Source organism: Globicephala melas, chromosome 17 (genome assembly GCF_963455315.2).
Source record: "Globicephala melas chromosome 17, mGloMel1.2, whole genome shotgun sequence".
Lineage (NCBI taxonomy): Eukaryota > Metazoa > Chordata > Mammalia > Artiodactyla > Delphinidae > Globicephala > Globicephala melas.
This window is the reverse complement of record NC_083330.1, coordinates 68,266,191-68,338,279: the sequence shown is the minus strand read 5'-3', so window position 1 is coordinate 68,338,279 and position 72,089 is coordinate 68,266,191.

Here is a 72,089-nt window from a genome sequence, read left to right as displayed (position 1 = left end):
CCCTCTGAAGACCCTTCTCCATCTGCTCCAATTCTACTTAGACATCAATATCGTCTCCTGATTAAGACTTTTTTTTTACTCTCTTGGTTCTTTCCTCCTTAATAGCATCTTAGGTCTATTTCTGCTAAAATATTGGCAACTCTGGATCATCACGACTTTTTTTTTTTTTTTAATTTTTTTAAATTTATTTAATTTTTGTCTGTGTTGGGTCTTCGTTTCTGCACAACGGCTTTCTCTAGTTGTGGCGAGTGGGGGCCACTCTTCATCGCGGTGCGCGGGCCTCTCACTGTCATGGCCTCTCCCGTTGCGGAGCACAGGCTCCAGACGCGCAGGCTCAGTAGTTGTGGCTCCCGGGCCCAGTTGCTCCGCGGCATGTGGGATCTTCCCAGACCAGGGCTCGAACCCATGTCCCCTGCATTAGCAGGCAGATTCTCAACCACTGCGCCACCAGGGAAGCCCGGATTATCACTACTTTTGATGTTACTCTCTGCCCATCTGAACTGTAAGCTCCTTGAGTGAAGGGAAAGACGTTACTCAAATCTTTGTTCAAGGACCTAGCACAGTGCTGAAATATAGATGTTCAATAAATCTTGATTAGATACATGACCAAATGCTTGAATGGTGTCTCGTTAAACAACTTTGTTCAAAACTGTACGAGGAGAGCTCAAATGCGATGCTTGAATTTTCTCTGGATTCTTACCCCACCCCAGTCACCATCTGTGATAGAGGAGCTATGACTCTATATTCCTTGTGAGGATGATCACAACAATAAAATCACAGCCTCAGCCACAGAGTTCGTGGAAACCAGGCTCCACTCCTTTGAGCTCCTGAGGAATGTAAGACTTTGATTTTACAGTTTACTTCCTTTTCTCTCCTGAAATATTGGTTTCTAGTTTGACTGTCTCATTTTTTAAAAAAATTTGAAATAACTTCAAACTTACAAAAAATGTGTAAGAATTAAACAAAAACAAACCTTATATACCCTTCATCCAGATTCAACCAATTGTTAAAATTTGCCACATTTGTGTTATCATTCTCCCTCTAATATATGTGTATGCATACATGTATATTTATATATACATGTATATATATATATATATACTTTTTCCGTTAAATTAGTGATAGTAAGCTGCAGATATCTTGTCCCTTTACTGGTAAATACTTCAATCTGTAGTTCCTAAGAGTAAGGGTATTCACCTCCATAACCACAATACAATTATGAAAATCAGGAAATTTAACATTGGTACAATATTACTAATTAGTCTATGGATCATAGTCAAATTCCACTAACTGTCCCAAAAATATCATCTATATCAATTTTTCCTGGTCCAGTATCTAATTTAGGATCACGTGTTGCATCTAGATGCCGTGTCTCTTGGTCTCCTTTTTTGGGGATGTTTCCTCAGCCTTACCGTCTTGCATAAGACACACACTTTTGAATAATACCAGCCACTGACTGTGCAGACAACTCCTCAGCTTGGGTTTGGCTGATATTTCCTGATGATTTGATTCACATTATGCACTTCGGGCAGAAGCACCACAAGTGATGTCAGCACATCTCATTAGGAGTCACGTAGTGTCCGTTGGCCCATTTTTGGTGATGTTTTCTCTACAAACTACTCAATAATTACAAACGTAACGATAGTGACTGTACAACAGAGAAACCTGGCAAACACATCTTAATCAAATGATCAAAGTTAACATTACCAGTAGCTGATTTTTTAAGAAGTTAAAAATCTACTTCAATAAAAGATTCAGCTATTTTAAGAACTTACATGTCACCCATGCAAATTACATGTTCTGGGGGAAAAAAAAGGCATGAAAAAACCTGACTCTGGTGTTTACAGCCATATTTACTCAGCACCCAGTGCATAAAATCTAGAATGATTTTGATAATGTTCAACTAACCCCAAGTCCTTCATAACAAGTTAGTTACTGGTAACACTTCTACATACATTTTTTAATCTTCCCATGACCTTGTATACAAATGAGGAAACAAAAGTACCTTGGCCAAGGTTGCAGATCTCAAGCATAATGCTGGAATGTAAGTGCTCTTTCGTCTCCCTGCAAGCCCAGTGTTCTTCACTGCACGTATTTATTGAAAACCAGTGAAAATATGGGTCCTCGACATTAGAAAAGCGCTCAACTGGAGCTGTGGGGAAGGCCAGGTACTACTTATTTTCATACTATTAGATAGCACTCTAACTCCCTCATTAAAAGAATCATTCAGAGAAAGAATGTGGAAGAAGACTGTGGATGTGGGAGCAGTGTGAGGGTTAAGCAGGGCAGGTGGTGGAAGGGAAAAAGATTCCAATTTCCCCCACAGGAGACCAGTCCTGCCTGCAGCCTTCCAAAAGGCAAACCATGCTTATCTGGATACAGGTATTTCTGGGTGAGCTCAAGTACCCTTTACGGAGAAAGCAGGAAGCTGTATTTAACTGTAGATAAGAACTTAAAAGCAACAGCTATATATAGCACTCCTGTCCATAAGAAAACCCCAAAGCTTCCAAAGAGTTCCAAATTCTTCAAGCTACAGATAAACCTCATTTATGGGTGAGACTCTCATTAAGCAAATATTTGGAAGAGATGTCATGAAAGGGAGGTCGTGATGATGGTGCCCATGCAATTTCCAGAAGGAAGATGTGGAACAGGACCTGACTGAGGACAGGGAGTGGCAAAGCGGCCTGCCTTCGCTCTTGAGCTGAGCAAAAGGGAGTCCCTTTCTTCCACTTTGAGTCTACAGTGTAAACTCACCTGTACCTGTGAAGCCAGTGAGTGAGAGACGGAAGATGCTTTGCAATGTTGGACATTTGTAGCTACTGACTTTTGGAAAGAGTCACTTGAATTCTACAAAGCGTGGGTGGGCTACAAGATACCTCCAAAGGGGAAGTGGAACCACAAACACTGGAGAGGTAACCGAGTCCTTAAACAGTAGGTTGCAACCACTAGGAGGAATCTTTCCAAAGTGTACACTTTCTTCTCCCACTTTGCCCTTTCAGGAGGATGGGTGGACCAGTGAGTGCCCTGGGGATAAACTCTCCGGATCACTTTCTTTTTATTAGCAGCTGTTTCATTCTCTGTCCAGCAGCAGGTAGATAATTCTCCTTGCCTCTCACTTGGTCACAGCTCTACTCTCCAGGGATGCATTACTTTCTCCTTGCTGACCCCAGTAATTTAGACTGTTTTGCTCTCATCTTCACAGCTGTCACCCCCAGTTTCTGCATTCGGGCATCCATTTGTTAGACTAAGTCCATCCTCTCCAGTTACCCCCTTTCCTGTTTCACTTGAAGACCAGCACACAAGACCAAGGGTGTAAGACCATAAAGCAACACAGGGGACAGGCAGAGCAGTCAAGAGTTCAGATTCTGAAGTCAGACACACCTGGATTTGAACAGGGTCCCTCCTGTTACGAAATTGTGTGATCTTAGCCAAGCTTAGGTATCAATTTCTTCACCTGCAAAACTGACACAATAGTAAATCTCATGTTTCACACAGTGCATGCAAAGGTCTTGGCATATAGTAAGGACTTAATAAATCTTAGTTATTAGTATTGGTGTCATCATCATCATCATTATAGTCACTGTTGCCATCAGCCCCATCATCACCCCTTTCTTCTTTAATTGTTACAAAGAAATAGATGAGAAATAAAAATCATGGGTTTGAAAATTTTTAGCAATTTCAGAATCTCACTAAATTCTGTGGTTTTTCTTTAGGAATATGTCTTGATCCTTTTACGTGTGGTGTTTTCTCTTACTAGGGATGTCTTTTTCTCAAGAGAGGATGTAAATTTACATGGTAAGGAGAAGGAAAAGGTCTATGCCTACCTCCACCCACAACACCTGGCACAGCCGGTCCCAGGTGAGGATCTGAAGGAAGCAGAGCAGGGGCGTGGCCACCCAGAGTGTTTCGGCAGTCTCTTTGTTCCCCTTTGTCCTGGGTCAAATGCAGAAGACCCAGCACTTGGGCTTCCCTGGCCTTGGCACTTACCACACTATGTCCACTATACGCTCCAGAGCTGTGGTTGGTTTTCTTAGCTGCCTCCCTGACTAGATTACAAGTGCCTCTAGAATGGGAGTGTGTTTAATTCATCTCCGTGTTCATCAGCCCAAGCACAGTACAGAAGGAAGGAGTTCAAGCAGGGTTCCCTCTTTCTCATCACTTTTCTCAGTCTCACTTTCTGTTCCTCTTCTGTCAGTGAAGAATCACTTCAGGACAGAATCATAGATGTAAGTAACCCTAACCGTCCCCAAACACACACCCACTCCCGTGGACAAATGAGGAAATGGGCTCCAGAGGGAATACCCCGGGTCTGGGATCTCACAACAGGTGAGATGAGGATGGGCAAGTCAGAGTTTCTGGGCCTCATTCCCACTGCCTCTGTATTCTAGGGCTCGTAGGCTCTGTTGAGTGCTCAGCATTTGGGGGAACCCCAGACAGGTGACTCACCACAGAGAACTACCTTGTTTCCACAGGAAGGATCACCTGCACTCCTTTCCTCATGCCCTTCTTGATCGAAAACTGCCCCTGACATCCAGTGACCACATCCTCTCTTGTCATTTACGCCTTGCTAGGGTCTTCCCCTTCCTCCTCCCCCACCTCCACTTTCTTGCAAAACTGGCTCATCCTGGGCATCAGTCAAATTCCTTTGTACTAATGTAAGGGTGGGTGCTAAAATGGTCACATCTCTGTAGCTTTTTAGAAAGGCCTTTAGAGGTCAGTGTCTCTCATTAAAGGAGAGATTGCAGGTCCTGGGCTTAGGAGGGTACACATGGTTAGGTGACACTTCCAGATTATGGGGCTGTGGAGGGATGGGGAGAGAGCTGGACATGATGTACCTCATGCATCCTGTGCCATTGGACGTGTTGCTAGGTCGGATAATTGGTGAGTGAAACATATATTACCTGACCCAGAGAATCTGGAATATTTCACACTAGTGCCCGAAGTCTTGATCACGTTGCCCCTTCCTTCCATGTAAGTAGAAATAATAGTAATGGAAATAATTGTTATCAGAGCTAGCACTTGTCTAATGATTTTTCACTGTGTGCAGGTAATACGATGTAAACCTCATCCACACTTCAAGGTAGGAGCTATTATACACAAAACCGGACTCAGAGAATGTTACACGGCTCAGAAGTGGCTTTCAATCCAGGGATGCCTGACTCCAAAGCCCACTCCTTGATTTTCCCTCTGTGGTGGCCATGATCACATGGGTCTGTTTGGCAGAGATACAGGAGGGTAGGGTTGAGTGATGGGAGCACAGAGATGGAGAAGAATACCTGGAAAGGGATCACTGATAGGAAGCCGAGGGGTCATTTGTTTGTTTGTTTGTTTCCTTTGGGACCCAAGGCATTTGAAAGAGCATATAACTAAGCAGGGTCAGTGGTTGCCAATTCAAGCAACTTCCTCCCTTTGTGTTATACCTTTCCTGGCTCACAGGTTTTTGCCACCTTTCAGTAACTAGAGGCATTTGAGGATTTAAATTCTGGACTAGAACTCAGACAGACTGAAGTTTTGGATGACTGCATTCTGGGGAGATTGTCATTTTTTTCTTAGCAACAGCCCCCGAGGGATGCTAAGAAAACCAGGGCAGAAGCCCCCTGTGCTGGCTTGTTCCCACATTCAGGAGCTCACAGTTGACAAGTCCTTTCCCAGTCCAACTATCCTCTCATTCTGATCTCTTAAAGATCTCCACAGCTTTGCTCTGAAGATGGCCTGAGAGGACTTAACAACTCTCACTTTCCTTCTCTGAGTATTTGGGAGCTATCATAATAAAGCCTGACCATTGGATGTTTTGAGCAAAATTCTTCTCTCTGGCAAGCTTGGTTCTTTTAAAACCATAGACCTGAAATAGACCAAGTCCAAGCACACTTCTCTTTCTGTTGAGATGCTCACCCTCTCATTTCTTTGCGAGGTGATTGTCCTTTCTGCAAAGCCCAGTCACTCCCATCTTCCTGACTCACTCAGGTTTAACCCAGAGCTCCCCAGCTTTCCTTCTATCTTGACTGTGCTGTTGAACACTGCACTTATTTAGTCCTTGTACACAAGATCCTGAAGACAGGGATTCTGCCTTACCTCTCCATCTCAGCACTTTGACTGGCACATAGAAGGCAATTTATAAATGGTTGTGAAATAAATAATGTGATCCTCTATCAGGCCAACAAAATGGTTGAATACTTCGCAAGCCATGAGCAGATGGCTCCAGGTCATGTGAGAATTAAACAATACAACTCAGCTCTTCCTCTGGCGTGTAACGTTCTTTTCAGGAGGATGGACAAGATGGACAAAACACAAAGCGGTAAAATAGCTCCGTGTCCAAGTGCAAAAAGTGAGATGTGAGGGCTTCCCTGGTGGCGCAGTGGTTTAGAGTCTGCCTGCCGATGCAGGGGACACGGGTTCGTGTCCCGGTCCGGGAAGATCCCACATGCCGTGGAGCGGCTGGGCCCGTGAGCCATGGCCGCTGAGCCTGCGCGTCCGGAGCCTGTGCTCCGCAATGGGAGAGGCCACAGCAGTGAGAGGCCCGCGTACCGCAAAAAAAAAAAAAAAAAGTGAGACGTGAGAGGGGCAGGGAAGGCTGAGGGTGTAGGGATAGGCGGGGACATATTATGCTGTGTATATGCACCCTCACTGGGAGTTTAGACTGTATTCTGTACAACAGAGGGAGCCAATGAATGTCTGAAATAAGGGAATGATCGCGATTCTTTTACTTGTTCTCCACTGCAAAGGATTGTGTGAGTCTCGGCGTTTATCAGTCAGAGTGTCAGTTCTCAAAGTTCTAGAAAGGATAGAAAACAAGCTTATGGTTACCAAAGGGGAAAGGTGGGGGACAGGGATAAATTGAGAGTTTGGGATTGACATATACACACTACTATATTTAAACAGATAACCAACAAAGACCTACTGTATAGCACAGGGAACTCTGCTCAATATTCTGTAATAACCTAAATGGGAAAAGAATTTGAAAAAGAATAGATATATGTATACGTATAACTGAATCACTTTGCTGTACACCTGAAACTAACACAACATTGTTAATCAACTGTACTCCAGTATAAAATAAAAATTAAAAAAAAAAGAAAGGATAGCATTTAGAAACTGTAAGAGATGGCAATGAATCTATACCCCTCCAGCATATAACCAAGATAATTTTAATTTTTCCACAAATGAAATTTCTGAACCAATAATAATTCATCATTACCATTTGTTGAACATTTACTCTGTACCAATTAACATTCTAAGTACTTATATCTATCAGCTCTCTTAATACTCCCCTTGATCCTCTGAGACTACTCACAGATATGGTTCAATCCTGTGTCACAAATCACACGTCTCATAAGTTCAGGAGCCCATTTCCACCCTGTTCTTTATGTCATCTTAAACACCATGTTCTTTTTGTTTCTTAATCCAAGGATGTCTCCTGATAATCTGCCTTGTTCCTTTGAAGATTGATTGGCGGGTAGGATACATTCCTAGAGAGTGCAGGTTTTGCTGTACTTGGTATGGAAAAGGTGTTCAAGTGATGGCTTCTCTATCCTAAGAGAAAAATGACCATGTACAGACACACAGAACTCATTCTTATTTCTACAAGGGGGCATAAAAACCCTTTGCTACTTTTTTTTGTCATTTCTATGTGGTGGCCCTAATCTAGGCAGCCTTTACCTACAGAATTTTCCAAAATAATTCCTCTTAAAAATCAATTCAGGAGCAAGTTTTTCCATCCTGTCCCTTTATTTGTCGAGGTGCAACTCGCATACAATGTTTGAAATCTTCCTTTCATTTAAGCAGTTCTGCTGGATATTTGAACCGTAGAAAATAGATTGGATTTCCAGACATATCACATACTAGTCTTGTACAAGTAACTTAAACTCTAAAATGGGAAGGCCTCAGTGACCATATTACTTGTGATGATATATTTAAAATAAAGCACAAAATATTTAATAGGTATTAGTATCCTCCTTCCCTCTTTTCCAAGGTCATTTTTGGCTCAGATTACAATGATAATCTCTTATCAGATTATCTTTCTTTCTCTTTAAAAGTCCATTTTCAAATTCTATCATCAAAGATTACTGCAGACATTTGATCAGTCCTGCAGGTCAGTAAGAATGGCACTGACAATCTGGGTCAAATTAAGAGGAAATTGATCAAAATTAGGAACACACTCAGTACCATACCATAGCAGGAATTCTTTAAAGAACTGGGTTTGTTTATCCTGAAGACAAAGATATTTGTGTCATCATTTTTAAATATCTAGAAGATTTTTATGTGAAAAGGGAATTACACTTTTTAGTGAAGTCATAAGTGGTAGAAAGTGGAAATTGCAGGGCAACATATTTTGAAACAACTGGAGCCAGAATTTCATAATAGCCTACAGAAAAAAAAAAGAAAAACAAACTGGTTGACTTGGGTGGTCAGGAGGGTAGAAGTGCTCACCTGTAGGCAGGTTGGCCACATGGTGGAGATGTTGTAGAAGGTATTCAGGTACCTTCTGAATAGGGGGTTGGGCTCCATGATCTTGACAGTCCCTTTGAACTCTGAGACGTTGTAACCCTACAAATTCATACTTATTTGTATCTAAACTATCTTGTCTGTGAACTGGTGCAAGGTCGGGCTTTCAGAAAACTTCCTAAGAAATGATCACTGATTTCAAACAATACAATAATCAAATGTTACAGCTGAAATAAAAATACCTCATCTCTAAACCTCATTGTAAAAATGGGCAGGCTGAGAGAGTTAAAATGACCTTCCCAAGATCACATAGCAAAATGTCACTGAGTCAGGGCTCAAAATCTCGAATGAGAGATAAGATACATATATACATCTCTAAGGAACACTTCAAGGAAAACCCCTTTTTAAAAAGAAAGCTGCATTTGGTAGTATATATGGGAGGGAGATGCAAGAGGGAGGAGATATGGGGATATATGTATATGTATAGCTGATTCACTTTGTTATACAGCAGAAACTAACACACTGTTGTAAAGCACTTATACTCCAATAAAGATGTTAAAAAAAAATTAAAATTAAAAAAAGAAAGCTGAAATGAATAATCTCTTCTCTCCCATTTTATTTACTTAGTAAATATGAAGCACTCTTGCCTTTTTTTATTAACCAAATGATTCATATTTAGTAAAAACTAAGGAGTAAGAAACACAGAGTCTTACTCTTAAATTTCAGAGATAAATGGGACTGAAACAGTAAATTAGCAAGATCTGAAGGAGGCTGCCTGAAGACAATTCTTAACTTGAACTACTGTCCTGGGAAACATTTGATAGCAGACTTGGTGCTTCTAAGGGAATTGAGGAAGCCTATTTCAGGTAAAAATTGTCCTCTCTGGGCAGAAAGCAAAGGAGAGTTACAAAATACCATTGCAGAGGAAAGATAGATGTCGTAGCAGGTGTTTCTCAGAGTGGAGAGTCAAGGAAAGTACCTACCTTCAGCATTTTTGTGGATTTGTGAAACGGCAAAATAGGAATGAAATCAACTATGACAGTAATTAATGGAGACAACTTTAAAGACTGGAATAAATTGAGCAAATCGAACATATAGAGGCATAAAAATCTCTGAATATTCACCACTGATATAAAAGGAAATGGCCAGTCTGAGTGGGTCCCATGGATCTGGTGAGCTCTTCATGTCTCTGAATGTTAAGTGCCAGAGCAATCTGTGGTTGGGCCATTTCTTTACTTCTTAATGTCTTGCACAGTAACTCAGTCAGCAAAGGTACTCAATTAACAACTTGAGGAATAGAAAGCTGCAACACTGAGATGGCCAAGACTGATGCCGCAGGGATCATAATACAGGTCAGAGCCAGTCGTAGGTAAAACCCAGACAACTCTCATTGCAGTTTCCAAATTAGAATGAAATAACAGATTTTCACATCCATCTTTAAGATGATACTGTGAACTCCTCAAAGGCAAGATCTCTGTAATCCATCTCTTTGCCCCTGTGCAAAGCTTAGAACTTACTAAGGGGTAGGTGTGCAATAAATTTTAGGTGAATTAAAGTAAAACTGCACTTCCCTGATACTCCCTAGTGATAAGAAATTACGAATTAATCCCAGGCCTTCTCCTACAGATATACCTGCGCACTAGGGGTGTGTGTGTTAATGTAGAGTGTATAGACCTAGGAAAAACTTTGGAAATTTGGCTTTTGAATCAGTAAGACAAGTGACTTAACTTCTCCAAGACTCAATTTCTCCAACTATAAGATGGAAGTTAATACACCTACCTCTAGATTTCTTGAACTGTGGTGAGGATAAAAAGAGATTATATACACAAAGTGCCTAGAGCAATGTTTGCCACATAGAAGTGTTTAATAAATGAGGTGGGTTGCCATTATCAACAAATTATTTATTTTTGTTCTCTTAAGACCTGAGTTAAGAAATCACTTTTGCCAACTTTCAGATGTGAGATCTGAGCCATTTAAACCCTCTGGGGATTCAGGCAGGTTCCTGGTACTCAGAGAGGACGTATCTGTTAATAACTCCTCACTATAGACCCACACCTTAATAATATGTATTCCTGTTTGGGTCTGCTCCCCTGTAAAGATCATGGAATATAATTATGTTGCTTAATTGAATATAACACCCATTAACTTGGTGGGTAAATTTCACAATGTGTGTGGTATTTTCTGTCACTCCCTCTTTTTTCATTTCAGTTTAATTTAGTCCACATCTTCATACTGCTCTAAATTCAGAGTGGGTTTTCCCCCAGTCTCTCTGTTTTGCTGAATTGCATCTTCAGGTCTGTTCAGAAAGAGAATGAGAGATGAGAATGCAGTGATCAAGATTCTTCTCATCTCTGTTGCCTGTAACATAGTTTTTTTTTTTTTTTTTTTTTAACCTGAACACAGTAACGGTTGTATGACTAGTAAGGTCTCAAAGAGAAAATCAATATTCAGGAGAAAAAATATAAAGGTCCCCTAAGTGAAGAGAGTTGTAGACCTTAAATAGCCAATTGCCCCCTCTCTGAGTCTCCAGATCTTTACCTGTTGAAGGAGGAGGTTGGCTATGAGGCCCTCCTGTTGGGTCCTGAGGACATTATATATGTTTTATCTCTGCGCACAGTCTTTACCCCCTCCTACCACTTTCATGTAATTAGGGCTTTTGAATATTTAAAGTATTAATGGAGAAGAAAGAAAAACACTAAATAATAAAAAAAATCAACAGTGAAACATAATTTGAATTTGGAAGACACCATATACGTATTCTTTTACTGCAGATGCCTTCATTGCACTGAATTTAAAGACACAATGAAAATTGCTTTCTGTTTTCTGTATGCTGAATGGCCAGCAATGGGAAATTACCCAAGATACTAATGGAACAAAATTCTTAACCTTTTTCTGGGAAATTCCATCCTCTTCCTGGGGATGAGTAGTGTTGAAAATCTTAATTTCAAACTTAAATAAAAGTTTATGTACTATAATTAAATACTACTAAAAATAGTATGATTTATTTAAAATAGAAAATTAAAAAGCAAACAAAAACCTTATTAACAAAGAATATAGTTCATACATGGTTTCTGGTAAAATCAGTTCAAATTGAATGATACACCTCGGTCATTTTACAGTTTGCAAAAGAACTGCAAACTGATGCTCTGAGAACGGATAACAGAGCACTTGGGGATTTGGAAAAACAATGGTAATAAGCTGTGTGTATTACACATCGTAGGTATTTTGGAATAGAGCTGGAATAAAATTCTGAGATCAGAGTTTTTAAACTTGGATTGTAAAGTTAAATAAAGATTGTTGTAAAGCTTAGAAACGGGTGAAGGAAATCTAAAGTAATTGATCCAGGTCCATTTTTTGTGCTATTGATCGACTGCTGTAGTCAGCAGTGTTTGGAGGAACAAGTGGTACCATGACACGCTTGAAAGGAAAGTGAAGGAAAAGACAGAAACCTTAGTGAAGCTTGCAGTTGGGAATGTGATATAATACAATTCAGAGATGTGAAATAGTTTTTGGCCAGGAATTACAGAGAGTGCTATTTGATGAGTTACCTTAAGCATTGGGATTGCCTGAGGAAATGTCCACGTGAGCTTCTCCCTGAGCCAGGCTCAGGGTAAATGAGTGAAACAAAACTTCTCTGAGATAACGGGGTCCCCACCCATGAGGGATCCACCATTAGGCACTATTCTCCATGATATGAATTTGCAGTCAACCATACCTGAGAAATTTTCACCTTAAACTTTCCTTGCCTTTACAGAAAGCTTGAGTAGTACTTTGAAAACAAATGTACTCTATAAAGGTAAAAGTCAACACTAGCATTGCCTTCTAAATGGAATACCTTACATTTATGGATAACTTTCCTTCAAAAACCTTAGGAGTTTGTTGCTTGGCAAATGGTACATATTGGATTCGGAATCTACACAGAGGGGAGAAAATAAGGAAAATCCTTGAAAGAATGTCAGAAATAGCTCTTCCTGTAATTTATTTCAGAGTTCATTGCTTTTATGGAAATTTTTTAATATTTTAGTTAAACTTCAAGAGAAGAAAGTGTTGCCAGTCTATTTGTATTAACATGATGTTTCTTACTGTACATAAAACTTTCTCCAAACTTTTATGCCCTGACCAAATGGTTATTGACACTTCAACAGAAGAAAAAAAGGAGAAATGAACTAATATGTATAGAATATGTATTATTTACAAGGCACTGTGATAAATATTTTACATCCATTATTTGATTAAACTACCCATTATAAGCAAATGTATGACCCTCTAAGAGCTCATACATGACTCAGGGTCATATAGCTTGAAAAAGATAGAGATGTGGTTTGAGCAGTTTCTGCAAATGTTTCAGGATTTCCCCTGGACCTGACCTCTTACTCTACAAAGTAATGACCCTAAATGCTCAGTATGAAAGGGATAGAGTTTCTGAGAATTCAGTGGTTCCTGGCAAAATAACTGAGTAAAGGTTCTGAGCTGAGGAGATGCTTACAACATAACAGGAACCAAAAGAAGGTCAGCAAAGCCAGAGGGGACAGATGAAGTTCAGACCACACAGGACACTATGGACCATGGTAAGGGTTTTAGTCTTTATACTCAGAGGAATGGCAGCCATGAATGTTTTTTTCTAAGATTATAAGATGAGTATATCAGTGATTTAAGAAGATAGCTCTGACTACCAAGTGGAAAATGGGTATAAAGAGGGAAAGCCATTCAGTTAAATGGCTATATCAGAAATCTAAATAAAAAATGGTGGTGATTTGGACTTCACTATTGGCTGTGGAGAAAGTAAGAAGCAGGTAGATTCAAGATATAAGAAAAATCAACCTGGCTTCGTGATTGGATGAGGTAAAAGAGAGGATTATATCAATCATGACATCAGAATTTTGACATAAATGTCTGGATAAATGGAAGAATTTATGACGTTCTTTTGATTTAAATTCTATTTTTAAGTTTCTAGGTCAATTAAAGAAAGATATCACACTAAAAGATTTTCTAATCCAGAAATTTTCAATAGTCATCCTAGACTGAAGAATTTCTTAAAATATCAATGACATTTGCCAAGTTTCTGCAGGTGGCATGCATGCTTATTCCTTTTAATGCAACATCTACCTTGGAAATCTTAGAATTTAAAAAAAATGACAAAAAAAGTTTCTTTTTTAAAAATAAATTTATTTGCTTATTTATTTATTTATTTATTTATTGGCTATGTTGGGTCTTCACTGCTGCATGCGGGCTTTCTCTGGTTGCAGCGCGCGGGTTTCTCATTGCGGTGGCTTCTCTCATTGCAGAGCACAGGCTCTAGGCGCGTGGGCTTCAGTAGTTGCAGCACGTGGGCTCAGTAGTTGTGGCTTGTGGGCTCTAGAGCACAGCCTCAGTAGTTGTCGCACACGGGCTTAGTTGCTCTGCGGTATGTGGGATCTTCCTGGACCAGGGCTCAAATCCATGTCCCCTGCATTGGCAGGTGGATTCTTAACCACTGCACCACCGGGGAAATCGCCTAAAACCTGGTTCTCTTTTAACAACTTAGAAAGACTTATAGCTACACATAGCTGAATAAATGCATGTCATTATCTGCTCTTTTTTGAAACAAAGGTATGAAACCTAAAGGCAAAGAAAATGGAAGAGAAGAGAACTACAGAAAACAGAAGAACTGCCAATGAATTTGAGATAGATTGAAAATGGATGGAGAGAATAACAAAGCAGAGAAATTGAAGAGCAAGTAACTATAAAGAGAAAAGACATTGAGGTGTATCAAGGTAAATTGTGGTACAGAATGCAGAGCATCTCAAAAATTAGCAGTACCATGTGCCAGTAAATGTGAGAGTAAATAAGAGGCCCAAATAGGGTTCACTGACTGTCTGAGCCAGGGCTATTAGACACCAATATAACAGTATCCTTACTTCCAACTTCAGGAAAAATTCCTACCCCAGTCTGGGAGGAGACTAATTCTGTTGATAAATTGAGCCAGAGAGGTCTCAGACTCAAGAATACCAGGCTCAGTAGAGGAAATCAGGAAGATCAAGTACAAAAGAAAGACTGAATGAAGAAACTTTCAGCACCCCTTCTTTGCTAGATTTTAGGAGCATGGGTGGAATTAGGTACCACAACAGCGCCCCATTATCCACACTCTCAGCCATGTCTTTCTCAAATGGGAGATTAGTAGAATGTTCTCTGGAGAAGCTAAATAGCCCCTGAAAATAGACTTGCAACTATAGCTATTTCGGTAGACATCAATGAAATAATTTGGTCCCCAATATGCCATTTCATTCAAAAGCTCACCAGTTGACAAATCCAACTCATGCACACAGAGTTTCTCATAAGCTTTACAGCACTTATTCTCAAATATCAATGGACAACCAAGGATTACCATTAAATTAAGAAAAGTGTTCAACTTGGAATACAAAGACCAAAAGAAATAGGAAATAAAGAAGCTTGGAGGAAAAAGAGACAATACAGATAACAGAAAAAATATTTTAAAAACACATTTGTATTTATCTAAAATATCTTGCACTTTTAATAAAATAAAATCATGGTGTAAAGCTATAATTTAAAATACCAATATAAAAAGTAATTTATGAAAAATATTGGGAAGATAAATGGAAACTCCTTTTCTAACTGAAATGAACTTAGCTTTAACCAACTGTGACTAGATTTCAAACATAATGAAACCTTTCCTGCATGTATTTTCAATTTTAGAATGACTTTTGTATTTATTCTTGCACTTAACTCATCAAATACAGAATGAACTGATATTATAGGTAAACACCCACAGGAGCTAATTTTCTGAAATAATCCCTAATTAAGTTGTTTTTCTCATGAAGTGACAAAAGCCACAGTGATTTTGTCTCAAATAAACCATTATCTAGATTTTCTTTGAGCAGTCTTTCTGTCATAAGCAAATGAAGAGCAAAGTCGCCATGATAACAAAATGCTATACTCAACACTGGATCTGATGATGGTCATAGTATCATAAATGAGAGGTTAAGAGTATGTGCTTAAGAAGTACTCCTTTATTAATCAAGCAAATATTTGTTTAGAAACTTGTTTGTCATAAAATAGGAGCTTGAGTTGGATGAAGATAATCATAATGATTACAGTGATGGTCAATAAATTCTAATTATTTCAGAAAACTCTTCATCCTACACACAGACAACCCTACTTAAAAATAAAATAACAACAACAAAGATAGTGATAGATACATACTAACCTTTCAGAAATAGAGTTGATAGCCAAAGCGGATAAAGTGGTCTTTAGAGGCTGAAAAGCACTGAGAATTAATAACTTCAGATTAACTAATATTTATTGAACACTCACTATGTAACAGGAATTATATTTTATAATTTGCGATCATTATCGCACTAAATACCCAATTTACTGAGAAGAAATTTAACCATAGAAGTTAGATAACTTGCCCACAATCACAAAAATAAAATTTATAGAACCAGAATTCAAACGCAGCACAATATAAATCCAAAACCTATTTTCCTTCTACTGTGTCAGAAAAAATTATTTTGCTGAAGACTTCTGCAGAATAGTTTGGAGAACAAACATAAGATGTTGTGACTACATCTAAAGAAGTGAATGCACATGAACAGAGGCTTGTAAAAAAATTATTTTGGTTGTGGCTTCACAAGCAACAACTGTTTTGTACATATTGAGGCAAAGAAGAAGAAAGAGCTAGAAGACCACCAGGGTTTCTGCTTAGATATTTGATTAGCTTGTTACAAAATGAGTATTAAAATATAATTAAAGATCAATACAGAGAACAAATATAAAATGCACAATAAAGAATAACCAAAACAAGGGAAACAGAACAGGAAAGAAGAAGGCAAGAAGAGAAGGGAAAAGGGAGGAGAAAAGAATGGAAGGAAAGTAAAGGAAAGAGAAGGAAATTAAGCAAGCAAGAAAAAACATTGATATCCTTCTTTGTAATAGATAGTGTGAAGCCACTTCTGGGAAGATGGAGTACATGTACTTCTTTCCTATTCCTCCTGCTAAGTACAACAACAACAAAACCTTGCATATTATATACAAAATAAACATAAGACTACTTGGAAAGATGAAGAGAAGACAGAAGAACTAGGGACCTAAATTATCTCTGATGGTGGAAGCAAAAATTGTAGTACTGTTGATGTGGTTCTAAATGTATGTAGAGGAAATGTTAAGACAATTATATTATAAACAGGGGAAGATAAGGGTTATAAAAGGACGTAAGATACCTTCACTTCACTTTAACTGATAACATCAGGAACTTTGTTAAGTAATGTTATGTGTATGTGTTAAGTTATGTAATAACTACAGCAACCACTCAAAGTAGCTATCCAAAGAGATACACTCAAACCACTATAAACAAATCATAACGAAATTCTAAAATATACTAAAGCAACCCACAGAAAGGCAAGAAAAAGAAAATAGATAAATGAAAAAGAACAAAAAGAAAAGAAAAAATTAAATGAAAGACTTGACCTCTAACAAATCAATAACTACATTAAATGTAAATGGTCAAAATGCACCAATTAAAAAATAGAGATGATAAGGTGATTAAAAACATGATCTAACTGTATACTGCCTATATGATCTAACTGTATACTGTCTATAATAAAGTTGTTCCCAACATAATACTTTTGGGAGGTTGAAAGTAAATAAATGAAAATAGACATATCATGCAAAATTTAATTAAAGGAAAACAGGAGTGACTAAATTAATATTAGATAAAGAATAATCAGAACAAAGAAAATTATCAGAGATAGAGACATTACATCATGATAAAAGGGTTACTCCACCAAGAAGATAGAGCATTCCTAAATGTGCATGAATCAAAAAACAAAATATATGAAGCAAAAACTGGTAGAACTCAAAAGAGAAATAGACAAATCCATGGTTATATTTGGGAACTTCAACACTCTCACCTTCAACAATTGATAAAACAATTGGGCCAATAATCAACAAGATTATAGATGAACTCAAAGCACCACCAACCACCAGGATTTGGTTTACATTTAGAGAACACTCCACCCAACAAGTGTAAAATATACATTATTTTCAAATGTCCATGGAAAATACACCTTGATAGATCATATTCTGGGACATTAAAAAAAAAACGAAACACAAATCTCAACAGACTTAACAAACTGAAAATAATTGTTCTCAGACCACAGTGAGATGAAACCAAAAATCCATAACAGAGTCATATCAGGAAAGTCTCCAGATACTTGTAAACTAAACTACATACTTTTAAATAATCCATGAATCAAATAGGAAGTCTCTGGGGAAATTTTTAAAATACATTGACTTTAATGAAATAAAAATACTACTGTGTTAGGGTTCCCAACACCACCCTCATGCTTGATGATCACTGGACTCACAGAACCCAGAAAAGCTGTTGTACTCACCATTACAGTGTATTACAGCAAAAGGATGTAGATGAAAATCAGCAAAGAAAAAATGCACTTGGACAAATTCCAGGGGAAATCAGACACAAGTTTGCAAGTATCTCCTGCTAGAGACATTGCAGGGGGATGTACTTAATTCTCCCAGTAATGTTGTGTGACAACATGTGTGAAGTATTTTCAAGCAAGAAAATTCACCTGAGTCTTGTTGTCCCAAAATTATAGAAATGGGAAACAGATTAGTGGCTGCCACAAGTTAAGGATGGGGTGAAAGTTGGCAGGAAGTAGGTGTGGCTATAAAAAGGAATCATGAAGAATCCTTGTGATGATGGAAATGTTTTCTATTTGACTGTATCAATGTCAATATCTTATTTTTGGTATTGTTCTATAGCTTTGCAAGTGATTACAATTGAGGTAACTGGGTGACTGTTAATGAGATCCCTTTGATTTCTTTTTATTTTTATTGAAGTAGAGTTGATATATTAGTGTCAGATTTACAGCACAGTGATTCAGTATTTTTACAGATTCTACTCAATTAAAAGTTATTACAAGATAATGGCTATAATTCCCTTGCTCTACAACGCATCCTTGTTGCTTATCTCTTTTATACATAGTAGTTTGTATTTCTTAATCCCATACCCCTGATTTGCCCCTCGTCCCATCTCTCTCCCCTTTCATCACCAGTTTTTTTCCTATATTTGTGAGTCTGTTTCTTCCAACTGCATGTAAGTCTACAAATATCTCAAAATTAAAGCTTAATTAACAAAATTTAATTGTGTACTCACAACATGAGTATCCTATTGGTAAAAGTACTTACTTGCTACTTCGTTTGTAAAAGCCTGTGTTTCCCTATTCTGTGTAACACGACTACTTACAAATATTAAATGTTTTGACTCTACACTTGAGGGAATTTTAAGTTAAACATAGATTTTAAATAAGCAAGTTTCAGAAAATTGGAAATATTTCCACTATAGTCACAACCTCCCTTTGCTAAGTCCAGCCCAGCATGACTATTTGAATAGAACATTTTAAGCACTTGGATTCTGTATGTATATTTTTTAAAGTTCTTCACAGATTTAGTGACCCCTGTCAATTCTGTTGTCAGAATAGGTGATGCTATGGTTATTCTATTTTCTAATTAATTCTTTCTTAGTGAAAGGTTCTTCTTAAGGACCTACTACAGCAGGATGCATCTTTTGTCACTCTCCCTTACAGCCCATTAGACAGAGCTAGTCTCCTGGTCCCAACCTAACTGCTGGAAATCTTTCTCAAGTTTCCAGGAATTATGAGAAAATTTACACACTCAGCTCTAGTTATCTCTACCTCATCACATTTTATAAATTAGAGCTCTTTTTTTGAATGGCAAGAAAGTTAGAGCCAGACCTGGCTCTGATTCTTCAGAATGCTCCACTTAAATCCATCCTCAATCATCTTTCAACAGATTATTCCTCCCCTCTTATCGTCAGCACAGGTAGAAATCACTGTATCCTTGGGAAAGATGAGATTCACTTATATAGTGGCAGAGGGCAGTGGAAAGAACATGGGCCTTGGGTCAGAGAACTTGATGCAGATGCTATCTCCTTTAATTACATATTTTATGAGCCTGAGCAATTCATTTGAATTGTCTTAGCTTCAGTTTTAACATCTGCTTACTGGGGTAGTTTGGAGAATACATTAAAAAAATACCTTTATAAAATGTTTTATAAACAGTAAAATCCCCAGAGTTCAAGGATAGTATCTCTTTCATTTATTGCTCTATCCCCTGTAGAGTTCCTGACATACAAACAGATCATCAGAATTTTTGTTTATTGAATAAGTGAATGGCCTATTGCCATTTTAATCTAAAGGCACAGGGAGAAAAGTTCTAGACCCAGGAAGGCAGAATTCTAAACAATCATAGTATGATGTATTGCTGAAAACAAAAAGCGTGGATTATTACTCCTTTGGCCAGGGGAAGTGTTCTCCAGCCCACTTCTCCATAAAGAGAACACAGACTCCTTTTGACTCTTACGGTTTATGTCACTTTCCCAGGAAATCCTCAGCTAGAGTATTCTTCACTTTTCCCAGGCTTCAACCTTTGGTCACCTTGCATCTGACCAAACCTCCACCTGGGACTTGAATGAGCTACAGGGAATCTCTCTGTATCTGTCTCAGATTCATCATTTGAATTGTTGGTGATGATTCTGCAGCACTCAAATGGTAGGTAAAGTGGATTTAGCTTAATTTATATTGATTCTCAAGTGAAATTTGTGTGTATGTGTTTATATAGATCTGTGTCTATATATCTGTTATATCTATATCTCTGTGTCTATTTCTATTGACTTTTTTAAGATCTGGCCTCTTTTTCGTGCAAGTGAAACAAAGAAAAGAACTATGTATAGTGGAGGGGTCTAGTTAGTGGGGTTTAAAATCCAAGTTAAATGATTCAACCAACAGCATGCAGTCATATTTATTAAATACTGTCTATGGCTTAGGCACTATACTCTAAATAATGGAAATGCAACTGTGAGTAAGACAGATAATTTCCTGGTCTTCTGGGATGCCAGCCAGGCTAAGCTTACAGCAATGTATCATGAACGTTGTTACAGGGGAGATAAAAGGTGCCATGGATGTGTGTAATACAATAGACTAACCTTCTTGTGGGCTTCAGAGGGTGGGAAAATGGTAGAGAAAATGGACAAAATGTTGATGGTAAGAGTGAAAGAACATGGCTCCTTGGAGGGCCTGAAATAAGAGCCCTGAAGATACAGCATGGAGGCAAGAACCATAAGTTATGTCAATCAGTCAAGATCACATCCTAAGGAAACTTTTTAAACCCTGTAGGGTTTTAGTCAATGGATTTTGAATAATAATATTATTACTAAAAAGAGGAGATTGTAGGGACATGAGATGGGAAGTTTGGTGACCTAATTAAGATACTGTCTCTCTTGTCCAAGTAAGGAAAAAATGTAACAGTCTTGGAAATGATAGTGGCCTTACACACCAAAAGAAGTGGGTGAATTCCTGAGGGTTTTAAGGGGTATAAATGACATAATTAATTATGTATTTGAAGATTAGTAAAGGAGAAGTGTATTAGTTTGTTAGGGTTACCATAACAAAATAGCACAGACTGGGTGGCTTAAAGAACATCCATTTATTTCCTTACAGTTCTGGAGGCTGGAAGTTGGCGATCAAGGTGAGGTGACTAGCAGCTCTTGCTGGTATGATTTTTTTTTTTTTTTTTTTTTTGGCGGTATGTGAGCCTCTCACTGTTGTGGCCTCTCCCGTTGCGGAGCACAGGCTCCGGACGCACAGTCTCAATGGCCACGGCTCACGGGCCCAGCTGCTCCACGGCATGTGGGATCTTCCCAGACCGGGGCACGAACCCGTGTCCCCTGCATCGGCAGGCAGACTCTCAACCACTGCGCCACCAGGAAAGCCCTGATGTATTTTGATATACCAGTACTGTGGAAATACTCTTACTAACAATTTCTCTTACTCCTAACACCATCTTTCCTGGAACAATCTCAAGATTGCATAAGATACAAGCATAATCCAAAAGAATTTGGAAATATAGTCCATTATTCCGACTGAGGTTTAATGGAGACTTCAAAGGTAATGGACATTATGAATATTATTTAAAGTCCTTGGACTTCCCTGGCGGTCCAGTGGTTAAAACTCTATGCTTCCACTGCAGGGGGCGCAGGTTCAATCCCTGGTGGGGGAACTAAGATCCCACGTGCTGTGTGGTGGAGCCAAAAAAAAAAAAAAAAAAGTCCTTTTGTTTCTCAGGAAAATAAATATTGTTGCTTCTAATCCTGGGCATGTGATGTGAAGATCTCTTAAAGTTCGCTCCAGTGAGAACCAGTGCCAGTGCGTAAGAAGGGTACCATTATGGCAAATTGCCAAAGGATGCTGGAAGGTCATCTTCAAAGGTTTTGGTTCTGCAGATTCTCAAAATAGAGCTGGTGTTCTGTAGCACCATCTAGGTTTCTATTGTAAATATTTCTTCAAAAGGATCAGGAAGTTAAACACAGAAGGTGGGTTATTAATGACTTTCTGAGGACGTTGCCACCCCTTTGCGGGTCATTCCGTGAATGCTATACCAGCAGAATGCTTTTTATTAAGAAGAAACACTCAGCCTGCTCTCTGGTCAGAACATTTTGGTCTCACTGCATTGCTAGCTCACTCTTTCATCAGCGGCTGTTTCCTTTTGGCTCAGTTCCAGCGCCAAAAGAACCATTGATCCCCCATGAGAGGAGGCCTTTGATAGGTGGCCAAGGCCAAGCAGAGGTTTGCCACGGATGATTTGGTTTTGAAGTACAGTTTATGAATGAAGTAAAAAAAAAAATGCTTCCACCTGATCTGGAAGCTTTTCGGTCTGTGAGTGGGAAGTTGAGCAAGAAGGAAAAGAGCAATTATAAATTTAATGAAAAATACATATTTAGAAAGAATGTAATGTTTCTAACAGAATTGCTTATTGTACATACTGGCTCCTCCCTTTCACTCTCTAGCCTTATTTATACTTAGCTCAGTTGGGAAACTTCATATCCAACAATATAAAATTATTTGCGGTTTCCTGGGTAAGCCATGCCATTCAATACCTCCACGCCTTTACACAAACCTTTTTTCCTGAATGAATTACCTTTCCTTCCCTCCACGCTAGTCTGACCTCAGTGATGAAGATTTCCTTATTATCCTTTGCAAAAAGAATAACTTCTTCTTCGTGTACTTTATAATCCTTCACTACTGGAATAATCCTTGCTTCTGGAACGGGGGCCTATGTACCCCTATAGGTATGTGAAGGTCCCAGGAATCCATGTAGGACACCCGGCACACTTTTTTGTTTACCAATTATACATAAAGATTTTAAGAGGAAAAAAAAATACTATAAATTGGAACAAACAGATATACTGTTGTGTAGAATTTTAAATTAAAAACAATATATATATACCAAAAGAGAGTCCTTAGAAAAGATCTACTCTTATGACTGCCTATTGTGTATTCTGGCTTCAGACTCTTTGATGTAGGCAATCCATCTCTTCAATTTTGGTGGAAAAGCTTGAAAAGCAGTGGTGGAAACTTCTGAGATTGTACACCTCACCCTATATTTTTTTAAAATTTTTATTTATTTCATTTGTTTCCACATCTGTGTTACTGTAATTGCTGGGGAACACATTAGTAAAGGCACCAGTGTTATTCATCAGTGTATCCCTGGGAGTCTGCATACTGAACAGAACCTAGTGTCTCTCAAATTAAACCAAAATGAAGCAGATAGGATTTCATCATGCATAGTAGAAAATATTGACATTAGGTAACTTAGTTAACAAACCTGTTCTGTGAAGAGCTAAATGTGGATGCAGGCTAAGAACAAGAACAGACAAAACTAGTTTATACAACAGTCCGTCACACTGAAATCTCTATTAATCAATACTTCATTGACACTGATCTTCATAATGTAGACCTCAGAATAATTTGTGAAGCATTAAATAGAGGTCAGATTTGATTAAATCTTATTCATAAACTTTCAGCACTAGATGTGGACTTAGAAATTGTCTAGTTCAGGGAGAGTAAATGTCCATATGTGTGTGACCACTCTCATTTTCTAAGATCCTGGCAGACATCATTAATCAATCATGAGACTACTGTTCACTGAACCTGCCTACAGATGCAAAACTCCCCTTAACCTATTATACCAGGCAGGTACAACCAGTCAGTATGATCTTGCAAATAAGATGAAATCTGTCTTTGATTAAACCCAATCCAAAGAATGAGTGAGTGGTACAGGGGTATGGGAAGAGGGCGGGATCAATGCTACTGGTAGGCAACACACTGTTTTCCTTGTTTCCAAAGGCTAAAACAGACTTCTTTCTCTGGCCTTTTTACTAGGCTGTATTATCTTCCCTGAGGTATCTCAATCTTACCTATAAGATGTCTCACAACAGTTCTGCTCCCTCGATGAGCCAGACATGATGAGATGTGAAATAGTAAATGTTTGAAGATGGAATATTTGACCAGCGAGAAGATACCACCTCTATTTGGGGAAGAGGAAAGGGAGAAATAGAAAAGATGGCAATGAAAAAGTGATACTTCTGTTAGATCTTGAAGGATAAGTAAAATCTCATGAAGACAGTGAGAAATGAAAGCCATTCCAGCCAGAGGAATTCAAGGAGGCACAGAAGTGAGAACCACCATCATGCTAGGAAGCAATCAGTATTGTCATGATAAAACATACCAGGGGAGATGTGACAGGAAAGGGCTTTTAATACTCATGATTGAAAGAAAAATAAAAGGAGGACAGGAAGGGAAGGGAGAGAAAGAGTGGAGTGTGAGAGGAAGGGAAAAAAATCATCAGAAGCAGTATTACAAAGTACATCTGTGAGTATGGCAATCATGTGTCTCTGGACCCAGATTCAGAGAGGAAAATGTTTGCCCAAGGTTGAACAGTTGGAAAGTGGTGGAGTTGAGGTTCCACATGGGTCCTTTGATTTCAAAGTCCATGCCTATTCTCTGTTGCCACTCAACACCACTGGGATAAGTGGGCATATTTCCAAGAAAACTACTTTGGTGAGGACTTGGCTCCTATTAATCTTGGTAACTTCTGATATGTTTGCTTAAAACTTAACCCTGTTTTATTGTGCTTAAATTTCAGCAGTTTGAATGAGATAGTCACCTTCACTTTGAATTTCTTTCTCCTGTTCCTAAAGTACTTGAAAGGGCTTATGCAAGAAGAGACAACTCAAAGGATATTTACTGAAGCCCAGCTCTGTTTCTAATTAGACCTATGATCTTGGCAAGGCACATACAGTTTGTTTTTCATTTATCAAAATATATTTAAGGACAGTCAGTGTTGAATATTTAAGTAAGGAGTATGTGCTGCGATATTAGAAAGATCTGGGTTTGAAACCTCACTCTGCCACTTTCCACTTGCATAATCTTTACTATAGTAAGTAACTACCTCACACTCAAGTTCCTCATTTATAAAATGAGGACAAGCATATATTCACACGACTTTGTTATTAAAATTAAATACGACCACATGTGGATTGTTCCAACCTCGGTATCCACCATGGGATCTTTATAGGTAGAAGGCAGCTTGACTTTTCTTCTTCATTGAACCGCCTATGAAGGAAAAATGGTTCCCACGTTTACAGACCTCATTCATGAAGCAGATATAAAGGCTGGGCATCTTTGGAGAATTTCCCAGGATTGTTGGGGTAGAAGTGGGAAACCCCCTCTACTGCATATTTAACTACAAGACCTTAATTCAGAGAAGTTCTTCAGGGCTTTTGACTAATACATTATTTACATTGTTTCCCCCGCACCCATCTTAAATTGCTCTACCCAGCCTACCAACTATGTCAGAGGCCTCTGCCAGTCCACACTTGGGTTTTTGGAGGGAAAGGAAGCAGAATCTTTTATCAAATAACAAATCTTTGCTCCACCTTCACAGCCAGGCTGAGCTAGGCTAATTCACAAAGGCTATTCCCAGGTTGAAGACCCGTCAAGATCAGGGGTGAGAGTCCAGTGACACAGCATGGGCGCTGATTAATCAGAATTGGTGGCAGCTGAAGATGACAAATATGGTCCTGCCACTTTGAACAGGTTACCTATCAGTCATGGCTAGAATAGAGACATAGATTTGGGAATTTTGCCTTTGCTTTGGTTTAATACTGAGCTGGAAGACAAGCAGTGAAAAGGATATACAGGAAATGAAGACACCAGAAGGTAGACACACAGCTTTCAATGCCACCCTGGTTCCTCAGAGATGTGCTCTGAGTTCATGATTGAGCAGTCCACACTGGGTGATGGGTCAATCATCAGTAAACCTCAGAACCTTCCACTCCTCACCTTTTGGTGGAAAGTAGGCTCAAATCTCAAAGATCCAAGTTGTTGGCACAATAAAGAAATTTGAACATGGAAGCAACCTAAATGTCCATTGACAGATGTGGTATATATATACAATAGAATATTACTCTGCCATAAAAAAGAATGAAATAATGCCACTTGCAGCAACACGATGGAGCTAGAGATTATCGTACTAAGTGAAGTAAGTCAGAGAGAGAAAGACAAATATCATATGATATCACTCATATGTGGCATCTAATTTTTAAAAAAGATGATAGAAATGAATGTATTCACAAAAAAGAAACAGACTTACAGATATTGAAAACAAACTTACTCTTACCAAAGGGGAAACGTAGAGGGGAGGAATAAATCAAGAGCTTGGGATGAACATACACACACATATATACATATATAATACATACATACATATATACACATACCAAAACATATATACATACATACATACATACATACATATATATACATACATACATATATACACACACACCAAAACATACATATATAAAATAGATAACCAAAAATGACCTACTGTATAGCACAGGGAACTCTACTCAATATTCTGTGATTATTTATATGAGAAAAGAATCTAAAAAAGAATGAATATATGTATATGTATAACTGAATCACTATGATGTACACCTGAAACTAACACAACATTGTAAATCAACTATACTCCAATTAAAAAAAGTAAAATTAAACTTAAGGAAAAGAAATTTGACCTGCTTTAAGGTTATATACTTTTGAATATATTTCTTGCATCTCTAGGAATACTCAACTTCCTGGTAGGTCAGGCCTGACCAAGACCTTCCATAAGTACCAGCGTGGCTGACTTGGTTTGTCCCAACTGCACTTTGTTTTATCAGGTGGCTTCCACAGTCAGACTATTTGAGTTCAAGATCCCAACTCAACTACTTGCAGCTGAAATTAGACAAGTAATTTAATTTATAGAGGTGACCTCTATAGAAAAAAGAATGTTCTTCCTAAAATTAACCTTGTCTCTCCCCTTCAGAAGTCCTCAAGAGTTTCCCACTGTTTTAGGGGATGGGAGAATAAAAAATCTTAACTTGACACAATCTAGGCCTTCCTGGCCCCTCTAGCCTGATTTCTGCTTTGCTCTGTTCTCCTGCCCAACAAGCCACCTCTTGGTATCTTAAATACTCCTTTGCGGGCTTCCCTGGTGGCGCAGTGGTTGAGAGTCCGCCTGCCAACGCAGGGGACGCGGGTTCGTGCCCTGATCCGGGAAGATCCCATATGCCGTGGAGCGGCTGGGCCCGTGAGCCATGGCCGCTGGGCCTGAGCGTCCGGAGCCTGTGCTCCGCAATGGGAGAGGCCACAGCAGTGAGAAGCCCGCGTATTGCAACAAAAATAAAAATAAATAAAAAATACTCCTTTGCATACACATGTCACCTCTATGCAGAATGCTCCTTTTCCTTCCTTCTTTCCTTATTAACTCCAATTCATTTTCAGATATTAGGATTAGAGTTCTCCTAGGAAGATTTCCTGGTACCCCTCAGTTTAGACTATGCTTTTATATGTTTTCTTTTGCTTTTACTTTCAATGTCTGTTGTATCACTGAAAAACATAATAGACATTATACTATACTTCTGTTTCACAAGAAGTCATCAAGGGAAAATGTGGCTTCTAATGTATCATTAACATAATTTTCCCCAAGAATAGGACAAAATTTAAAGATAAAAAGTCAATGAGAAAAAAAGTCAATGAGTTAGCGTGGATTTTCCTTTTAAATATCATCTCTTTACATTTCCTGATTTATCAAAGGAAAAAAGGTCTAGAGAAACTACCTGAAGACCTGATTGTAAAGTCTAGTACTTTTTCACTCTTTTGGTTGTCTGAAGTATTTACAGTCTATATGAGTCATTTGGCATTGGTAAATTGGTCAGGTATTTTTTCCCGTATGTATTCCTTTTTTTTTTTTTTTTTTTTTTTGCGGTACGCGGGCCTCTCACTGTTGCAGCCTCTCCCGTTGCGGAGCACAGGCTCCGGACGCGCAGGCTCAGTGGCCATGGCTCATGGGCCCAGCCGCTCTGCGGCATGTGGGATCCTCCTGGACTGGGGCACGAACCCGTGTCCCCTGCATCGGCAGGCGGACTCCCAACCACTGCGCCACCAGGGAAGCCCTATATTTCTTTTTTTGACAACTTTACTGAGATGTAATTTACATACTATAAGATTCACTCATTTAAAGTGTACAATTTAATGGTTTTTAGCATATTTACGAGTTGTGTAACCATCACCATAATCTAATATGTAATGTTTTCACCACTCCAAAAAGAACCCTTGTGGGCTATATATTTTTTAAGTATATTTTCTTGCATAATCATGTATGTTTCTTACAGAGCACTGATCTCATTTGTAAATACTTATTTATTAATGTTATTGTTCAGTTAGCATCTGTACATTAGAGCATAAGCAGCAGAACAGAGATTGTTTCTGGGTCAGCTTTGTGTCACTAACACCTAGCAGAGTATTTAGCACATAGTAGAAATTTGATAACAAATTTCAAAAAACTAGATTCATGAACTTCAGCATTATCATCTGTAAGGAGGGATTAAAGAAAAGCATATCGTGCAAGGAGGCTTTGAGGATAAAATAATATAATGCATGTGAGAGCTCCTAGTAAACTGAAATTTCATGTAAATCTTAGCTGTTACTTAGTATCTATTTTTTGTTTGTTTGTTTTTTTGTGTTTTTTTTTAGTATCTATTTTTAATTCAGAGAAAAATCTAGGTTAAAGATACATAGATTTGGGAGCATGAAGGAAAGCAATAAGATGTTACCTGATCTCTCTTCCTTTTCCCAAGAATAGAGGATAATTACATTTACTAGAAATCTTTTTGGTCCTGTGACTACTTCCGGCCAAAGGGATATGACAGAAGTAATAGGCACAGCTTCCAAACCTAGTTCTTAAAATGTTCTCAAGGTATTCAACTCATGCATTCTTCCTGTCCACATGGCAAAAGCCAAAGGACCCAGAGGTGGCAGTCACATGGAAGAATCTTGGATCCTTCTCTTTGAGGAAAAGCTAGGAAAGCCATCCAATCTGTAATAAGCCCTGGCATGAGCAAGAATTCAACGCTTTTGTGAGCAAAATCACTGAGATTTCAGGATCGTTCGTTGTGTGACTTCATACAGAACTCAGTAGTTTCAAGCAGGGTGCTGCCTCAATAAAAAGTTGAAAAATAATTGGCATTGGTTAAGCACTAAGACATGGGCATCAAGGAAGCTAACACAGAAGGCTGGAGGAATAGCACTCCAGATTATGCAGTTGCAAAGAATTTGGTTTAATTCTTGCCTGTAGTTATTTGAGGGACAGATCACATGCCTAGTCAACCAGCAGCTCTAAGAGAGAAGCTTGGAAAGCGGAACATTAGTAGTGTATATGGGCTACCTTCGGCTGCCTTTGGCAAGATAGTACAAGCTAGGAGCTCAGAGGAGAATTAAATACTTTGCAGGCAGAAATGAGAGAGAATAGAGAAAGTCCAGACACTTGAAGTCTTTTCAGAGTTGAAAAATTTACAGATTCTAGATGCCCAAAATTAATATAGGAAATTTTTAAATGCTTTGAAATGCAAAGTCTCAGAAAAACTCTTCAGTGGGATGAAATGACTCGGGGCAATGATCAATCCTGATTCAATCAACCCAATTCAAACCTGATAGTTTTAAGTTACCTCTTAAGAGAAAGAAGTGAGAAGGTTAAAAAACAAAGCAGTAAAACAGACCTGAGAACTATGTCTAGGAAAAGATTTAGGTTGTAGTTACAGGACATGGAAATGACTGGGAAGCATAGAAATTAGAAGCTATGAAACTGTTGAAAGAATCGTGTTGCCAAAGAAATCACAAACTCATTCAAAAAGTCTTCTGACTTTAAGACTTGAAGCAACCTTTGGGACCCTAACCAGTCACAGGCAGGAGACAAGTCTCAAAGCCCCTAGGAATGGTCTGTTCTCCAACACCTACTTCAGAGGTCCCCGGAGAGACTGCTGCACAAACATCCAACGTAATACCTCCAAGGGTGAAGCCACAAACAATGGACTACAAAGGACAAAGGAGTTCCTTCACCAAAGAGTAAAATCAGAGCCTAAAATGGAACTTTCTTCACCTACGTAGGCTAAGAAGGCTTCACAATATCTGTCCTGAAAATCTCCCATAATCTATAATGTTGGAAGTGAAGGAGCCTCACGTTGGTGCAGCCACATGATAGAAGGAGCTTGAATTCCTAAATTACTCTTTTGACGAGAGGAACCCAGCCCACACTGGATTGTGATGTGGTGAAGAAATAAACTTCTGTTGTGTTAAATCGCTGAGATTGGGGATTGTGTGTTAGCTGTAAGTAGGAATAATTAACCTGAGTTATGCAGGAAACATGGCTTTATATGTGATCCTGAAGTTAGGAGAGTGATAAGAAGACCCAGAAGAGACACAAAACAGACATTTTTCCATTTCAGTGGAAGTATTCAGTAGAAAATGAGGAAGGCAATATAGCATCTGAAAATGATTCTTGTATATAAGTGTGTGTTAAGGTAAGAAACATGAGTTTTAGCATCTTCATAGGCATTAAATGCCAGGATAAGAGTTCAGGTTTTTAACCTATAAGTCACTTTCCCAAACAGGATTTCTTGGACGACCAGTGAAACATAGTTCCATGTGAATGCAGCTGGGTGTAGGCTTCTCAGGGTCTTTAATACACTAATGTACGTCATTAACCCCCAGCCCATCACCAACACCCAACTACCCGCCACTACCCTACACCCTCACAGGCTTCTAGGTTCACAGAAAGTCGTATAAGGCTTTTTTTTTTTTTTTTTTTTGCGGTACGCGGGCCTCTCACTGCTGTGGCCTCTCCCGTTGCGGAGCAGAGGCTCCGGACGCGCAGGCCCAGCAGCCATGGCTCACGGGCCCAGCCACTCCGCGGCATGTGGGATCTTCCCGGACCGGGGCACGAGCCCGCGTTACCTGCATCGGCAGGCGGACTCTCAACCACTGCGCCACCAGGGAAGCCCCATATAAGGCTTTTTTCCTTTTATTTTTAATCGAAGTCTAGTTGATTTACCATGTTGTGCCCATCTCTGCTGTACAACAGAGTGACTCAGTTATACATATGTAGACGTTCTTTTCTTTGTACTCTTTTCCATTATGGTTTATCACAGGATATTGAGTATAGTTCCCTGTGCTCTTCAGTAGGACCTTGTTGTTTACCCATTCTAAATGTAATAGTTTGCATCTACCAACCCCAAACTCCCAGTCCATCCCTCTCCCTCCCCCTCCCCCTTGGCAACCACAAGTCAGTTCTCTATGTCTGTGAGTCTGTTTTGTAGATAGGTTCATTTTTGCCGTATTTTAGATTCCACACATAAGTGATACCATATGGTATTTGTCTTTCTCTTTCAGACTTACTTCACTTAGTATGATGGAATACTACTCAGCCATAAAAAAGGAACGAAATAATGCCATTTGCAGCGACATGGATGCAACTAGAGATTATCATACTAAGTGAAGTTAGACTTTTGTTTTGGACAAGGAAAATATCCTTTTCCAAGTATATATACATTTCCAAAATCTCATATATACCAGCATTCCTTGGAAAACAGTATGGAAAGCATCCTTATAGGCCATAAAGTTGTGTTGATTGCCACCATTACCAGAGAAGGAAGATAAAGCTGAATAGGTATGAGGAGTGTTATGAAGATAAAAAGCCTGACATTCATTCTGCCTCTTCTTCTCTCAGTACCGCACCTTATTATCAGTGGGGGCTTTGAGGCATGCTCTAAGGGGAAAACACTGCCTCTTCGCTGAACTGCAGCAATTACAGTTAGGGATGATGATCCAAAACAATAAATAAAAGCTTCCCAGCCTCCATCTAAGTGGCGATACCCCCAAGCCACAAGTGGAGTAAGAATGGCACAGCTAGGTGTCATGCGTCACCATACATATTCTCAAATGTTACAGCCTTTAAAACCAACACAGGTGCTCGAAATGATCACTTTTGCTCAAAGTCCTGGAAACAGGAGACTGGCTTTCAAGAATCAATTGCTCAGAGGGGGAAAAATAGCAGATTAAAATTTTATGCTATAATTTTACAATTGATTGTTAGTGTCGCCGAGGGTATAGCACAAAGCTATTTTCCAACCACTGGAAGAAAGATGTGTCTTGATAGAGGGTATTGTTAGTATAATAAGTGATCGTACAGTTATACATAGATTTTGTTTCACTCTCTTCCAGCTGTGAATATGATTGTGTTCATGTGCTTGGGAAATTTGCATATAATGTGTGCTATTTGTATCTTAGCCAAATTCAAGTTCAAACTGCTCAGTGAAATGGGACTAAAGCCCGCTAAGATAAATGTACTCATCTTCCATTTCTCTTTTTTTTTTTTTTTTTTTGCGGTACGCGGGCCTCTCACTGTTGTGGCCTCTCCCGTTGTGGAGCACAGGCTCCGGACGCGCAGGCTCAGCGGCCATGGCTCACGGGCCCAGCCGCTCCGCGGCATGCGGGATCTTCCCGGACCGGTGCACGAACCCGCGTCCCCTGCATAGGCAGGCGGACTCTCAACCACTGCGCCACCAGGGAAGCCCCATCTTCCATTTCTTAAGGCCCCAATCCAGGTGAACGTCCTCCCTTCTTCCTGAACTTGCCCAACTGGCAAATTTGCCAAGAATTATCAAATTCTCACTGCTAGGAAAGCCAGCAATTGGATGAAGCATCCAAAATTGGGGTCTGAGGTCCAGAAGCAAAGAGAAGACAGTGCCATCAACTTTTTTCTACTTTCTAATATATCCCAGGTTGAATCAGTTTTAAAAAAAAAAGAAACCTCAGTTGTGAAAATTTGTAAAATGTCAGCACTAGAGTCTTATCTCCTTTTTTAATATAAATATAATTCACATACTGTAACATTCACACTTTTAATGTATGCAATCCAGTTCTTTTTAGTATATTCAGAACATTTTTATCTCCCTAAAAAGCAAGTCCGTACTCATTATAGTCACTTCTCATTCTCTCCTCCCTCCAGACCGTTGCAAGAATCTATTTTCTGTCTATATGAATTGGCCTTTCTGGATATTTCATAGAAATGGTGTCACACATTATGTGTCTTTTTGTGCCTGGCTTCCTTCAGTAGCCTCACTTTTTGGAGGAGGTAGCTGGGCCTGTGCTGGGGAAACAAATTGCCCAAATCACATGGATTTTCTGGATATATCCAGAACTAGAGTGTTATGAGGCCTCTGTTTAGCAGAATAACAGTTAAGCACTTGCTGGGAGCCCCAGTATCAAGGGGGCTTTCAACCTCATTGGAAATGTCACCAAATATGATCTTATTTATTATAACTATTTTCTGAGAATATTATACAAGGTTGGGGAAACAAAACAAACAAACAAAAACTTTGGTAAGCTTCATGGGGTATAAGAGGAGTTATGAACTCACTTTATAAGATGTTCAAATCACAAAAGTTGGTGTCTAAACCTCCCTGTACGTATGGATTTGGTGAAACACAAGACATTTGTGTTGTTGAGTGGCTATATAAGATTGAGGTTGAGTCCCTCAAATTCAACTTTGAACAAATATGTAACAAATGTATTTTTGAAGGAGTGCCAGAGTATTAGCCTGCCCATGTTCTCTGAATTTCCACCCACCTCTCAAAGTCACCACCTGGCTCCTACACCCAGGCCTCCTCAGCTGATATTTGTACAACATTGATGTGTCCTTTGGTGGAAATGCACTTCGCCTGGAATATTCGCCCGTGACCTCAGAGCATGTAGTGATCTCACCCTCTTGTCCCATTAAATCATTCTACCTCCTTTACAGACTGACAAGCTTTCTTACTTCCCTCAGTTCTTTCTCCATCACAGTGAACCCACAATATCCATTCTATTGTAGCTCGCATTGGGTTTCAAGTCTACCCACTCAAACAGCCTATCTTCCTAAAGTCACAGAGCACCAACCTCATCCTCTGTCCCCCAGTTCAGTATCCACCCAGGGCCCAGTTTATACCTTTAGAACTTTGAAGGGATACTCTGGAATGGATTCTACTTTCTAACTATGATGACCTTCCATCTATATAATCCCTTCAGGAACTTCAGGACTCCAATCTGCCTCTTGCATCCAAATTCTAGAGACCTTGAGATCTCAGCACCTTTAATAAGCCAAGGTGCTTCCTTAGAGCACATCACTAGTCAGGGATTATCTCCTAAATTTGAAAGTTCTGTGCTCAGTAGCCACAAGAACATGAAAATGACAGTGTAGTGCAGTGCTCTGGAGGTGAATGTCCGGGATTTGTAGCCCAGGCCAGACTATTTAGGAACTGTATGACCTTAGCTAAGAGTCTTAACTTCTCTGGGCTTCAGTTTGTTCATCTTTAAAACAGTCATAGGGGCTTCCCAGGTGGCGCAGCGGTTGAGAATCCGCCTGCCGATGCAGGGGACACGGGTTCGTGCCCTGGTCCGGGAGGATCCCACATGCCACGGAGCAGCTGGGCCCGTGAGCCATGGCCGCTGAGCCTGCGCGTCCGGAGCCTGTGCTCCGCAGTGGGAGAGACCACAACAGTGAGAGGCCCGCATTCCGCCAAAAAAAAAAACGGGCATAATAGTAGTTCATATCTTATAAAGCTGTTCAGAAGATTAAATGACTTTATGTATATTAAGTACTTAAGTACTTGTAACATAGACATTGTATAAAAATAATAACCACTGTTTTATTTCCTCTGTATACAAGTAGCCTACATGCAACATTTATACCAGAAATGCGGAGTTTTTTTATTTGTTTTCTAGAACATCTTAAATTATCAGCTAGGAGAAAAAATACTAGATTGGGAAATAGGAGGTCTAGAATCTAGTTCTTACTCTGCCACTAAATTGTTATTGAATACAGTGAATTTTCTTATGGAGGTTAAACATTTTCTTAGATTCATGGCTACTATATATTTTTGAATGCCATCTTTACAGAGAGTGACGATATAAAAGTCTAAGTGATCACAGAAGCCAAATCAGTGGTTTTCTAATGAATGAGATGCCCATGAATGATTCTGATCCTTACAGTTGATTAATTCTTTAGCTCAGCTGCACGCATTCATTTTTCTGAGTTGTTTTTACTCTTTAAAAAATCCATACAGGGCTTCCCTGGTGGTGCAGTGGTTGAGAGTCCGCCTGCTGATGCAGGGGAAATGGGTTCGTGCCCCGGTCTGGGAAGATCCCATATGCCGTGGAGCGGCTAGGCCCGTGAGCCGTGGCCGCTGAACCTGCCCGTCTGGAGCCTGTGCTCCGCAACAGGAGAGGCCACAACAGTGAGAGGCCCGCGTACCGCAAAAAAAAAAAAAAAAAAAAAAATCCATACAGCATGTCTCTAAATGGTGACAATGATCAGGATATTAGAAAAGCTGGCTAGAGGAGGACTGTGTTAACCCACCCTCTGATTTTGCTACTTAAGCTTTTCTTAGTGTCTCTGACTAGACTCTTCTCCATTAAGCTCCCTCTAAAGAGGTTATTTCACTCCAACCTGCCTTCCAAGTAATATGACCTGGTGGTGTAGGAAATGCATGAACGGTCTTGCAGTCTATCTAGAAAATGCAATGCATTCTCCAACTTCGCTTCCTTTATTTTCCCATAGACCCTGTGGCTGTCCTAATTTTAATTATTAACTTAATCTGTCCCCGCTCTTCTGTGCCCAGACTGCGTGTTCTGACAGAAAGGACCGGGTTTGGAGATCTTTAAATTGTCAGTACTCAGTATTTAACCAGTGCATTAAAAAGTGTTTGCCTTCTTTCAGTACATATGGTGGGTCAAGTCACACGCCTCTTCACTCAAGCTATGATTTGGTCCTTTTTTACGTATTGCTGTCTCTGCCTGGAATGACTCCCCCTTCCTGTGCACTTAAGGAGTCATGCTTTACAATCCAGCTCAGACATGGCTTCCTCTGAAGTGCTGTCCTTGAGCCCCTCCTACTTTCCTTTCTCTGCACCACAAAAGTATACTTTCTTACAGAAGTCAAAGGTTTCTTCTAGGGCCTTGGCTATATTCTTTGAAAGGATCATACTGAATTTTTTACTTTTAAATAATGTATTTACAACTCTTGCTTGCTCATAAGATAAGAGCTGCTCGAGAAACTGAAAGTGCCTCTTTAATCAGCCTTCTCACAACCTAGCACAGAGCCTGGCACATAACAGGCAATATTTGTTGATTGCAGCTGCACTGAACTGATTTGAATTGAATTGACTTCAGATTCATAAAGTAAATTCATCTCACTTTGAAAGGTTTATAGCATAATTGATATAGCCAATTGAAATGGGTGAATTACAAAAGGTATATAGTTAACTTTTACTTTAGGAAGCTTTAAAGATGATTTTTACCTTTTTTTTTTTCCGGTACGCGGGCCTCTCACTGCTGTGGCCTCTCCCATTGCAGAGCACGGGCTCCAGATGCGCAGGCTCAGCGGCCATGGCTCACGGACCTAGCTGCTCCGTGGCATGTGGGATCTTCCCGGACCGGGGCACGAACCCGTGTCCCCTGCATCGGAGGCGGACTCTCAACCACTGCACCACCAGGGAAGCCCGATTTTTACCATTTTAAGAGAATCTTTTATTATTGGAAGTTTTCTCTTTCTGGTGTTTCCTTCCTCTCGGCACAAGAGAGGAAGGAAATAATCTTTTATTGTCCCCAGAAAGATTAGAGTAATAGAGGAGAGAAAGAAAAGTAGTCAATAGTCAACTTTAAAGCCCAAAGGACTACAAAAGTCTTGCAAACAGTTTTTCTCGTATGAGAAAAAGATTTCCAAATTCAAGTATCCCCCTTTATACAGCAAAATAAATCTAGGAGGTTTGTCCATGAAGTATTACCATAAACTATGGGTAGAAAGAACTCAGCATATGGCCAAGAAGAGACCTCTTGAGAGAAAAATAATCTTAATAACAGAGTTGAGCTTTGAATCTACAGCGTATTTGTACAAATAAGAGTAAAGCAACAGAACAGGAAAGACTGTTTTAAATGAGAAGGGAATGGTAGGTTTCCTTCTGTCATCCACAGAAATGGGGACCCAGAATAAGACAGAACGTGTTTTAGAGAATAAAGTGGATTTTTAATTTATTTTTACATTTTATGTAAGGTTGAATGTTGGCTGCACTGTACACAACAGTTTTTGAGAAGGAAGGATTGCCCAGACCAGATGGGAGATCTCTACAGCCCTGCTCTCTAACCTTTGTGTGAAAACCACAGTTGAACAGTCAAAAAAGCTTCCTGAAGGACCCAGGAATACATTGGCAGCACAGACAATAAAAAGTCTAGAGTATGGACTGTTGCGATACCAATGAAATCTGACAAAACCCTACTGTAATACAATAAGACCTATAGGGAACTGACATTAAAATTTGGGTGAGGAATTGATTACCCAAGATGCTATATAAACAATTAAGACCACCTTGGCAATCAGCTGCTGTTGGAAATCAGTCCTCCCCAACAGAGGTATTCAATAAATGTTAGGGTCCTGACTATTTATGGCCTCTCTTTTTACCTTTGCTTCCCAAATAGCTTGAGGAAATCAAGGCAAGTAAACAAGGATTTTCTCAAGAATCTGCAAAATAGGAATGTTTCGGTTAATTGAGTGTTCCAGTGAACATGTATCACCTGTAAGGCTTATTGGTTATCCAGGAATTAAAGATGCTCTGTATTAGTCAGGGTTCTCCAGAGAAACAGAACCAATAAAGAGATTTATTATAAGGAATTGGCTCACACAGTGATGGAGTCTCAGAAGTCCCACAATCTGCCCTCCGCAAACTGGAGACCCAGGAAAGCCTGTGGTGTGGCTCCAGTCCACGTCTGAAGGCCTGAGAACTAGGAGAACTGATGCCGTAAGTTGCAGTCTGAATCCAAAAGCCTGAGAACCGGTAGAATCTATAGCATAAATTCCAGCTGAAGGGAAAGAGAAGACCAGTGTTTCAGCTCAGCAGTCAGAGAATTCTCCCTTACTCGTATTCCTTTTTGCTCTATTTAGGCTCTCAGCAGATTGAATGACGTCCAACCACATTGGGGAGGGCCGTCTGATTTATCCAGTCTACCGATTCAAATGCTAATCTCTTCTGGGAACACCATCATAGACACACCTAGAAATAATGTTTAGCCATATATAGGCACCCTTTGGCCCAGTTATGTTGACACATAAAATTAACCATCACATACTATATGCTAATTCTTTGAAAATGATTAACCCTATGGACCTAAGTATGGGAAAGGATGGCAGGTGGCTGTCTCCATGTCCCTCTAGGTCTAATTCTTTATGGTCGCTGCAAGTAGACCAGCCTCCAGAAGGGAGTGTTTTTCTCCAGCGTCACCTGATAGATTAATTCAGGGACAGCTCTCAGTTCCTTCTTGCCAGTGACAGTCTCAGAGTATGCAGGATTTCCTTGCTGTCAGATTGGCATATGCCTTGAGTCTTCTGTAGACGAAACATCAGCTCTCTATGCCAGCTCAGCACTCATTTCCAAATCATTTGTTTGCTGCCTTTTGCCATGTGAGAGCAAAGGTTTCATCAACCCAGCACGATTCCCAAGAATGGTGCTTTTTCTCTCCGATAAATGTGTGACTTTGAACCAGAAAAGGGGTCAAGCCTCAGTCATGGACCCAAATCACAGTTTTGTCTCTGCCATTTACTTTGGAACGTAATCCGCCCCATCATTTTTCTCATCTGAAATAGTCGAAGGTAGCCAACATCATCTCTAAAGTTTCCTATGTGCTCTGAAAACCAGTTCAATAGGTGCCTTAATGGTGGTGGTTGCTGTTTTAGGGGAAAAAAATTAGCACACCTATGGTGGTGCTAGATGAAGAGTAGGAAGAATAAACAAGATGCAAGGGCTTTGCCACTGAGTGTCTTGGAACCTGGTAAGGAAGGTGGATATTTAAACCGTTCACCACAGAATCTGTGGTGAGTGCTAATTAAGGGATATATTTGATCTAACCCATTCACACCACCTTATTATCAAACCCAGATGATGGCAAAATAAGCCCTCAAAGTTAGGGATGCTTTTAAGGACACTGATAACTGGTTCCCTTCCAGATGAGATCCACGACCTCTGCTCTAGGGCATTATTACAAGGTTCCAACTCACGGCACTAAACAAATATTCTCTCCAAAAGGCATAAGAACAGGAAAAAGAAAGAAAAGCTTGACTTACAAAGAAGGAAAGAGGGCATCCGTGCCCAAGTTGATGAACTTTTTTGTATTCCTGTTGTCTAACACAGAGCCTGGCACATTACCAATGCTCATTCATTTATTCACTTGTTAAAGCTGTACATGTGCCACATATGCTGGGTTCCGGGACACAATTGTGAATAAAACATGCAAGGTCAGTGAGCTTATATTAAAATGAGAATGGGTAGATGATAAACTAGTAAATAAGCAGAGAATCAAATATTTTGATACATCTTATGAAAGAAAGAAATGGTGATGTGATAAAGAGTATGGGAAAGTATGTGCGTGAGATAGGGTGGTCTAGGACAGTCTCTGTGTGAGATCCGAAGCGGGAAAAATGTAAAGGCCCTGGTGAAAAATTTCTTGTTGCACAAGAGGGAGCCGGGAGAGCAGACTGCCAGGGTCATCTCTGTTGAAGGGGGAGGATGGTACAAGGTGTGCTTGTAGAGGTGGATAGATGATGCATGTGTTGTCAGGCTGAGTCAGTGTGATTTTCTAATAACATGGCTGTAAAGGAAGAGGAAAAGGGAGGTATCAAGGCTTATGCTTAAATTTAGTTAAAATGAACTGAAAGGAAGGAAGGAAGAAAGGAGAAAGAAGGAAGAGAAATGATTGATTCATCTGAGTGCTGACCTATGTTTCTGCACTAGACACGGGAAAGGTGCATGTTTTTCTGGAGTCTGCAACCTAAAATGTTATGCTGAATTTGATGACGAGTCAAAGTAGAGCAGAAGAGAGAAATACTCCATTAGAATACAGGCTCTGAAAGAAGTGACAGAGCATTTTGATATTGATAGAGGTCTGGATAATTCAGGCCGTTAGTCATTCCTTCTCTTTGATTCCACAGGGATGGAAGGGAAGATTTATCTTGGAAGATGAATAAGATCCTCCAGATGACAAAGTAGAGAAGCACATTTCAGGCAGGGAGAACAGCAGGTACTAGTAAGTGGAGACGTGAACAGCCTGGTACATGAGTGCCAAAGTCTCCAAGCAGTCCAGCAAAACCAGGGAACAGAGTAGAAGAGCAACGTTGAAAGGGGGGATTGGAAAGTCAGGTAGCATCAGATCAAGTAGTGTTTTACATCGAGTGGTGTTTACCAGTAGCTAATGCTTCTGAACCCCCAACGCTGCTGATCTTCTGTCTGTTCCTCAAACGTGACAAAATTCTCTGTGCCCCGAGGCTTTTGCAATAATTTATATCTCTAGTACCCTCTTTCCTGGGCATTCACACAGCTGACTCCTTCCCACCAGCCATCGATTAAATCTCAGCTCAAATATCACCTTCTCGGGGCTTCCCTGGTGGCGCAGTGGTTGAGAGTCCACCTGCCGATGCAGGGGACATGGGTTCGTGCCCCGGTCCGGGAAGATCCCACATGCCGCGGAGCGGCTGGGCCCGTGAGCCATGGCCGCTGAGCGAGCCTGTGCTCCACCACGGGAGAGGCCACAGCAGTGAGAGGCCCGCGTACCGCCAAAAAAAAAAAAAAAAAAAATCACCTTCTCAGAACCAACACCTCTCCGGGCTCCATCAGAAATTGATTCACCTCTACTTTCTGATCACTCTGTTTTATGTTCTTGGTGCTTTCTACTACATGGAATCGTCTTGGCTACGTACATGTTTATTTATCTTCTGCCTTCCTCCACTGAGATAAAAGCTCAACAAGAGATTGAATTTCTTTTCTTTTATTTACTGCTGTATTTCCAACACCTGTACCAGAATAGTAGGTGCCCATATAATATTTGTGAAATGAATAAGTGAGGAATCATTGATTAGGGAGAGGTATGGTCCAACTTGCCCTTTAGGATATCATGTTGTGTGCAGTATGGTAGGACTGCATCTTTCTGAAAGATAAAGTTCTAACGTGAGTATGTGAGATTTAAAAAAACGTATAATCAAAATTACCTTGACAATGGATTAGAAAGGTTCAAGGCCTTTTTGAAGACTGATATTCATCACTCAAGGATAATGGATCCAGTATCTCTAGGGTTTTTTTTTTTTCTTTCCAGAAAGGACATGTCCCTCTTTCTGTCCTTGGCACCCTATTCAGCCATCTAGAGGATTATTCCAGTACATTGCTACGTTTAGAGGAGTGGTAGGAGAAATAACCTGAACTCCTTATTTATTTTTTCTCTTGTGAAAAATGAATATTGCTGAATTTATATGAGCTTAATGCTCATATAAAACACCACTTCATGGAAGGTGGACGTGCAAGGTCTAAGTTTGGAGGCTGAGAGCCCATTTTAAAATGGAATTTTGTTCTCCCTTGAAATGAAAAAACCTCTCTGTCTCTTTCAATCCTATGATACCTAACTTTATGCACTTGAGATCCTTCTGCAGCAAACTGAAACCTATTTTCATTGGGTTTGAACCCACTTTCTTTATCCCAGGCACAGCTTAAATATCGTTGTAGAAGTTGCCTTGAAATTAAAAGACCAACATGATCTCCAGTGGACTTACTACTTATAATGATCTGGGTGTTTAGAGCTTTCACTTCATAACTCCTCTTGTCTTGTCCCTTCCAACCCCAATGAAGAAGACAATTTTTAGAGGCAACATGAACAAGGGTTAGTGAGGATTCAACAATTTGTCTTATTAAAGTTGAGAAAAAATTAAGTAATCCATTGAAATACTAGTGTCAAATACCAGTCTCTTGATCTCTCTCATAAACACATAGTCAACTTTGGTCTTTCCTTTTTAAGCAACTACGAAAGGGACCATTTTAGATCTCCATTCCAACGAATTTTCCAGACATTGTTGAATAGCCTGGGGTGTGAGATACATTTCTATGCTAAATGAGGGTTAATGTCTAAAATATTTGTTTAAACATCTTTATTGGAGTATAATTGCTTTACAATTGTGTGTTAGTTTCTGCTTTATAACAAAGTGAATCAGCTATACATATACATATATCCCCATATCTCCTCCCTCTTGAGTCTCCCTCCCACCCTCCCTATCCCACCCCTCTAGGTGGTCACAAAGCACCAAGCTGGTCTCCCTGTGCTATGCGGCTGCTTCCCACTAGCTGTCTATTTTACATTTGGCAGTGTATATACGTCCATGCCACTCTCTCACTTTGTCCCAGCTTACCCTTCCCCCTCCCCGTGTCCTCAAGTCCATTCTCTACATCTGTGTTTTTATTCCCGTCCTGCCCCTAGGTCATCAGAACCATTTTTTTCTTTTTAGATTCCATATATATGTGTTAGCATATGGTATTTGTTTTCCTCTTTCTGACTTACTTCACTCTATATGACAGACTCTAGGTCTATCCACCTCACTACAAATAACTCAATTTCGTTCCTTTTTATGGCCGAGTAATATTCCATTGTATATATGTGCCACATCTTCTTTATCCATGCATCTGTCGATGGACACTCTGGTTGCTTCCGTGTCCTGGCTGTTGTAAATAGTAAAAGACTTTTGAAAGCTTCTGTAAATGGCCTCTAGGGAGTGAAGTGTTTTCTGCTTTCACTGGCTTTTTACTGCTACTTCCCTTCTCACTGTGCAACACCCACCCCTCTATTGATTATTCGTGTGCAGTTATACTGGGGATAAATTAAAGATTATGAGAGCTGTAATTTGGTTTAACACCATAGGCTAATAGGTTAAAAAGAGCCTGAATAAACCTTTGGAAGATCCAAGCACTGGCTCGTCTTAGCCTAGAAAGGATTTATTATTACAAATTCCCAGTGATTAATAGGCAGACGTGTCAGATGTCTCAGTTTGCTGTCTTGCACAAAGGGCTGATGGACATATTTGGTCTGTGAAAATGTGAGTATTGATCCAAATACCATCATTTGAATAATGCTTTGAAAATTGCAAAGCATTTCTACTTTTCAGGTGCATAACACTGGGGAGCGTCAACCTACGCTGTGCCAGGTTGAGTGAATACAAAGATGAAAAGAACATAGTAAGCTAAGGTTCCACTTTCCAGCCTGAAATCAGGTAGATCTGCAGCGAATTCTAACCTTCCTGCCTTTGAGCTTTGTAACTATAGGTAAGTTAGCCTTTCACAGCCTCATTTATTTAATATGAAGATCACGGATAATAATAGACAATACTTCACAGAGTTTTGGGGAGGATTTAGGGAGATAGTTTTAACAGAGTGCTTAACATAGTAAGAGGTAACAGTCTAATGTATCAGCTATTTAATTATTTTGAAGAGACATCATAACCAAGAAGGGATGATGATGATGGTTCTCATTTTGCGTGTCCAGAAACAGCGTCAGGAATGCTAAGCAAGTTGGCTAAAGTCACATAAGTCTTGAAACCTTGGGTTCAGGTTCCAAGCTCCAAACTCTATCTTGTTTCCTGGCTCCTAGGGCTAAATGAAGGAATTGGGGCAGGGTGATCTTATGCAAAGGAACATTTCTGTGCCCATAAGAATTTCTACTGCAAAACCTTTTAAAAATGAATCCAACGAGAAAGAGTATCCAACTCTTTTGTTTCCATTTTTGTCCTGGTGTAAAAACAAGTGTGTATTACAAGCTTGACTTACAAGGATCTCACAGGAGGAGCCCCTTGTACTATTTGAGTTACTAATGGGATAGCAAACAGTGCCTGTAATTTACTTTGTACTTTGATAATGTCTTGGCTCACAGGGTCACACAGCCCTTTCCAAACATTAACTTATTTCTCCCTCCTAACGCTTCTAAGGGATCAGAGAAGGTTAGCACTCCCTTTGTTTCATAGGTGAAAAAACTGAGATCTAAGAAGGTTATGCATCCTACCAAGGTCACCCGGCAAGCCAATAAGCTATCTAATCCCCTGCTCCCTGCTGAAGATACTCCCGGAACCCACACAGGGAAATGTGTGCAGGATGTTTTTCCTCCTGCCCTGGAACTGCCACCAAATGCCATTTGTGTTACTTTTCTATACCTCTCAAGCTGTGCCTCGAACAAACAAAACAAGAATGTATTGCATCCTGGCTTCTTCAGGACCATGGAGCTAAGAGGCGAACCAAAAGGAGTAAGCCTAAGTGTAAAATATATTTGTTGCAAGCAAATAATACTTATCACATTAAAAGTGGGTGGGAGAGGCTGACCTATTTGTTTTAAAAGTTAGGTGGAGTAGTGTAGGAAAAATGTACACACATGTGAACAAGATTTCAGAACCTCATCTGAATACAGGGAACAGTTAGGTTCATCCACTTAGGAACTGACATTTACTGAGCTCTAGGCACGAGTTTAGGAATTCCCTGGCGGTCCAGTGGTCAGGATTCTGCGATCTCCCTGTAGGGGGCACAGGTTTGATCCCTGATTAGGGAACTAAGATCCTGCAATTTGTGCGGTGCGGCCAAAAAAACCAAAAAAGAAAAAAAAAAAAAAAACCATTAAGCTTATTTTTGAGATGGAGAAGTCAGAAAAGCTGAATAGAACACACTTCTTTTACGTCCTTATTTATTTATTTACTTATTTTATTTATTTATTTCTTTTGCGGTACGCGGGCCTCTCACTGTTGTGGCCTCTCCCGTTGCGGAGCACAGGCTCCGGACGCGCAGGCTCAGTGGCCATGGCTCATGGGCCCAGCCACTCCACAGCATGTGGGATCTTCCCGGACCGAGGCACGAACCCATGTCCCTTGCATCGGCAGGCGGACTCTCAACCACTGCGCCACCAGGGAAGCCCTTTTACGTCCTTATTTAAAAGTCCTCTTCCCGCTGAGTCCTTCTCTTCCAGGCCACCTTATCCAAAATCATGGCCTCCTTTCCACTCTTGTCCCTTTCCCTGCTTACCAATTAATTAATTACCAGTTAATTATCTTGTTTATTATTTCTCTCCTTCCTTTAGAATGTCATCTCCATGATGGCAGGAAGCTTTGCCTAATTTGCTCACTGCTGCATCCCTAGTGCCTAGAAGAGAGCCAGTACATAATAGGAGTCAACCAAAAATTATTTAATGAATGTATTCATGTTCCCCTGACAGCTCAGAGTTCTCTTAGTAGCAGGCAATTACAGTTGCAATGTTATATTTACTTTTAATCCCAACTCTTTCTCTCCTTCTCAACTTTCACTCACTGAGTTTAGACATTATGGGTTCCAACTTGGGTTACTTCCTCTTCACAGATCTTTCTGGCTCCACATTTATTTTCCTTAACACAGGACTGAAAATAGGACTCAACCAATAATTGTTAAATGAATGAATGAATGCATTCACATTCTCATGACAGCTCAGAGCTCTCTTAGTAACATGCGATGACAGCTGCAATTTTACATTTATTTATGTGGTGATCTGATTAAGCTCTATATCACTTTCTAGATCTATGAAAAAAGAACATTTCAGTGTGATCATGAATTATATCCCAGTGCTTAGAATGATGCCTGGCAGAAAGTAGTTCTCAACAAGTATTTTCTAAAGGAATAAAGAGACACAGCTGTATGATAGAATTCAAAGAGTGGAAATGTGACATAGCAAAGACTTGGAACCCTTCTTTGTGTATTCAGTAACTACTTACTAAGCAATAGACATTATTTCTGCCTTCAGTGGGGCTTACTACCGAGTGGGCTCTTCTCATACCAAATCTCAAACTAGGTCTTTGCTGCAAATCCAACATTTAAATAAAAAGCAATTTCATTTATGTTTTAATATTTAACTCATAAGTAAGAAACTTAAATATCTGGCAACTTCACCTGTCTGGAATGCAGGTAAAAGGCAGAAAGTACGCCAGGAAAGCCTCTTTCCAGTTAAAAGAGGTTACAGAGTTTGATAACATAAAAGTTTCTTAAATCATGCTGCACATTCCATCTACTTTTAAATATCACAGAACCACCTGTCATCTCAGGAGTGTCCCTCTTTAAAGTACTTGTCTCAGTTTATCTATCACTAATCTCTATACATTCTATAGTCAAATATCTTTTAATTCCAACTGTTCCTCTCCATCCCCGATTCCGCTGACCTAGTTTAGACATTATGGCTTCCACTTCGGTTACTCATTCTTAACTGGTCTCACTATCTCCACTTTCCTTTTCTCTAACACAGGACTGGAAATCAAAATAAATAGAAGAGACAAAGTAGATGCCCAAAGCAAGGCTTAGTGTAAGAGAAAGATATTAAACCCAGCCTGGTGGTGGAGCCTTCTATGACCATCTGTGGCCAAACAGAATGGATAAGTCCATCACCATGTGGTTCGCTTCCTAGAGAGCCTGCCTCTTGCAAATTTAGCTACTAACTCAATTATGACATCATTCTAGGAGCACTCATACTAAAGCCATCTATTGATTGCAAAACTTGGTTCTTTTAAAGAATGACAAACTCATTTAGTGGCCCTAGCTAGGTCTGTCACTCATCCCTTGACACACATATTGTACTTGCTTGTTAGTATGACTGTCTTCTTACTGGATATGTATTTCTTTAAATATGGGGTGTGCATTATTAGAGGATAACAGTTGCTTTTACACTGTAGTTTACAATACACTATATAACAGTGAAGGGTAAGTGGAGACAGGTCTTCTTTTCTTTCTCTTCAGTCCTCCTAATGGCTTTAAGAAGAAACTAAGTTTTGTGCTAGCATGCTCTTAACAACTTTTATACTTGATAATCTCCTTTATTTATCAAAGAGGCAAGCAAACCCAGGCTTGGAGAGCTCAGCACACAAAGTTTCTGGTTTGAAAATTCAAGCATAGGACTGTTTTCATTGCATTTGGTTTAACAATTACCTTCTATTTAGGACAAATGAAACGGATTTTCCATTAAGCTGAGACACAGACTTTTTTTTTCAAATAAAATCTTTTAAGGTCTAGAAGTATATGTAATTAAAGAAAACATTAAGTAATGTGGGGAGCACAAAGATATGACAAAAACACAATGGGCCATTTGAATGACTGAAATTTGGGAAATTTCACTACACTATAAGTTCCTTCTCTTAGAGCAAAGGCCACGTCTTTTCATCTCCCCATTCCCCCAAATTCAGCACAAAGCATCACCTGTGTAAGAAAAGAGGAAAGCTTAGATCCCAAGGTATATCATCGAGATCATACTCTCATGTACATCTCAGATCCTTTACGCCTCTCTTCTTGTACTCACCTGACAAAACCCCAAAGTTTCATTAAATCAGACTGTCAATTCTATATCTGTACTCTGGGCTGCTGAAATGGCTTGTGAAAAATACACACTATATTAGTGCATCTCACTTCAAAAGTGATTCTATGGGGCCAAATCTAGCTAATAACTTTGTATTTAGCTTTTCAAGTGCTAAAGATATGTTTTATTATCAGACGTACTTAGAAATACATATGCCCTTCCTATTGCGGATCCTCACTGAGACTCTCCCTGACCTCACATCTTTAAGAATAGTGTCTTCCATATGATATCGCTTATATGTGGAATCTAAAAATATGGTACAAATGAACTTATTTACAAAACAGAAATAGAGTCACAGATGTAGAAAACAAATTTATGGTTACCAAGGGGGAAGCGGGGGAGGGATGGATAAAATGGAAGATTGGGATTGACATATACACACTACTATATATAAAATAGGTAACTAATAAGGACCTACTGTATAGCACAGGGAACTCTACTCAATACTCTGTAATGACCTATATGGGAAAATAATCTAAAAACGAGTGGATATATGTATATATATAACAGATTCACTTTGCTGTACAGCAGAAACTAACACAACATTGTAAATCAACTATATTCCATTAATTAAGAAAAACAAAAAATGATTAAAAAAAGAATAATATCTCCCACAGCTGTCCTAGCACAATCTATCCTTTCTCTACTTTTAGCCATAGCAATTATTATATATCTATGTATATATATTTAAATATAATAATAAAGGGTAATGTGTATACCCTTACAAAGCATATGTATATGAATATACATCTGTATATGTAAGCATCTGTATATGTATACATATATACATATATATATGTAAACACAGTTACATATGTATAGAATGCTTACATTCTAGTTGGGATGATGCAGACAATAAAGTATATACATAAGTATATATTGAACAATTATATACTCATTGTATAAGTATATACTCATAATAAATATACTTTTTTGTTTATTGTCCACATCTTCCCAACTACATTGTAAGTGTCATGAGAACAGGGATTTTGCCTACTTGCTTCGCTGCTGTATTCCCTGCACCTAGATCAGTGTCTGGCACAAAATAGACTCTCAATACTTATTTCAATAAGTATTGAAATAAGTGTTCAAATAATACTTTGAATAAGTATTCAAATTATTCTCAATACTTAGAGAAAAGGGAGGAAGGAAGCAAGGTCAAACATATGATACATTTTTACATCTGTATTACATATGAAATGCTATTATCTTTCTCTGAGATTTTTCAAATGTAGTCAATACTTACGTATTGAGTGTCTCAAGTCCTCACCCTGGAGGAAGGAGAAAAGAAACAGACATATGAATGAATAAGATTTATTGTACATCAGATCGCGCTAAGTCTATAGAATGCGATTCCCCCTTTCTCCACCTCTTGCTCCCCATTTGGTGTGACAAAAATGGATTAGAAATAAGTACCAGCTTAAATGGCCATAGACTCTCCCATTGGACTGTTCCCTTTAGTTTTTCAGCAGCCAATGTGCCTAATTCATCTTATCTAGTCAGTTTCTGTTAGCAGTTTAGGGTCCCTGTCAGAGTACTTCACTTTTCTTGCCATATGGATAATTTTACAAATGCCTGTCCTCTTCACTAACCTATGAGCTATTTGGGTTTAGCATGTCTGTAGCCCCAACTCTTAGCACATACTTGGCCTGGAGTAGATATTTACTTCTTTTTTCAAAAGAAAATCAATTAAGATTTGATGATCTTATTGTTGCTGTTTGTTTTTTTGTTGTTTTTGTTTGTTTGTTTTTTGCTATTGCAGATGGGATTCAGTAGAATGTTCTTTTCCAGGCAGATGCATTGTCCAAAACAATGTGTAACTGCAAACACAAATGGGACAGTAATCCATAAAAAACAAGCATAAGAATTCCTAACATACAGCAGTCTGAGGCCGGTCAGTGTAGGGCAAATTAACTACCTATGTTGACCCTGACGTCAGTCTATGGTGTAATTGATGGTGTTAACAAGCATGTTCATATGTGAAGACAAGAATCAGTTTACTTGATGGAGTTGTACATCATGGCTTCATAAGGCCAGGAACTATGCAAGATATATTAGGGGGGAACGCACATCTAATAATAAAATATAACTTTAGCACTTGAAGAAAATGAATCAAAACCATTAACTAGTTTTCGCCCCATAGAATCACTTATTTCTAGAAAACTGGGGGTTTTACTGTAAATTTGGATATTTGAAAACTTGCCAACTATTCAGATTTCTAACTGCCTACTATAATTCTTTAAAAACTAAGAATCTTTGTTTCTCAACTTTAATACTTATGAGAATTCATTGAGTGTTTGGAATTAAAAAAAAATCCTTTGCTGAAAGGGTATGGTGGATATCAGGGGAAAATGCAAGCTCTTAGCAGATAGCAAATACTTAGGAAATAGTCTTGCAACACCAGGTATTTACAGGACAACATCCTTCTCAGTCTGTCTCTCCTCCCTCACTTCCTCCTTATTTCCCTTTTATCCTCCATTACTTGGTCTTTTGCCCCCTAACTGTGTTTACATTTGCATGTCAAGATTTAAGCAGGTTTACACTCCACTAAATCTTGTCTTGCAAGTTGAAACATTAGTAGAATTCTACACTTGTGAGTCTGTTGTCATACTGGCACACTGGAACACTGAGACAGGAACCACTCTGGTATCACTGATTAGCTCTGAGACAGGAAATGATAGAGTCATATGCAGAGCACTGTCCCATCCAACCCATGATTGGATGCTTCTGAACGTTTGATACAGCTCACTGATATTGTCTACCCTGAAGTCCAGTTAATTATGAGAACTAGCTTTTAAGATAGCTCAGTGACTATGTTCTAGTTTTCATTGTGGCTATTGCCAGGAGAATTGTCAGACAAGGCTCAGGCCTTTGAGATGCGGATCTGTTTGAAATGCAAAGATGGAGGTTGGAATGAATTCCAGAGGTAATTTGCATAAGCCTGTACTTTCACTCACTTGTTTCACTTCATGATAGTACCTTCAAGAATATTTGAAAATCTGAGGTGAGCTTGAGGTTGGAAGAGAGTGTGCATGTGTGACAAGAGATGAAATTACAAGGAGACAGAGGAAGAGCAGTAGCAGTAGTAATACTACTACTACTACTACTACTGTTTATTTATTGGATTCTGAGAATCTGACAGACATAATGCCAAGGGCTCTATATGCATTATCTTATTTAATCCTTCCAACAGCCCTATGAGGCAAGTGCTATTGTCATTCCCATTTTATAGATGATAAAACTGAGGCTTAGATAAGTTATGTAGCTTGCTTATATTTACACATCTATTAACTCACAGAGCCTGAAAATAAACTCATACTTTTCTAGCTCCTGATTCTATGTTCTTAACTGCAATAAACCAGCTCAATGTCTTTTACCAAACCACCAGGGGGACATCAGAAAATCAGCTGCCCAAAGTAGCATCAATGACCTCCTCTAAGTACCACCCCCACCAAAATCTATGGTCCTCTGAGCTGTTACTTCGAGAATAAGATAAATATGAGGAACTGAGTATCTATGCAGTCTTCTTCAGTCAACTTAGAGACCTGCCAAATATTAGCGTTGTTTCCACCTGCTCCTTGATAGAATGGGTAGAGAGTTCATGACAGTCAGAGTGCCATTAGGCGTAAGAAAACTGGGAGGCTGGATGAGTCACCTGCTCTGGAGGTCTTTGAAAACAAACAAAAAGGCAAAATTTTTAAAAAAATTACAGAGTACCTATTTTGTTGGTCACAACTTGACATAGACGGATGATAGGTGATAGATAGAGATAGATAGATAGAGGATGGATAGATGCAGATATACAAACACAGCTGTGTGTATGCATGTTTTATGGCAAATTACATACAGACCAGTAAGGAAGGCATTGATTCCTGTTCAGATGAGAATGCTGGATCTCAGAGGTTGGGAAACTTGCTTAAGGTTATGGATTTAGTGAATGACAAATCTCATGGCTTTGGGCATGGCATAGAACCTTTCTGAGCTTTAGCTAACCCCTCGGGAAAAATGAGAATAATAACATTTGACACCAGGAGTTGGTGAAATACTGTACATCACACTACCTTTGGGCCTGGCACAAAGCTTCAGCTCATTACACGGATGCTGGAATAAACCTGATCCCACTGACCATCCAGTGCCATCTTCCTGTGCAAGGGCACTGGAGGAGTGAGAGAGCAATGCTCTGCCATCCCTTGTGTAACTCTGGAGCCTCCATGAAAGTGGCGGTGTGCACTATTGGAATGGATTCTCTTTGACACAAGCAGAAGTCAGAATATAGCATGCCACCTTAATTATGCTTTAATTGAAGTACCATATACATCACCCCTTGACATAGGCCTTTTGAAGTCCAGGCATCACCACCCTGCCTCATGGGAACGTGTGCCATTACCACCAGCATAATTGTTGGAGCAACTGACGCATTCCCAGCAGCAGATATTTCAGCAGGTAGTGAAGATAATTAGAAGATTTTGATCTTGCTGACTTACAGTAAAAAGCAGGATATCAAGGGATATGAATACAGAGACAATCAAGTCATATTAAAGTCTATGATGAAAGCTCCCTTTAATATAAGGGACGAAAAGGCAGTAAAAACAAAGCTATTTTCAATTTGAAGAGGAAAAAATGCTATCCTTTGATCCCTGACATAATATGACAAGGAAACAAAGCACTCAGACAAATCATCTTGTATGGTAATTTTCTTTCTCATTTGAAATTTTGGATGTGACGACCAAATTGCCGCTGCTTTAAAAAGTTCGTTCACTTTGTTCATTTTACAAATGTTTACCAAATGCCTAACACATGCCAAGCACTATGTTAGATTCATGGACCTTTGCACTCAACTGGTCACCGTGTACTGGGGGCGATGGAAACATTTTTTTCAGATAATTACAGTGGGTTAGTCATCAAGAAAAGTAAGCAAGAGTACCTTTGAAGCAAGAAAGGGAAGCATTATAATAGACTTGTTGGGGGAAGGGTAGATGCACGATGAGGTCAGAGGTGGCTTCCTGGAGGAGGAGGCATTTGATCAGAGGATTAAATAGGATTCAGATGTGTTAATAGGGAAAAGCTGTTTTCTCCGGGGCAAAGATGTATGGAAAGGGCACAGAAGCATAAGAAAGCTCAGGGAACAGTATGAAGATCAATTCACCACCATCTTGGGGTAGGTGGTATAGGGTTGTGAGAAATGAGGATAAATGGGGCCAGAACAGTGATGTGTGTTCTGCAGAGGGGTTTGCTCTTGAGCCTAAGAGAAATGCAAAATAGTTGAGTGGATGTTTAGAATCAACTTTATATCTTTAAAGATCACCAGATTGGCTGATGAATTGAATTGGAAAAGGATGACTCTGAAAGCAGGGAGATCAGCTAGGAAGCTGTTGTAACCACCAGGAGAGAATTCCTAAGGGTTCGGACTAAGGTAATGGCAGGAACAGTGGAAATGGAAGAGGGAGCTGGAGAAAAATCTTTCGTAGAGGCTGAATTCAGAGTAAGATTAACTAAGACCTAAGACTAAAGTGTAAAACCAAATAGAGGCTCATATGTAGTGGAAATGGTAAAAAAAAAAAAAAAAAAAAAAAGACCACCTTGACTTAATACATGGGAGGTATGTGTTCTTGAAAACAATACTCTAAGTAAATTAGATTCTCATAAAGTAAATCACATTTGAGTATGTCAGAAGAGCTTGTTATTTAAAATACTCCTATTCTGACTGATTATAGATAATAACCCTCTAACATGTGCTTACTTAACTTGAATTTCCATATTTGGGGTTAGCTCAAAGCATGTTTTGTACCCTTTTGCCACCACCAATTCAATTTTATTTGGTCAAATGATATACTTTAGTATATAATAATGTATAGATATTTCTCACCCACAATAATAGTATTTATCCTCATTGCATCAGTTTCAGCAATGTTTTGGTTAATTTTAGTTGTTTACCTATAACTTCAAGTTAATATGAAGATTCATTTACTATAAAAATGTCATTTTGTGAATGGCATGAAAAATGTTTTGTTTAATTTTATTGAAGTATAGTTGATTTACAATGTGTTAATTTCTGCTGTACAGCAAAGTGACTCAGTTATACAAATATATATATTCTTTTTCATATTCTTTCATGAAAAGTGTTTTTGATGGACTTATGGATGGATGCACACATAAATAAGAAAATAGTGATGAGTAGATAGATAGGGAGACGAAGAATTTATACAGAGGCTCAGAAAGGCTAAATAACTGAGCCACAGAAAATGTTCACAAATGCATCAGAATTCCAGTCACCTAATAGACAAGTTCATGGTACTTACCCATGTAATACTGATAATAGATTTTAGATAGATAAATGCTAAAATAATTTTATACTTCTAGAGCAAAGCAAGATAAAGGCAAAAGAAAAGTTAAATGAAAAGAATGACAGTTCCATCAATATTCCACAAAAAAAGCTACTTGCAAAATATAAAGAGAAAAGGGCTTTGCATCAAAAACAGAAGAAGCAATCACCAGGTACTGAGCATACCTTGTCCCGTTTAATCTTCACAATTAACCTACCTGTAGGTATTATGATGTCCCCTTTGCAAATGAGAAAATTGAAACTCAGAGAAGTTAAATGACATCCTCAGCATCATGCATTTCTAAAAGTTGAAGGAGGAGGGCAAACCTAAGTCCTCATAGCTCCTGTGGCCATTTCTAAACACCTCCCAGTGAAGCTGAGCTTCTGAAAACGGGCTGTTGGATCTCTGATGTTGAAGACTCTCCATGAATGCTTTCTGTTTGCCTCGATGGAATTGTTTTTGAACTGCTCTCCAGGAGGTAGTCAAGTGTGTTACTGGACTAGTTCTTGTTTAATACTTTGTAGATAATAAATAATTTTCTCCTAATAATTCCAAAGGCAATGTTTTGAAGAACTCAGAGCTATATGTGGACGTTTGCTGAAATCTCTCAGTTACTTAATCATGTTCTCATGAATGAATACAAAGCATAGTAGGTCAAATCAGTGGTCCATTCCACCCAGTATATGGCACTAATGCTGACAGGAGAGAATCATTTGTCGTTTGTGTTCCATAATGTCAACTTCAAAGGACTCAGCAAGTACCCAAGCAGGTCAAGTTTGTCCCAATTACAGATTGTAACTCAACCATTCGTCATTTTAGCACAATCCTTTTAGAATGAATTGGTATAGATTTATGCAGATTTTATTCACTTATGCATCTGTTAGCTCAAAAACACTTATTGAGTGCCTTTTGTGTGCCAGTTTCCAAGATCTAGAAATGACTAAGACCTATTGCCCCTCAAAAGCTCAGGTAAATAGGCAACTGTTATATAATTATAGATTATGATGGAGAATAGCAGATAACAATACACAATAACAGTACGGGGGTTGTATTTCACTCTTGGGGGTGGGTTTCTTCAGGAAGCATGGCCCCTTTATCCCAGGCTCCAGAACAAATACACAGAAAGCAGATATGAACTGAATTCACCTCTTGGAGCCAAGCCCAGTAGATCCATTAGACTAAAGCAGACCCACTCTACCAAGCCCAGCCTCCATCAGCCAAATGGTAGTAGCCAAATCCCATGACTGACTGTGAAAACAAATGCTTGTTGTTCAGAAGCCTTTTGTTTGTGTTGGTTTTCTTTTGCGTAACATCATTGCAACAATAGTCAACAAATATGTGGTCCCAGCACGTGAAAGATGCTCAATAAATGTAGATAGAACTGTTCTTACTCGTCTCCTAACATCAAGAATCCATTAAGGGGCTTCCCTGGTGGCGCAGTGGTTGAGAGTCCACCTGCCGGTGCAGGGGACACGGGTTCGTGCCCCGGTCCGGGAAGATCCCCACATGCCGCGGAGCGGCTGGGCCCGTGAGCCATGACCCCTGAGCCTGCACGTCCGGAGCCTGTGCTCTGCAACGGGAGAGGCCACAACAGTGAGAGGCCCGCGTACCGCCAAAAAAAAAAAAAAAACAAAAAAAAAATGTACCATTAAAAATGGAATGTACATTTAAGTGAGTCTGTGTCTACACCATACTAAACAAACTATTCCATTACCAGAGGGTGTCTTCCTCCACATTACAGGAGAGGAAACCTAGGCAAACAGATTCACCATGGGGCCTAAAATCCACTTAAATATATAAGACAGACAGGGTCAAATGCCATCTGTCAAAACCTGCCTAACATGCAGTGGTAGCTCAATAAACATTGCAGTTTTACCTCAAAGGAGAATCAGAAGTGAGAAGATGGAAAGGGATGGCTGGGCTCCTGCTTCGACCCAAGTGATCTTTCCTTTGAGGCAGGTCTAAATGCCAGACTTGAGAATGTAGGTAAAAAGAGAACCAAATAATTCTTAGGAGAACCTTCATAACTACTTCTGAGGCAGGTAACTAACTTGGTTTCTTTGTTAATGGAAGCTGTTCTGTGCCCAGAAAAGGGAGGAAAACAATTCTCTCTAAGAGATAAAAATAGCCTAGTGTAAATCGTTGGGCTTTTCTTTACTTTTAATAAAGGGAGGAACTCAAAGTTATTAGAAGCAAACTTTACCAAAGTTGAACTTTGAAATTTCATTTATAGAGTCCACATGAGATGGGCTGGTATTTCAGCATCTTGGCCTTTACCTGTGTTATCACTCTACAGACTAAAAAAAGGACATGTGGGGACATTTGCACTTTTCATTCATGCTACAGGTATGTGCCTATCACTAATTTTGTGGCAGCAAAACACTTAAAACATGGCCCAGGTTGTAAGGAAAAGAGGAAAAGAAATTAACATTCACTGACAGCCAACTATAACATTTCTTTTCTATTCCTTAGGTTAGGATTTTAGGTTGGCTTTCCTGGAGACAGACTCAGCAGCAGAGATTTGCAAGCAAGAGGTTTATTGGGAAGTACATATGGGAACCACGCATATAAGGAAGAGATTGAATGGAGTGGGACTCGACAGAAGAAATTGATGCAGTCACAGTAGAGGCCTCAATTGATTCTACAAGGAGCTCTGAAATTGTCCCAGATTGAGGCAAGAGGCTGGGATATATCCAGATAACTACACGAATAGAATTCTTTTGTTTATTCCTCATTATACGTAATCAGGTAGGAAGAATGAATTCACTGATCTACTTTATTTGCTCATTCATGCATTGATTGATTCATTCATTCATTCACAAACTCTATTATGTACCTGAAATGACTCTAGGTTGTGTGTGTATAAACTCTGAATATTGATTAAATGTACTTTGTGCCCTTTGAGAACTTTACAGTCCAACCTTGTGAATGGCTAAGTAAATTGTATATAGAGACTTAAATTAAAACAAGGAAATACCTAATCTGTAAAGAACTTTTTCCTCAAGCCTACAGGAAGTCCCTCAGAGACAAGAAGACACTAGTATGAGGACCCAAGTATTCCCTTCCCTGTTGAAAACCACTTTGTGGGTAAGAGCTAATTAAAGGCTGTACTAGTCTGTCTCATCTCTTCTGTTTGATGGATTTGGCTCTGCACAGAGGCCAAAGTCTGGCTTGGATTGCTTCTGAATTTGCCCTTGCATCAACTGTAATCTCTACACTCTTTTCTCCGCCACAGGAAAAAAAAAATGTTCTTACTATCAATAATAACCCCTTAAATGAAGTGATTCTAAAACAAGTAGATTGGAAAATAAAGACTGAGCTAAATAAAAATGTCATAATAGGTAAGAAGTACTGCCAGTATTTTAACACTGGGACCCTTAGCCCACAATCCATCATTATTTTGGGCTTAAAGTAGACAATGTAATTAGCATGTGACACCATTTGCTGAGACCTCCATGCACATGAAAAAGCACAGTTCTGGCTTCAGAGCATCCTGGTCAGGAGAGCAATATGAAACAAGTGTCAACAACTAGTATCTTAATAAAGACAAGGTGTGAGGTTTCTCTGAGGTTCCTTTTTAAAGTCAATCAATTTGAAGCAGATATAAAGCACAAACAGCATGTTGACCTCTGAATCCATCGTGTTTCAAGAGGAAAACTGTGGGAGTCTACTGCTACTTACACTGTACTTCTCTGTAGGATGAGAGAAAAAAGAGTAAGAATGACTCAGTGATAGAAAACATGGAGATGACATTTAAAGAGTATCAAACTGAGGTTGAATTATACTAATCTAATTTCTTAGAAGCACCCAAATCAACAAGCTTCATTACTAAAAGAGAGTAAAAAGACAAAACACTCTGTAAACTAAGGGGAATAGTTCACTCATAAGCTCAATCATTCATTCGTCCATTCAACGATATGCATTGAGCACCTACTAGGTGCCGGACAGAGGATAAGGTGGTACATACAAGAAAAAAGTTTTCTTTTTAACTCATATTCAAGTGGAGACAAAGGATAATTATCAAGTATAAGAATAAATAAATGATACAAATATAATACTGAAGACTGATAAGGGTTATGAAAAATATTAAAGCACAGTCATGGTATAGAGAATAATGACAAGGTCAAGGATTTCAGATAGAGTAGGAGATAGTGCTTCTCTTAAGAGGTGTCATTTGAGGAACAATTTGAAGGAAAAGAGGGAGCCTTCTAGGGGAATCTACAGGGAGAAGCATCGTCCAAGAAGAGGAAACAGCCAGTCAAAAGGCCCTGAGGTGGAAACCAATCTGGTCTAAATGAGGAATTTCTGGCAAACCAGCTCATGGTCTCGTCACAAAGCTATGTGCCCTGGTACATGGTCTCCCAGAGGAAGGGTTACCTGTTCCCAAGCTACCCAAAGGCACCAGATGCAGCCGTGGGAGGGCCTTGAGTTTAATGAGCAAGTGGGAGAATGGCAGGAGATGTAGCTGGCATAGCCAAGCCATGATGTCATCAGAAAAGTAATGCACCTAAAGTCAGACGTCCTGGTTTCTGAGTCAGGTGTGCCACTCATGATGGCGTGATTCGGGGCCAGTGCCTGCTCTACACAGAGCCTCAACATCTCTACAAAACAAGGAAGCTGAACTTGATGCTCCATAAGGTCCTTTCCCCCACACTCTTCATGACTCTGTGACCCTACTGTTTAAACTGGGTGCCTTAGAACTTAAGGCCTTGGAGATGCCGGTGGCAAGTCCCATCATGCGATGTTTGGACTTGTTTGTTTAAGCTAAAGTAATTAAATCAATTATCTTTTACATAATAGCCACCAAGTGATTTTTGAGTGAGATGAGTAAGGGAATTTGGAGACCAGACATGATGGAGAAAGGAGATAGAGAGAGGGTGTGGGTCTTTTGCCATGGGTGAAGAACATCGGGCCTCATTTGCACCAGGCGGTGGCTGACGATGTGAGTTTTCTACATTTTAAATACGGAGCTTATTGTTCTTAGGAACCAATTAATAGATTGTCAGGAATTTTTAAATAAGGCAGATAATTGGATAAGATGCGGTCAGTCCACTGAATGAGGAAGAAACCCCAGGTAGCTATAGGGAAATTGTTTAAACTTGCTGATTTCCAGCAAAGCCAGGGCTAGAATCTAGGTTTCCTAATTGTAAATCCCTTCTTTTGAGATGTACATAATTGAATGATACTATAAATATATTTAATTTAATATTCAAGACTGATTCCACAGAGTCCTGATTTCTCTTGTACTATTCAGGCTTCTGTTAACACAAATAGTCTTTTTGTGCTAATTGGCAAAAATAAATAATAAAGCAGACCTATGCCAGGGTACATGGCTCTGTCAGTAGACCTCAAGTTATACTGCAAGCCCTCTCCACCAGATCCTGACAGCCCTAGTTTTGCAGTGTACAGACTGCACAACTGTATGTGGCAGCTCTTATACCAAACCACCAACTACTTTTTGGCTATTTGAGGACATGGTTGAGTTTATCTTTTCTGACAAAGTAGCAAGAGGAGAAAATACAATAAGCATTACTTATATTTTCTTTATGCTTTCCAATGTACTGAGCTATTTTATAATATTTTAGTTGATCTAAGGGGTAATATTGTGAGACAGTGAAGACAAAGAAAGGATTTGATTAGTTAGGAAGTGAAGATTCAGAGAGGTGTTTATGCAGTCAGTAACTAGGAAAAATGAATTCTGAGCCTAGAATTTCTGATGCCAGTTACAACTATTTCCCCATATTATTTCAGTAGAGAAACTTAAGGCTGATCTTTTTTTTTTTTTTTTCTGAATCCCTAAAGCCCCTGGACAAGAGTTAAAAGTATGAGGTCTTGGAAAAGGAGCTAAAATGTGAGCTGCAAAAGAGTTCTGCTATAATCTATGGCTTTCATTTTTCTGAGAATCTTTGTGTTCTATTAGGTTGAGCCACTGAGTTGTTCTCACACAGTGACTAATGCTACATGCAGGGGAAGTGGATTAGAATTAGCTGCACACTCATTCATGTCTACTTGGGGCTTGGATCTATGCAGAGAAAATGGCCATGTTACTTATGAAACACATACATGTAACTGAAAAACAAAAATAATTATGTTAATTAAAAGAATTGCTCAGATTTTGGATTGCAATAAAAGAGATTTAAAATTATAATAATTTCACCAAAATAAACTGTTATATTTAAGAAAAAAACTCCCTCACAATCTCTAGTACGTTTATAATGCCACATAATGATTGACTGAGTCACCCTGTTCACTATTGAGCCCTTTGTGTTGGTGTTCTGCAGAGGACCAGAAACATGAAGTTGAGCTTCTGAAGGAAGGGCTGTGCATGTTAACACTGAAAATGTGGAGAGGGCACTGGTTAAATGGAGAATCGCTGAGTGAAGATTCAACTTGTGACAGAGGTTGCTTACGTCAGCAAAAAATCTTGTCTAATTTCTGTTCAGTTATGTTTGGAAGGGTTCACGTTCGGGTACGTCTAAACAAGTTGTAGCCAAACTGCAAGTCTTATTAAATATGTTGGCCCAATGGGAACAGCCTTAATTTTGCCACTTACCATTGTTCAGGGCATCTGATCAGGCTCTGAGACCCATGTCTTAACTAGTCCTTGCCGTAGATCCCTCGATGTGCATTTACTTCTTTCTTCAACATTGTCCCTATGGAACAGATATTTAGAACCGCCCCCCACAACCCCAAGCTTCCTGGGCCTACCTTCCCTCCAAACCCAGATATCATGTTCTCCTTAGCTCTGCACCTCATAAACAGAGGCCAGCCCTGCCCTGGCATGCTTAGCCCTGCCTTCTGAGTGCCCGACCCAGGCCATGACTGTGGGATCTTCGCTGGCCACAAAGGGAAATTTGGATGAAAACACTGTGGTCATTTGGAGAAAGTCTGAGAATCTTTGAAAAAAGAAAATGAGTTAGAAGAGCTACAGGCTTCTTCTGGAGGCAAACCCAGATATTAAAAGATGAAACACTTTAAACTGTAAGAAACATCTAACAGAACTTCTATTAACTAGAGTCATTTTGGAAAGAATATTTCCTCTCTGTTCAACTAAAGCATTGAAAAATCACTCCACATATGACTAAGACATAGGTTTTACTATCAGTGTGAGGACACAAATCAGTGTGACTTGAGCAACTGTATGTTCTCTTTGTCCCTTGGTGGAGGTTAGTGGTAACATCTCTTGAAGAAAGAGTAGGCCTCCCTTGATCTTAGACAAGCTCTAGGGACAAAGTCTACATGATGTCTCCAAATGAATTGAGTTGACATATTTTAGTAAGATAATAGTAACACTTTAACTGTTTTTGACAATATATAAGAGAGATGATAAATCCAAATGTATAATGAGAGATTGTTTTCTTTTAAATTGAATTTGAAGCTTATATACTTCATGTTATGTTGATAAAGTTTTTTGTTGTAAAGAAAGTCCTAAAAAAGGCACACTTACTATAGGTAATCATACCTGTGGTTAGGGTCTAGTATATCAGAATGTGCGTCCAAGCCACCAATTGCAGTCCACTGGCTTCTTACTTTTATGGCAAGCAATTCTCAAAAATTTTTGATAATTGATCTGCCAATATAAATACACCAATTGCAGGCCACTAGCTTTGACTGGTAGGTTTATCATCTTAATGACAGTCCATCAACTGAAATGAGATACTCAGCTGCAAAGCAATAACATTCCCAGGATCAAACCTCATCATTTGGGAAGTAGATAGCCATAGCACGTGTGTGGACACAGAATGGGTTTCCGTATTCGTTCCATTGATGGTACGATTGTATTTCTGAAGGAATAAACCAGGTCGTCACAGTTTTGTAAAGCAAATGCACGGTGTACGCATGTATATTTAACCTAGTGTAGTATCTGAAGGAACAAGTCTAGAATCAGACTACCTGGGCGCAAAACTGGTCTTGCCACTTCTGAACTGAGTGATACTGGGCAAAGTGTGCTGAAAGATTTTGTTTTCCCATCTGTAAAATGAGAGCCAGAACTTGTCATAGGCTTTTTACAGTGATTAAAGAAGATTCTACATGTAAAGTTCCTGGCTCGGTTTCTGTCATTCAAGAATATTAGCTAGTTTAACTTAGAGGAATGAAGATCTACATGTTAAAGTGACTTGAGAAAATTGGCAAGAATGCTATCCTACTGAATAACACCCAAAGTGCTGATGTATAAGACACATGCTGGAGAGAATTGAGAGGAGAAGGAAAAAGCCCTCGTTTTATAATCAGAAGACCTGAATTGGAATTTTTCCCTGTGCGATCTTGAGCAGGTTGTCTATTCTCTCTCTGCCTCTCTAAAACGGCGAGGATGCCCACCTCAGACTGTTGTAATAGAGACTAATGAAAACACGTATGCACATTAACTCACACGGTGCCTCTAAGGAAAAAAGAAGGTGCTAAATAAATATCAACGTTCTCCCCACCTTCTTTTCTCTTCCTCAGATGTCATACTTCATACTTCCTTTGTATGAAGTACTTCATACTTCATTGTCATACTTCCTTTGATGTCATACTTCATAATTTGTCTAAATTGGAGACTTGAGCAATGACATTTCTCAGTTATGTTTTAGGTGAAGACCATTTGTCCCTAAAATCAATTCATGAGCCCCTATTTTACATGCTTAGACTTTTGCATAGATTGGACAGATTTTCATCACAAAGTAGCTTCACCCTGCATCAGTGGAGGAGACTGTCTTTCAAACTTGGTTCAGCTTCATGGTCAGGTGCATTTCATATATCTAACGTGGCTCTTTGTTGATTGGAATGACACCGAATCTCACATTTCACCTTCATGGCCTGAAAATCAAGAGTCTGAGATAGTTTGTGAATCTGACTCATCTCCTCCGGACTCCAGACCTGTCTGGAAAAATATCGCCCCCTTTTTATTGGAAATGCCTGAAGGTGTAAGTTGTTATTAAGTTTCTCACCCATTGGATCCATCTTCTCCTCCTGATTCAGACTGTTCTCAGGAAGCTAACTGACAATTTCTAGTCAAATCCAGCGTACCAATCGGAGACTTTATTTTACCCACTGTTTTGCTAGATTTTAATAAGTTATGGTGGTGACTAATGTGTTCCAGTTTCAGGCTAGGACAAGGTAAACCTTCCCAGAAAGCTGGTTCACATTTTTGCAAAGACAGAATTGTACTGTGCAGTTGAAAGATCAGTTAGGGATTTCCATTCTGGTCGGAAGTCTGGTAAACGTATGCTAATTTTCAAATACAGAGTTGACTTGGACTTCCCTAGTATAAGGAGATTCTGTATAGAAAGAAGTCAATGGATGCAACCAATTCCTTGCTGGCTGAAAAAATAGCGCATTCACTTATTTTAAAAAGTGAAAGAGAGCCGGAAGTCAAACTTCCTTTTAAACTTGAACCTGTGAGGCCACAAGAGCTTCCTTAACAAAATGTTTTTTTTTTTTTCAATTGCACAGCGTAAAATAAATGCTCGGCATCCTGACCAGACCCAACATTAATGTTGTAATGGAGTGTCATAATGTTTCTATTCAGTATTCAGAAAGTAATTTGCATCTCCCAGGAAAGTATTTGAATAGCTTTTCTAGCACTCCAGTTCCGGGATGATTTTCCTCAAGGAAGTTCAATGCAAAAGTCTGGCTTTCAGTCTACCTTACTAATCTAGCTTTACAATAAGGCTGAAAGCATCCAAGGACATGTACTGAGTTACTTAAGCATTTCTCCTGCATAAGCCTGCTGCAAAGAATTAGACGGTAAAGAGTGGTCTGCGATCTCAGTGTGTGTGCTATTACATGCATTGCAAAGCCTGCCACAGGAGTCTTCACTGTGATGGGAAGTGCCTTTTGTTTGTTCCTTTTTTATTTTAATTCCCTCTGTGAAGTGATTCAGATTCAGATTTAGCTAATGTTTGTAGGCTTTTACTGCGTGCAAAACACTGTGATTGGTACTTTACCTGTTACCTCATTTAATCCTTGCAACGATTGTTGGGGCAAGTGTTACTATTCCCATGAGTTTCAGAAGTTAAAAGGACTTGTCCAAGCTCACTCCACTCTAAGTGGCTAGAGCAGTAACCTAGAAAATGACAGAGCCAGAATTTGAACCCAAGTCTTCCCAAGCTTGGCATTAGTTATACTTTGCCAAATCTCTGTTCAATAAAACACACTCCTATTGTAGAAAGAAACCAAAAACCACCCAAAAGTTCTATAATTAAGGAAATTTGAAGAGCATAGGATAAAGCAAAGTTAACTGGTTTCTTAGATGTAAAATTTTCTTAGTACCAAGAACGAGATTTTTGTATTACCCAAGAAGAGCCTATGGTTGAATTATGACCTGAACATTTTACCAGTCTAACCCTTTCTAGAAAGAGCCACTCATAGGACTCAACACTTGCTGGAAAATGTTGTATGACAGCTTTATGAGCCTAGCATTGTGTGCTAATTTCTGACCTTTTAATAATATCTGCAAGAATGGCAGACTCCTTTTGGTTCATCACCTGACCTGCTGTTCAAGTCATTAAAGATACAGCTGGGAAAAACATGACCCATAACATGAAGCCATTAAGAGCCCCCAGAGTATAGATCCTGCTGAGTTTACTTCAAGCACTGCTGCTTATCCCAAAGCATTATTAGAATCCTTTACCTAAATCATGAATTTGGAAAAACCTAATGCAGTGAGCCACAGATTATATCTTTTAAGACCATTGGTTCCAAGAGCCACAAAGGGACTTTTTATGTTCCATTTTGTGATTCTCTGCTAGAACTTTATAGGAATCAAAATTCTGGGAAATAATAAGCTCCTGTCCTCATGAGGACAAAAGATCACAAGGATCTTCTCTTTTAAAATGTGTGTCTGAAGAAGAAATTCTTTATGAGCTCATTTGCTCCCAAATCAGCTAAGAAGGAATCAAAAGAAGGGAGATTGCGGAAGATGCAGTTTCCAAAGTTGAAATCAGGATAAAATCCATTGAACTCCCTGAATCCTAGATGTCCTGCACATACTACATCCCACATCCCACATTTTGGGCTGGTTAATGTGTATTTGCAGGGATGATGGGAACTGGAAGTGATGGGGGAGGGGTAATCCTTTCATCCGTTAACCGTTGTTAACAGCAAATGACAATGTGAGACAAAGCAGGGGAAGAATGACTAATTCCCTCCCTCTAGGTTATTGTACTCTCTGAAGATGTCACTGCAGCTGCACTTGTTTGCTGTGTGTGAATGTGGCTAGAATTCTTGGTATCTCACACTCTCAGCCTCTTTCCTTCTGTCAATCCCCTCAACACCCAGCGTGCTCTATTTAGGATCACATCCCCCCTTTACACTAGGGAATGTGGCCACCACTGCTATGAGCTGACTGCCAAACCCAAGGTTTTTGTCTTTGATCGTATTTCAAGTTTTGGGAAATATAGATACACATACACACACAGAGAGCCATATGCAAATACATTCCAAGATGTATGTCTTAACATGTGTTAACATGACACATGTTCATCTGTGTTGATACCTAGTTTTATGATGCCATTTATCCATCATCCTGAGTGAACTGGGATGTTGGTATAGAACAATAGAATTGTCCTGGCCCTATTTTACAGCTAGACATTTGAGCTTTGGCAAGACACTTAAACTTCTCCAGGAGGCCAATTCTTCATTTGGACAGTGGGGCTGATAAAAACTACCTTACTATGTGATTGTAATAGTTTTAATTATGCATTAAAAATATTATGCAAATAGTGGCAAACAATAAAATTTTACTATCTTATTCATTCACTGATTTTGCAAAAATATATTATGACTCTACTATGAGAGAACACTAGGCAAGGTCTAGGGGCCCAAGAGTAAATAAAGTCATGTCTATCCACAAGGATTTCCTATCTATGATAGAAGTGCTTAATGCAACAATATTTACTTGACCTTTTAGTAACATTTAATCACACCCTCCTTATTGAAACTCATTTCTCTTATGTTCCAAGAAACTACAGTATAGGAATTCCTTCTCTTTTTCACTTCTTCCTTCTCAATTGCTTTGGCCAACTAAGTCCTTTTACACAATTTCTAAATGTTAGAGTTTTTAAGGAATTGATCTCAAGCCAGTGCTTGATCTATAATCTCTCCTACACAACTTTATCGCTTGGCTTTAAATTTCATCTCTATGTCAAGGCCTCTAAGATTTATATCTCTAGCCTGAAGTGTGATTTCTTATATTCACAATTGTTATAACAACCAACAGGCTTTCAGACGAAACATGTCCATGTTGGAAATCTCGACCTGCCCTTGTAAATCTGTTACTACCCTTGTTCTTCTTATGTTGGTACATGTTAGCCTCCATTCATCCAGCTGAACTGGCCAAAGACCTGGCCATCATTAGCTTTACTTTCCTCCACACATCATTCCAAAGCCTATCCTGAATCTCCCCATCCTGACTGCCCCCATCCTAGCGCAAGCCGCCAACATCACTTGCCTGAACTTTAGCACTGACCTTCTAACTAACTTCCCAGAATCATCTTTCTCAAACAAAAATGTGCTATCTTGCTGAAAATCTTTCAATAGCTTCCTGTTGTATTTGGCAAACACACACACGCAGGCATACACACACGCGCGCGCGCACACACACACACACACACACACACACACTCAAATCTTTAACATAGTGCACCAGGCTCGGATGACTTGGCTTCTTCCTCGCTTACCAGTCCCATCAGAGGTCACCTCTGTGCTACCATCCAATCACGTCAACCTCCTTTTGGGTCCTCAGGATCTTTTATTTGCCCCGATCTGTCTTGAAGCGTCGCCCCATCCACTTCATCTTCACTCAGCTGAGGCTCACGCTTCCAAATTTAGCTTGAGGCCACTTCTTCAGAAGAGACTGCTCTAACTCAACACTTAACACAGATCCCTCTGTTATCCTTTCTCATGGGAACCTGTATTTTACCTTCATGGTATATAATGATTTTATATTTCTATTTATTTGCTTAATGTTTCTTTCCCTCACTTGAGAATCAAACCCATGAGGGAAGAAACTGGACTGTTTACATTCCTGAACACCCAGCCCCTAGTTCAGTGCCTGTTAAATAGCAGACTTTTAGAATGTATTTATAGAATTAATTTAAAAAAGAATGATAAATATTTTATGACCACCCAGGGTATTGAAGCCTGACCCAGTCAACCACAGTTTTTAATTGAAATATTTTTGATAATAATTTTTATTAATCATTTACCTGGCTTCTTTCATTGAAGTAATGAAACATAATCTCATTGCTCTCTTGATTACTTAGGTAACCAACAAACAAAGGATTAAAAAAATTAATGTAGACGAGACATATTTAAGGTCAAAAATCAACTGCCCAAGTTATAGAAACTTGGCTTTGTAACTGTTAATGAGAACATAACACAGAGGCTTTAGTTTGACTAAAAATTCAAAAACAGCCAACAGTGGAATATGGCTGACAAAATGTTAATACAGACACTGCATTTGTAGAACTACAGATGTTAAATAAGACCAGTGAAAGTTCAGCTCTGTTCTAGACCTAAAATTTCTATCTATTTCAGGACACCAGCATTGAAGAGGCACCTACAAAAGCTGCAGGGTATCAGAGGAAAGGGCTAACCGCTGAGAGGCCATTTTATTGTCCTGGTGAGTTTTCTCAACCTTCTGATGTTGGCATTCTTTGGGAGTCTTGCCCCTTGTCATTGGATAATCATAGCCTCATATGCAACATTCTCCACTCTCATTGTCCCAGTGACTTACACTCAACCACGGATTTCCCAAGCCTAAATTGCTCTCCCAGGCCTCTCCCTGAGCTTCAGGTGTTCCAACGTCTGCTGGATATCTCACTCTGGTTATATTGTAGGTATCCAAACTTAAACCAGAAGCTCTCCCTAATCTGATACAATGTTCCATTTATAGCAGCGCCCTCCAGCCACCCCCAAATCAGAAACCTAAGAGGTATCTTAGCCTCTTCTTCCTCAGTTTCCGAACATGCTGAAGTGATGTTACCCATCACGGACACACATCAAGATGTGAATGTTCCACTGTTCTCCGGGAACAGTCCAGAAACCATTCATGCACTGGATGGGGGATTAAGTGTCTCAGTCAGCTGTGGCTGCTATAACAAAATATCACTACATGAGTTGCTCAAACAACAGACACCAATTTCTCATGGTTCCGGCAGCCGGGAAGTCCAAGATCAGGGTTGGGGAGAGCCCTCTTCCTGGTTTGCAGATGGCTGCTTTCCTGCTGAATCTTCACCGGGCGAGTCATCTCTCTTTCTCTTCCTGAAGGACATTCATCCCTTAGTGGGGGGCCTTACCTTCCTGATCTAATCTCTGCCTAACCATTCAGTCCCTAACCCTGGGCTAGAGCATACTATGATGATATAGTTAGCTGAAACTGTGGTTCTGTCAAACTTTGTGAGTCTGTCCATGTAGTATCAATACATGGTTACAGTGAGCTCTTATTTAAAATGTTTATGTCTGACTTTATAATTGTTGCCTTCTTCCCACTGCTTTTGAGAGTACGTGTCTCTAACATCAATTTCTCTTCCTCACCTACCATTTGCTGAGACATAGGAAAGCAGATAATTCAGTTGCCTGAATTTTCTAGAAAAGAACAAGTAATTTGAATGTGAATGAGGCTTTCTGGGTTCTCCCATGGATGTATAGTACAGCTTTAAAAAATTAATTTAATAGTATTCATTTTAACCTGCCTAATTATGGTTTCTAGCACACCAAGCTACTTCTCATCATGCCTTTGCTTATGCTGTTTGCTCCACCTGTAATCTCCTCACTGTCATCACTAATTCTCTTTCCCACACATCCTTTAAATCTCATCCAAGGCCATTTTCTCCAAGGATGTCTTCTCGAACTGTCCAGGCTGGGCTGAGCCCCCCTCATTTGTGTCTGTCCAGGTCCCTGGGTCTGCCACCGTCATTACATATGTTGCTCTGTGTTATAATGGTTTGCACAACCTGAATGACTCCATTAACATAGAACTAAAATGCCATGAATAACTGTTCCAATTTCTAGAGAAATTCCAGGCCTTCCCAATATTTTCAACGATACTGAGAAGGTCGGGGGAGGGTATTACATCTACTTGTCTCAGCTCACCCTGAACATCTTTTCCTTGGATTCTCAATTCCCAAACATCATACAACCTTACATAGTTGCTGTCCTCACCAAACTGCTTTCCTTCACAGAGATGCTTAATATATTAAAGTCTCAGTATTCGCATCTGTAAAAGGAGCAAAATGGGACCTTTCTCTTGGTGTCATGAAACCTAAATGAGTTACTACATATAAAGATCTTAGCACAGTGCCTGGAACTTAGCAAAACTCCATAAATGTAGGTTGTTGTTTGTGTTTTTGTTATTATTGACATAATGAGCAGGCAGAAGTTTTAAAATCATAGTTTATTCAGTTCAACTCAGGTCAAAATTTTAGTCTAGAATCACGACTTTTCATATAAGCGGAAAATGTGTTTTCTCCTAATGCAAAGCAAACTCCAGAGGCTGATTCTTTTCCTTCTCCTTCCTTTCCTCAACCACCCTCCCCATCTTTTTATCCCTTTTCTCCCTCCCCCTTATTTTTTCCCATCCGCCTGCTCTTCTTTTTTTGGGGGGGGTACGCGGGCCTCTCATTGTTGGGGCCCCTCCCGCTGCGGAGCACAGGCTCCGGACGCGCACGCTCAGCAGCCATGGCTCACGGGCCCAGCCGCTCCGCTGCATGTGGGATCCTCCCGGACCGGGGCACGAACCCGCGTCCCCTGCATCGGCAGGTGGACCCCCAACCACTGCGCCACCAGGGAAGCCCCCCCTCCCACCCCGCTCTTCTTTTATTTCTCCTCCGCCTACTTCTTATTGCAGAGTGTCGTGGCTTGTCTTTTCTGCTAGAATTTAAACTCCTTGAGGGTTCCAGTTATGATTTATTCAATAGTAAGATCATAGACTGTCACACAGTAGGTCTTCATTAAATCATCAATTACTGAAACAAGAAGCTTTTTCTAGGCTGACTTCCATTTTCCTACATATGTCCTGGATAGTACAATGACTTGGAAAGTAGTCTCCAGATACATATTCCTTTGTCCTTACCTATCTCTGTGTGTGTGTGTGTGTGTGTGTGTGTGTGTGCGTGCATGTGTGTGTTCATATGATATAAGTAGCAACAATAGCTAGCATTATTAGGGAAACTTTATGTACTTATTTCATTTAAATATTACAGAACTCAATAAGATACAAATTATCATAATCTGCATTTTACAGATGAGAAAACTGAGGCTCAGAAGGCTTAAATAATTTGCTTAATTTTAAAATAATCATTAAGTAGTGCAGTAAGGAATTAAACCAAGGCAGTGCAACTCTGAAGCCTGTGATTTAACTATTACGCTGTACAAACAAGTATATGTACTAGTTTTATCACAGGGAATGGCTACTAAAGAAAGCTGCAAATGTCTATTAATGTTACTAAGAAAACTACTGGAAAGATCTTTTAGCCCATATCTCTTACAGAACAAGTTATTTTAAAAGCTATAATTAAAATTTAACATCTTCTCTAGGAAATTAATCATTGCTCTTAATCATTCTCTAAAAAATAACCAGTGAATTAAACTCCATTAGCAAGCTCCAAGAAAAGAAGAAAATTTCTCCAAAATATCATTCTGTCATCTTTTTGCTTAGACACGTGAAACTGCTCTGACATTGATTAGCAAAGGAGACAGACAAAGCTAACTGCAAATCTTCCTACACCCGTTCATTTACTGAAGCAGCAGCTGTATTCTAGCCTTTTGCTGATTGGGTGGGACCAGCTAATGAATCAGCTTCTAACATCTGAATGGTAGTAAGCAAATGATACAGTGGGTAGGCAATTTCTGGTAATGCACTTTGGAAATTAATTAAAGTAAGAGGTCAAAGACAAGAGAAGATGAATAGAAGCATAAAAACGCAAAAAGTAGGTCAGGTTCTTGACTTTGATAACGCACACACCCTGTGGACTTTAATAGGTCCATTGAGGAAAAAAAAAGTCTTGAAATTTCCTTGGTAAAAAGTCAGCATAATGAAAGAAGCTTGACAGAGATTTAGTGAATTACAGAAATAAAGAAAAGAACTGATGCAATTTTTGCCGCCAGACCTATCTCTGGGGAGTATGTATCTTTTAAAAAGACTGAAATGCACCTTAAAGACCATCTACTCCAACAACCCCACATCCTTTATTTATCCAAGATTCAAGATGCACTAAAGGGTCTCACACTGGAATCTCAGCTCTACCATGGGCTGCCGTGGAGCTTGTATAAATAATTTCCCTGAGCCTCCTGGTCATGTAAGGATTTTGTGGGATATAAAAGATATACATAAACATCTTGGTTGTGTTAATTCCTTGATCACAATGGGTGAATAAACTAAGACCCCTATAGAAACACCCTCTCGTCTCTTTGCCTTCTAAAATTTACATTTTCTTCTAGTCACAGATCACATCTAAAGAAAGTCTTTCCACAAAAGGCCACTGCTATTCTCTTCCTAGCCTTACCTTTTCTCTCCAGCTAACAACTATCCCCTTGATTAAGTGCTCAACCAATATCTTCCAGCCCCTCCCCTCTACTGAAATAACTCTCTTCAACTTCGAAAAACAAGGCTGCCATTTCAAGCCTAAAACACTTTAAGGGTTTCCCACTGAATTTATAAGAAAGTCATAGCTTACACTTCCAGCATTATCTGTCTCTTCTTTTAGCTCTTCGGTCACAGTGGGCTTTCCCATACTGAAATATACCAGATTCCCTCCAACCTCAGGGCCTTTGCACATGCTGTTTCTGTTGCTGTTCTGTTGCTTGTTCTGTTGCACATGCTGTTCTGTTGCCTACACTCTTTCCATCCTCACCTAGTCAATTCCTATAATCTCTCAGTTCCCAAATCTGTTTCTTCTATGTTCTCACAGGCAACACATACCTCTGCTTTGCAATACTTCTCATGATCATCACTCAATACATAAGCACAGTGCTTTGATTAATGGCTCTCCCATTAGACAATGTAATCTATGAAGGTGGGAATTCTCTGTGTCTGCTCATCATGGTAGGTATTAAAGCTACTCACTGATATTAGGACTCTCCACCTTCCAGGCACAAGATAGGGTTGCACTTCCTGCCCTCTATGAGTTAGACGAGGCTATGTGACTTGCTTTAGTTAATGACAGGAAAATAGAACTGACAGGCACCATTTCATGTCACACGGACAATGCACATCTTCCTGTTTCCTTTCCTTTTGCCAATGATTGGCAGTACTCCCAATGGCGGCTTCATTAGCCTGGGTCCAGGTGGGCACATAACATAGATCAGGGTCCCAGCTAAGCCCCAGTGGATCTATACAGTATGCAATAAATAAGTCCCATCATTTTAATCCACTTTGTTTTTAGGTTACACGTGTTATAACCTAGCCTGCCCTTACTGCCATGGCATGTGAGCTTAGCGCTTGACACACACCCAGCATATAATTTTTGGATAAAAGAAATGAATAAATGAAATCTCTAATGGGGTCAGGATACAAGTGTGAAGGCAACACAAGGCCATTCTATCTAAAACCATTATTCAAAGATATCTTTCAGAACACTGAAAAATGACTGATTTCATTCAAATTGATACAAAATTATTGAGCACTAAGGTGCAAAGACGAATGAGGTTCAGCCCTGGCAACTTCAAAGGGGCTCATAACTAGTTGACATATATTAGCATCTGTTATAATCATGTCAGTGTAAATCAGGTGGAAAGGTAGCCCCAAGCAAAGTATTCATACCTATTACGGAGAGGAGGGCGCAGATTCTGGGATGGTGGTCAAGGAAATAAAACATCACTGATCTGGGTTGTGCAGAATTAGGATAGC